Below are 72,089 nucleotides of genomic sequence, written 5' to 3' on the forward strand. Positions count from 1 at the left end.
TCTACGATCACTGGTGATACAAAGTTCGTTACCCGGTGGGGTCCACTGTACCTGGGCGCTAGATTGGCTGCAAAGTTATCCACCGCTTTTGGCAGCTGATGCTCCTTTACCAGCACTAGGTCGCCTATAGCCGGTCGCCATTGCCTTCTTCTTAAATTATAATGCTTTGCTTGCTCTGCTGATGCTCGCTCTTGCTTCCGTCGTACCATGTCGAATATCTCCTTCATCTTCATTGATTTCTCGGCTGGATTAGCTACTCTCTCACCTGTACCGTATGTATGCTCGTCGTAAAGGCTATTGGGAATCCTTGGTTCTCTGCCTTGTACTACATACGCTGGACTGTACCCTGTCGATTCGCATACGCTTGTGTTTAATGCGAGTGTTATCTCTGGTATCAGCTCGTCCCATGTTCTCTGCTCATTCTCTGAAAACTGTGCTATCATCCTCTTGATGTTGCGGTTCGCTCTTTCTGTCGGATTCTCCTGCGGTGTGTATGGTGCTGTCAGCTGGTGTTTTACGCCAAACTCCTCCAAATACTTCTTAAAACGTTTGCTCACGAACTGCGCTCCGTTGTCTGTGATTAATACCTTTGGAATGCCAATTCGTGCCAAAATTCTCTCTCGAAATCCTCGTACTACGCTTTCTGTTGTTGCCTTTCTAATTGCCATTATCTCCACCCATTTTGAAAATCTGTCAACGAAAACTAATGCCATTGTATTATCATGTTTTGAGCGTGGCATTGGACCAACAAAGTCTGCACACACTGTTGCCCACGGTTCTTCTGGAATTTTAGTTAACATCTTACCCGCGGCCTGTTGTTGACTAGGTTTGTATACCTGACATCCATGACATTGTTGTACGTACTTCCTTACGTCTCTGAACATTCCGGGCCAGTAATATCGTGTCGTCGCTCGTGCAATAGATTTTCGAACGCCCATGTGTCCTGCGCTTGGTGTGTCATGAATTTCCGCCAGCACTCTGCGTCTCTGTGGGGTCGGTACACATAGCTTCCACGGTACTGCGTCTTCACCATCAACTTGACTCTCTATTCTCCTGTAGAGCTTTCCGTCCTCGATCACATAGTCTGGGAATTTCTCCGGAGCCTTTCTTACCTCTGTAATCTTCGCTTTTAGCCACTTGCACTCGTCTTTGCCTTGCTCTACTGTCAACATAGTTAGTTGCTCGTCCATCGGCTGTCTCGAAAGTGCATCTGCTACCACGTTTAGCTTTCCTTTCCGGTACTGTACATCGAATGAGTATTGTTGTAGTTCTAGTGCCCATCTAGCAATCCGTCCCGTCGGACTGTCTATTGCGTTTAACCATTTTAGAGTTAGGTGGTCTGTGATTACCGTGAACGTGTATCCCTCTAGGTAGGGTCTCATCTTCCTTATCGCCCACACTATTGCCAAACATTCTTTCTCTGTCGGGGAATAATTTGTTTCTGCCTTGTTAAGTCGGCGACTCGCATAAGCAATCACTCGTTCGTCGCTGCCTGATCCTTGGGTGAGCACTGCTCCGAGGCCAAAATCGCTTGCATCCGTCTGTAGGCAAAACTTCTTCGAAAAATCTGGACAAGCTAGTACAGGTGCTTGGGTGAGTGCGGCTTTTAATGCTTCGAATGCCGACTGCTGCTCTTCCGACCACTTCCACTTCCTTCCTTTCTTTAGCATTGACGTCAACGGGTGTGAAACTTGTGAAAAGTCTGAGACGAATCTCCTGTACCACGATACCACTCCTAGGAATCTTCGTAGTTCGCATAAATTGTTTGGCGGTGTCAACTCTTTGATGGCTGCTATCTTGTCCGGGTCCGTGTGAATGCCTTCCTCGCTAACGACATGACCTAGATACTTTAAACTTTTCTTAAAGAACTCACATTTTTCCGAGTTTATCTTAAGGCTTGCTCTTCGCAGCCGTTGAAATACTTCCGCCAGGTGTATTATGTGTTCTTCCAATGTTTTGCTCGTAATGATGATGTCATCTAGATATGCGAATGCGTAAGGTTCCAACTCTGGTCCTATAACGTGATCGAGTGCCCTCTGGAAAGTTGCTGGGGCTGAGTGCAGACCGAACGGCATTACTTTCCATTGATATAGCCCACGTCCGGGTACAGTGAATGCGGTGTATTGTTTGCTGTTTTCTTCCATGGGGATTTGCCAATATCCGTTTTTTAAATCGAGGCTGCTGATAAACCGAGCACTTCTCAATTTATCCAGGATGTGTTGGATACGGGGTAACGGGTATGCGTTTGGTACTGACCTTGCGTTTAGTTGGCGGTAATCTACGCACAGTCTCCATTTACCATTTTTCTTCCTTGCCAAAACCATTGGTGCGCTGTGCGGGCTTCTAGAAGGTTCGATGCAACCTTTCTCGATAAGCTCATCGATTTCCTTATTAATAATCTCTTGCATCTTGGGATTCTTCGGGTAATATCTTTGTTTTATGGGGCGGTCGTCTTTCATCACTAACTTGTGCGTGGCCACGTTGGATACACCTGACATTTCCTGGAACATCTGTAATTCTTTGTTGAGAAATTTACTCACCGACTCGTCTGTGTTCGCAACTTTTAGGCTGTTATCTTTGTGACTACTTTCATTTCTACTTTCGACCATTGTTGTACAAGTGACCGCATCCTCCTCCTGATTGTTTGTGTTCAAGGTTAGCGTTTGTTCTCCGCATCTCATCTCCATGTTCACCTTCGCTAGGTAATCCGTTCCAAGCACCACTTCGTCGACTAGTCCTGGTAGGATTAGCATTTCATTTCGCAGCACTTGGTTACTCATTCTCACTTCTACATCTACCGCTTCTATGATCGTCTTAGGTTTGCCATCTCCCAGTATCACTCGTGTTTCTATCGCCTTGAATATACCTGTCTTCAGCCTTCTTGCCAATGTTCCACTCACAAAGCTTCGCGTCGCCCCTGTGTCGATTGCTGCTACTACCTCTTCGCCATTCACCGTAATATTCGCCAAGATCCGGCCCTTTGTATGTCTTAACGTGTTTAGTTTTCCCGAGGTTGCGTTTGGGGAGACCCCACTCCTCGGTGCCAATGAGGTCTCTGGCCGTTTCCCTGCGTTCGTCTACAACAATTTCGTGTGAGTGTGCCTACTTTTCCGCATGTCCAGCAGAATTCGATGCGAGCGCTACGGCAACCGTATGCGACATGGCCGCCTCCTCCGCATCGTCTGCACGCCGTGTTTGTATCGATGTATCTTGGTGCCGGGTCTGATTTCTGGGATGGTTGTTTCTCTGTCTGCTGTTCCCGCTCCTCTGCCTGTATATATTGGTAACGTTCTTCTGGGCGCCTTGGTACAAATGGTCTTGCCGTTGGTCGCATCGGATCTCTGTCAGGGGTAATATTTTCATAATCTTCTACCAAACTTACCAATTCTTCCAGGCTGCTGACCTCGCCTCTTTTAACATACAGCTGGATTTCTCTGCGGGAGTTCCTGTATATGCGGTTTAGCTTTTGGTCTTCGGTGTAGGCGGCATGTCGCATCAGCCCTTGTAGTGCTAGCACATAATCCTTAAACTTCTCTCCTGGTCTTTGCATGCGTGCCCGTATCTCGTCGTCCAACTGTTCAAAATATCTGGAGCTGAGGAAAAATTTTAGGAAATCTTTCTTGAATGAGTCCCACTCGTTCCAACTCCGGTTGTTATTTCGGTACCAAACCAACGCTTTGTCTTTGAGTAGCTCCGGCAATGCTCGTGGTATCGAGTTGACGTTCATTTCGTATCCTTCTGCCAGTTCTTCCACGCGTTCTATGAACCCTAGAGGATCCTTGCCCCCGTCGTATTTTAAACCCCATTTTCTTACCCGGTCCATAGTGGTTGCGTATGTGCCTGGCTGTTGCATCGCATATAGTGGTGGTTGTGGGACCTCGTGTTGGATGGGTGCGCCGGTTGTATTCTCGTCATCCGTTCTCGTAGCGCTTGGAGATGTCGAACGACTACTTGCCTGTGGTTTGTTTAGATTAGATGTCGTCCTTGCATGTTGTAGAGCTAGTTCTGTAAGCCGATCACGCCATTTCTCGTTGTCCTTTTCTGCCTGTACGAACGCCGCCAATCGCTTCCTTAGTTCGTCTACCGTTCCCGTATCATCCAGCTCGAACTCCGAGTGGTAACTTACCAGCTCCTCTCGGGTCAGATAATATACCCATGATACCTTTACCATTTTCTAATTTGCGTATCTTTCCTTGTTAGTTTGTGTGCTTAGCCTTCGTTGTTTTGCTTTCCGTATATCCTTGTTACCTTCCTTTATGTAAAGCCTTGATGATTTCCTTGATTTTATTTAAGCCTGCTCGGGCGCCATTTGTGACGGACTAATTCCTGCTGAGGTATGCCCAGTCCGTCCAGGGTTCCTATATTTGGTGGGGGAACCTATTCCGATCAAAATAAATAGACAAAGGAGTTCTGAAAACGTTATAAAGTTTATTTAAAAAGGGATCGATATCCTTAAGAGCTACTCCTATTCTTTGTCCCTGTCTAAATAAGAGTAGCTGAGGTAGAACCCCTCTGCTAGCTCTCCGTCAGTTGGAGTAGAAACCTCCTACTGAATATAAAATAATTCACGAAATGAAGTAGAAACCTTCAGGTCGTGTTGGTCAGTGGTAGAAGCCCACTGACTCGTATGCCTATCTCCTAGCTTCTGATCTTACAAGTTAATTTGCCGCCCTTATATACGATTTTGTACGCCGGTGGACAGTTATTTCCTAAAAACAATTCATTGTAATAATTCCTCAGTTATAGAATTATGTAGGACTGTACGCAGGCAGTCAGTAATTTTACAATAACAATAATAAAAGTTGGAAATGCAAAAATCGAATTCTAGTTTACTCTACTTTCGCTGTATTCTATTGGTACATACATACGCTTACATGCTAACATGCGTTTTCCCTCTTTCCATTATCATACATATGGTGGTACATCGGTATATATACATATATGCATATTTTCGATCATGTATGGCGATTCGCTATCCCGGCATTTCATATCCCAATTTTAGGGAGCCCTAATATACATAGCGAACAATGTGCCAAATCTCGTACGTACGCTTGTTGTATGCCTGCCGTGTTTTCCAGTCTTTGCTTTACCTATCGAATTCGATCATTTGTGTTTATGCGTATGTTCGCTGTCACTTGGTTTTGATGGTGCGTTGGCCTCGTTTGATGCTTTCGGCTTCTGCTTAGCGCGTGCGTTGGTGTGTCGTATGCTTGTACGTAAGTATGTAGAGAAAAGTCCCAATTAGTAGCAGCGCTTAGTTTGGCGACTTTTACTGCTGATCTTTGTTTATCCAAATTATTATGTATGTTGTATTTGTGGCTGAGTGCATTGGATGCGCAAAGGGTTGGTTGACCGTCATAATTTTATATTTTGTGCGTTTCCATTTTCCTTCCAAATGTTTTAGTGTATGTTAGGGTGACCTATATTTGAACCTTATGTGGGCGAAAAATGTAAATATTGTGCTTGCGTGCAAAAGTGCGCAAGTCTGGTTTATCCTTCAATTTAGTAAATAATAATTCAATATGCGACCGCATGTATTTGTTCTGACGTGTAATTCATAAAGGTATAATTCATGTAATAAAAATGTATAAATGTTAAATTCAGAGTTAAATTCAATTCTTGTATAACATGAAAATGAAAAATAGGTATATGTTGTGAGGGTACAAAACCCTCGGTTTTGGGGTCCTCACAGTGTTACTCTCAAACTTTTTGCAAATGATTTTAAAAGATGTTTATTCGAAAAGAAACTGTACTTTGACTCAATGTATATTTTTAGATCAAAATATCATGAATTGTATACACATGAAATAAATAAAGTAACGGTTAAATTTTTAGATGATAAGAGATTTGTAAAAAATAATGGAATTAATACCTACCTTGGGAAATGTTTGTACAAGAGAAAAAATCAAAACCTGCTGATAAGAAACCTTAAATGTTCAACATTGAAAAAAAAATTAAATATATATATATATATATATATATATATATATATGCATGTGAGAATTTCATAAAACCGCAAATAAATATGAAGAGTAAACATTTTGTTTATCTTCTTATTAATTTGTAAGTTTGTGTACCTGCATTTAGATGCATACGTTCTAGCTGATCTATAAGAAGATCGAATTGTTTGTTTTGTGTTCTGACTGCAAGAAAAAAAGAGCTTAGAAGTTCATCAATGCAGCAGAGTATCGAGCTCGGATTTTAAATGGGGGGGGGAGGGCTCCAAATGTTTAAAGGGTCCATATTTCTAAAGTATATAAGTGTGAGCGAAATATAAAAATTCTATTTTATACCCAACTATGCTTCACCTGTCTATGCTTAACCTATAAAAAGCCTATCATTACAAATTTATTTCTTTATTAATTTTCATAATGTTTGCGACAGTAGATGTTCAAGGCTTTAAAGCATACGATAATAGATTTATTGTAAAGGAAATAGCTGTGGTCCTCAACAATGAAGAATTCCATTGTTTCCACATAAAAGCTCCATTTGAATTTTCGGATCTGAGTAAGGAAAATCAACGACAAGCTAATTGGTTTATGTTACACCACCATAATTTATTATGGACCTATGGATAGTTTTGAATCTGTAAAAAACTATTTGATGTCAACATTGAAGAACATAAAAGTTTATGTTAAGGGGCGACAAAAAAGTGTATGGATAGCAGAGTTCCTCCAAAAGCCGGTGTTTAACATTGAAGACGAGAGTACAGGATTTGATGGAATGATTCTCTCTAGATTATATAGTTTACACCCAGATGTTGTGCGTTTTCAATATCATTTTCATACTGATTGTAATGTGAAAATCTACCAACGACAAATTCGTTGTGCTTTAAAATCAGCATATATTTTGTTCAAATACATATCGGGTAGTAATTGAAATTTATAATGAAATAAAATAGAATTAGAAATCTTAACTTTAGTGTTTTTATCTTAAAAGGGTGAGAATAAGAAGAAGAAGAAGAAGAAAAGTAAGTATATAAAAACATTGTTTTCTAATATCAACCTCATTTTAAATTGACGTAAACAAAGGGATATATCACAATGAATTTTAAATTTTATATCTCATTATTATTATTATTATTTGTTTTCAAAACTACCTACGGAGCACCATTTTGGGAAAACCTAGATAGTAATGCGCTTGCGATAAACCAAAACTCGAAAACTATTCAATTTAATTTAACATTACCGAATAGTAATGATATTTTATCAATCAATATTTCATTATTATTACTAAAACAAAGTGAGCCTCTTTTAACAAATGACGAAGAAGAAATTGAAGTGTTGTCAACGATACCATTATTTTCACCATCCGCAACAATCGCACCATCGTCTAAAGATGATTTTTCAACGGAAGGGAAGCCTATGAGAACTTTTACTATAGACGAAGCTATAGAGGCATTTCGTAGAGAGCTCATTGAAAAGGAATCTGATATTGGAGGAATCATTGAGGCAAAACAAGCATTTTATCGACATTTTAAATTGGAATATGATAATTTTGGTCTACCAATTCGTTGTACTTATGATAGTAGATACGTGGAAAAAATGTTGGGCTCAAGTGCTTTGAATATCGTGAAATTGAAACTGAACGAATTCTTAGTAATGGTGATATTGAAAAGATTCTAGCCCAGGATACTTCATTTAAAAGACCACATATAGAAATAATTGATGTGAAAAACTATAGACAAACATATAATATGATCATTGTATAATGTGACTCACACAGGTATAGATAAAAATAAAAAATAAAAACCGATATGAAATTAGCTAATTTAATAAAGATTTTACTTATTTGCTTGTTTCACTTAAATTATGGAACAAGTTATCCCTATAATCAATTTATGAATCAAGAACAAAATATAAACAGCTTTAGAAATTTTGTTTAATTACGTTTAAAAATAAATGTAACAATTCAATTGTTAGATCAGAGTTTTCCTGAGCTCAACCCCTCATTATTAAAAACAACAGCACCAACAACAACAACGCAGAGCCCTGGGGGATCTTTTAGACCAACTATCCGCGATCAAAGAACTGAGTCACATGGTGTGAAAAAAATGAATACACCATTCTAGAGGCTATTGAAAATTTTAAAGAATTACTAGTTGAAAAGGAAAAGAGAATAGGAGGCATTCTTGAAAGCCCATATGTTTTTTATAGACATTTCAATTTAGTTCACGATAATTGTGAAATACGAATTAAATGCTCTTATTACAGCAATAGTATACAGCGTACTTTAAATATCTATTGCTTTGAATTTCCGGAAGACAATACGGAGACATAACATAAATGCGAAGCATTATATGAGCACACTTCGTACGATATAAATCCAACAAAAATTCATATTGATCGTTATTATCAAACATTGCATATGAACGTTCAGTAATCACAAACATGTCATCGTCGTCGTCGTCTTCAGCAGCAGTATACATATTTAATTTTCTGAAATAATTTAAACATATTTTACCTGAAGAGCAGAGGAAAAGAATTTTCGAAATTCATTCAAAAATTGAGTATAGAGATAAACTAAGTAAAATAAAAAATCATTTCGGTGAACACTATGAAAACTGTGTTTAGTCGAATTCTAATAGCACAGATGGTCACACCTAGAGCGTTTGGATGAGGAAGCCTACGAAATTATCAACACTTACACAAAATATTTATAAAGTAGCTCTAATCAATATGGATGATAAGCGAATTGTACGAGAAAATCATATTGATACTTATGCTTATGGTCATTTCGAAATCTTATAGTAGTACTTTATTGTAATACATTTAAGAAAAAAATAATAAAAAATTTATATTTTATATAATTTATTTTTATTAAATACAAATTTTAAACATAATTTATCACATATTACTTTGTTGTATTTTTCTTTCTGTGTGTGTGCGTTTGAACTTTGTAAACCCAGTAAGAAATCGAGCGACTGCGCTGCAAAAAATTGTGCGATTATTCCCTAAAGAGACATGTCCCCGATTAATCCCTTTCGGGTATGATTGGTCTATAATTATTCCCAATTGATCCCTCATGGGTAGAGTTGGAGATTAGTTAGTCTTATTTCAGTGATGCTTACACTACTTTCGATGGTACTTTATATCGATACCTTTATATTGTAATATTTATCTCTTACTTTATCGATGACAACTAAAAAAAAACAAATTTAGTAAGTTTTTGGTATGTTTAAAATTTGTTTGTTGCAATATATATAAGTTGACAAATTTTTGTATTGCCCTTTTTTGCGAAATTATCAGCTCCAATTCCAAACACGAAACTGATGGCCAACGATTTTAGACACATCAATCGTGATGCTTGCATTATTTGACAGGTAACTAAATTTTTTTATGCTCAAAAGAATTAGTCCGAAAAGTACACAGCTTACATAATTACATAATTTTATCCCATTTTAAAAAGTCAAAAAACTGTGAAACCATAACAGGGTTGAGTGCAACCGTGCACCGTGCAATCGGGCATAGTACGTATGGCGATATACGCAAAGAAATATGAGAGTTATCGATAGCATTAACAAAAGTTTGCAATCGGGAATTTACTACCACTGTAGCATTATACGTCATACCCACTGTAAGGTACCATTATACCTCACAACGACTGTAACACACTTACGGTATTACGCTGTATAAATTCCAAATATATTTTAGTAATAATCATATTACAATATTTTTCCCAACATAAATTATTGAACTAACCCAGACGATATGGAATGCCGAACATGAGACCTATATCCATTCACAGCTAATCAATTATACATATAAACATACAACCCATTGTAATTATACATACTAACATACAAGCCTCTTTTGGGAAAATACCGAAACACTCAAACTGATCTGCTGACGCTGCTAAATGTACAAAACTACATGTATGGAGTTATGCATACAAAAATACATGTATACAAAGACCGTATACAAACAGACATGTATGCATTCTCCATTCCCTATGTACTTATTTTTAGTTATTAGTATTTAGATATTTATTAATGTATAGGTTAAGCAAATTAGTAAAAAAGACAAGAATTTATTCAATAAAGTGAAGATTTAAGTCGCAACCTTTAACAAACTTGTAAATACCGAGAGTCGCAAACTGTTCACCACTAGTTTTGGAACAGCTGAAATAAGAAGTCACATAAAAGTAAAAGCGGCTCAACTAAAATTTAAAAAAATATATAATTGGAGATTTCAGAAGAGGAAATCAGGAGCAACAAGGAGAAGGCGACGGTGTTTCCAAAATGAATAAGGTAAGCAAACGTCATATTAGGAGATTAGTTAACAGGGAAAGAACTAAGAATCGGGAAAAGTTGAGGTTAGGTAGAAATGACGCTTAATCAAGAGCGGCAGCGAGTAGAATTGAGGAAAGGGAAGAAGAAGTGCTATCTATTGAGCAAAGTCGTCCAGTACAGGTACCATTCAGGGAGGTCCTAAAATTGTGGGCGATACGAAATAAGGAAACCCACAAAAGCATTACAGAGCTTCTAGCACTTCTTAGAGAACAAAATATGGATGTCCCTAAAAGTGCTGAGACTCTACTAAACCAATATAAAAGTAGATTGCTTTTGCAAAATGTTAATCCCGGAATTTTTTTCAACTTTGGAATTAAAGCGCAACTAAAAAAAATGTCTGACATATTAGGGGATTATAATACCATAGTTGCAGATGTAAATATTGATGGCCTTCGATTGTACCGTAGCAGTAGGATGCAGTTGTGGCCAATTTTATTTAGAATTGTTAATATGCCTAACGTATCTGTTTTTGCTACTGGTGTTTATGTTGGAAATAGTAAACCAAGTTCCATAGAACAATTTTTGAACGATTTTATTGAGGAAGTATCTGAACTTCAAGCTAATGGGTTTGAATGTAATGGACGTTGCATTACGTTTGAAGTAAGAGTGTTTGTATGCGATGCACCAGCAAAAGCGTTTCTTTGTGGGATACCGAGCCCTAAACTGGACTTCAAATTAGATATCGAATCGTGTATGAATAGGGCTAGAGGCACTTTGGCTTTCGTAAAAAGATGGTCAAAGGAATTCAATGACCCCTATGTCACTAAAACTGTTTTTGTATCGTTAGTAAGACCTATATTGGAATGTGCTTCCATTATCTGAAACCCGCGTTATCACATTCATAGCGAAAAATTGGAATCGGTCCAAAAGCAATTTTTGCTTTTTGCTTTAAATAATTTGCCCTGGGATCCATCAAGGAATCTAACGCCCTACTGCAGCCGGTTAAAACTTTTACAGCTGCCGTCGCTACAGAGCCGTAGGGAGATGCTTGGCGTTTTATTCATGGTAAGACTATTAAGAGGGATGATAAACAGTCCATTTCAGCTTGGCGAGGTGATGCTTAATGTCCCTTTTAGGCCCTCTCGGTATTTACAACCGCTATATTTAATTACCTGTAGATCGAATTTTCAAATACATGAACTTCTTTGTTGTCTGTGTCAAGATTTCAATGATCACTGCAATAATATTGATACTTGTGACATAGTCTACAGTATGAAAAAATATATACTCACTGCTTTGAACTCATAACTTATTCAAAATTAACATGTTAAACTAAATATGTTACCAGCTCTAGTTACTTTGGGCGGGTGGCTTGGATTCACGTCCTTTCCAACCTGCCACGCATCGCAGCCCTACTCATTGTGTGTTAAATATACATCAGCTGCTCGAAATCACGTCCATTCCGACAGCACGAATAATCAATAATTACATTGGGCGGGTGGCTTGGAATCACGTCCTTTCCAACCTCCCACACATCGCAGCCCTACTCATTGTGTGTTAAATATACAACAGCTGATAGAAATCACGTCCATTCTGACAGCACTAATAATCAGTAGTTACGTTGGGCGGGTGGCTTGGAAGCACGTCCTTTTCAACCTCCCACGCATCGCAGCCCTACTCATTGGGCGTTAAATATACATCAGCTGCTCGAAATCACGTCCATTCCGACAGCACTAATAATCAATTCCGTTGCTCGGCATCACAGTCCATCCCGACAACTGAATTAATAATATATATACATATTTTACTATATAATTTTGCTCACTATGTATGCGTCTGTAATTTATTCTGTAATACGTAATTATACTTAGTCTGATTAATTGTTAAATTTGTAGACTAATAAATAAATATATTATGAGCATGTGATTATATGCGGGGATTTTAATATAGATATTCTTAATAATGACTCCCGTAGTAAGTCCCTTATAAATAACTCTATGGCGTGTGATTTAAATATTATAAATCAATTAGCAACTCGCTTTGCTAATAACAGTAAGCCTAGCTTGCTTGACCTAATTTGTGTTAACAATGCCAATTACGTAAATCATTTTGACCAACTCCCTATGGATATCTGACCATGAAATTCTGTTCTTATCATATGATTTGCAATTCAATGTAAAAGAACCCGGGTTTGAAATAACGTATAGAAATTAAAATGGTGCAAACTTAGAAGCCCTTAGTGAAGAAGTTTCTCGTCTTGACCGGAGTGGATGTTTGTCATTTTCTAAGTTAGACGAAGAATTACAATATTTTAATAACCACGTTAATTACCTGTTTAATACATACATCCCGCAAAAGACCGTAAAAATCCAGAGCCATTAAAAACCGTAGTTTACATCAGAGATCTTGACGTTAATAAAAAAACTAGAGATAGCTTACATGGTGTAAAAGCGATGCCAGAATGATGACCACTGGGAAGCCTACCGTCTCTTACGGAACCAAACCAACCTCTGCCTCCGAAATGCTAAGGTAGCTTACTTCAGCATTAAATTTGATTCTAAACTTCCATCCAAAATTCTCTGGAAAAATCTTCGCTGTTTCGGAATATCTAAAAATGAACATCTGCAATGCAACGTAGACCCCAATGTTTTGAATGCACATTTCTTGTGTGATCATACAAATCATAGTACACCTAATGCAATGTCAATAATGATAAGGAAGATATGATTGCGGTAAAGAATAGACCGAATACCAATATTTTTGATTTCACAGTAGTAACAGAGGGTGATGTGGTGTATGCTATCTTGGCTATTAGGAATCGATGGCATTAGCGTACATTTTATCAAGCTTCTTCTTCCTTATGTCGATAACGCATATATTTAATTTTTCAATCACATACTATAGGTTTCTTACTCAGAGGAAAAGGGCTAATGCCATTCTGGTTCCTAAATTAAAGACTCCGGTTTCATGCAAAGACTTTATGCTAATAAGCTTGCTACCTGCGCTATCCAAAGTATACGAGAAATTACTTTCAAAACAGATAACTGACTATGTTTATAATAACCGTTTACTATCTGAGGTTCAATCTGGATTTAGAAGAGGGCATAGTTGTGCTACATCTATGTTAATAATTCTTGCAGACATACGTCCAGCCTACGACCATAATGAACTCACATTTCTAGTTCTTCCAGATTTCTCAAGAGCTTTTGATATGATTGATTATAAAATATTACTTCGCAAGCTTGAAAAAGCATATAACGTCAGCCCTTTCGCAATTAAGTTAATGCAAATCTATCTCACTGGCCGCTTTCAGCAAGTTCAATGTGATGACAAGTTACCTGATTTGAAGCCTATAATGTCTGGTGTTCCGCAAGGATCCATCCTAGGCCCAATATTGTTTACTCTGCTTATTAACGATATAGTCACTTGCTGCCATAATGTGTCTATTCATCTTTATGCTGGCGATACCCAAATTTATATACCTCGTCCGATCGGACTTTCGGAAGTCTAAATAACTTGTCTCCTTATAAAAAAAAAAAGATTTTTTCACTTTAGGATTCAATTTAGGATTCAAAATCAATTCAAATCTGACCTGCACTGACCATATCAACTTTGTGGTTGGTAAAACCTATAATATCCTTCGTAACATATACAGAACTTACCGCGAGACGCTAAAATGAAGCTAGTCAAAGCTCTTATAGTACCTCACATTTCTTATGGAGAACTTATTTACGGAAACCTTGATTCGCTGTCGCTTAATAAATTGCAGCTAGCCATAAAAAATACTGCTCGGTTCGTATTTTCTAAGAAGAAATTTGACCATTTATCTTCGTACGCTGCCCAAATTCTCGGAAGCGACGTTTGTACTTTCCTAAAAATTAGAAATTTATGTTTCTTACACAAGCTAATACATTTTCAACATCCGCCTTACTTATTTAATAAACTAACTTTGTGTCAGTCTACTCGGATTCTGAATCAATTGATCCCGAACTTTAAGTACGTGACATCCTCCAGAATGTTCTTTGTCACTACAATCCGTCTTTGGAACTCGCTACCCTCCAAGACGAAAGCAATTAGAAAAGCCAGATGTTTCAAACTAGCAGTAATATCCTTCATTAATCCATAACTTATCTTAATTATATAATTCTATCAACTTACTTTAAATTATATAATTATATCGTTGATTATTCAACTAATGGGCCAAAGATGCTCCTTTCACACAATGTACAAATAAAAATTAATAGATTTTCTTTTTTAAATGTTATTCTCTTCTTTTTCTTTTGGTCTTCAAGAAAACTTTTTTTTTATATGTAATTTGTAGTTGTAAGATCTGATTGATATACTATCTAAAAGACATAGTGTTTAGGCCCAATGCCTAAGTCTCACTTGATTGACGGCGCCCCTCCCTAATGTTTTAATAATATTTCCAGCCACCCACACTCACGCCGCATTTGTGTGCATGCATGCACATGCATGCGTTTCATACATATGCATGTGTGTGTGTGTGTGCAGGTTGTCAGCACCCATGCACGTATACGTAAGGGTGGTTGTGTGTGTGGCTTTTTCCCCTCCTTAATACCAGAGGACTTTTTCGCGGCTTAGCGGTTGTCATCAACGGCACAGCCGGCCTCTTTCTCGATCAACCGCCTAACGATACGCATCGTCCAAGGAGAAACGCCGTACTTTTTTATACAGGTAAAATATCCCTCATCACCTTTTGCATTGTACATTTCCGTTCAATTTAATTAAATACAATATTATAACGAGGAAATCCTCTTTGTGTTTTCTTTTATTGTATCTTCTGAGTGAACCTTCCCGAGATCGACCCTTGTGCGCCTACCCACTACCGGTTCCAGACGCACTCAGGCCGAACATTGGTTCTCCTCAGCAGGAACTAAAAGCGCCTTTTTATATATATACAGTCCACAACACAGCACATTTGCCTACTACCAAATTTTGCAAAGAATTGCCACAAAGGATTTGCCCCAGCAACCAAAAAAAATAACACGCGACTTTCATTGCGAGCATATAAAACACATAGTAGCAGCCACCGGAAACACAGCACAATTTGCCAAAGATTTTCCACAGCCTATTGCAACAATCAATTTCTCCACAAAAAACAAAGTAAGTTTATATTTCTCGCCACTTTTTTTTCGAGTGCTGATTATTTAAAAATAAAGAAAAACACCTATTGTGCGCGGAGAGGTGAGTTCAAAAAAAAAAGTGTACACAGTGAAGTTTATTTTTGTGAGCGCCAATTGTTTAATTCCTTGGTTCATAATTTAAATCACTTGTTTTTCATTTATTTCGGTCCTTGTGATTATCTGGTCTATCCCCCCACCAGTGGTAAGGTTTTCCAGACACAACACAAGGAAGAGGATAACATAACCTCACTTTCAAACAACCTCACGATATTTAACCATTTTTTGTTGTTGTTGATTTGTAAATCACAGACACAAAATCAAGTACAATTTAATTAAGCAGGCGCTCACGTCACTTAAAATACTTTTTTACACTTTTTTCCGCTTATTTTCAATCCCGAAAAACAATATCGCACTCACTTTTCTTTTTTACAATTCAACCATTAAACTGTGTAGGTGGCGAGTGTTCCCCTTTTTCTGTTATTACTGCCGAGGCAAAAGTCCAAAAATAAATCCTTTTTGTTGTCGCTGTTGTGACAAAAAGTTGAAAAATAAACCCTTTTTGTTGTTGCTACTGAGACAGAAAAGTCCAAAAATCAACCGCGAGTTCAACTCCCACTCCCGGGAGAAAAGGCTTTGAAGAGATTTACAAGGTATAATCGAAACAGCTGTCGCCTTGTCCGTCCTGATGTCACGTTGTTTAAATTTTTCCCAAATTATTAAATAAATTATAAAATTAAAAAATTGCTTCAAATAAATGTTTTCATACATTTAAAAAAAGCAATATGGGCAATCCCCTATTATTAAAATCATACAAACAGACAAAATTGGTTAATTCGTTGTAGTTCTATAAATAGAACAAAAACAGCAATAAAACCAAAGTTTCTTTGAAAACCGCCGTACCAAGCAGGCATGCTTAACCAACGAAACGATATCATTTCGTTACGATAATCAACGTTAATAAACGAAACGAAGTCATTTCGTTTCGTTTATTAACGTTAAGCTCGTCAAATTAACGAAATGATTTCGTTTCGTTTTCTGCCATATCAAAACGAAATCAAATCGTTTATGTTGATTATTAATTTCAAACTATGCTGGCAAAGCTGATTGATGGCGGAGTCATTAAAGGTGAAAGCATTAGCCAAGCTGATTGCAACTTTTCTCATGAATTTTGACAGTACAAACATTTCTCAGAGTATTTTTGACATTACCACCAACGAATTACACAAACAAATTACATAGAGTTTGTGTGTGTATGTGCGCTCGTTGTTGCCACCTTACGGCTTCACCATGGCTATAGCATTGCCAGCACAATTCAAACATAAAGTATCACGTTTTTGTTAACGTTTTTAACGTTAACGAAAGCTTTTCGTTTCGGTTAAAAACGAGATACAATTTATCTTGATAATTTCTTTATCGATAATATTTCGAAGTGTTTCAACGGAAACGGTGGAAATTTTTTGATAAACGATTAGCTTAACGTTAAGGTGCATCCCTGGTACCAAGCATAGCTTTAACACATAATTGCATACGAAGCATGCAATGTGTAAAAGATTAAAATATGCAAAAAGAAGGCAATTGGGAAAAACTTTACAACAACTACGGCATGACGTAGCTGAATGCGTTTATAACCATTTCAACTATCGTAGGAGTGCGAGTTCGACTCCCACTCCCGGGAGAAAAGGCTTTGAAGAGATTTACAAGGTATAATCGAAACAGCTGTCGCCTTGTCCGTCCTGATGTCACGTTGTTTAAATTTTTCCCAAATTATTAAATAAATTATAAAATTAAAAAATTGCTTCAAATAAATGTTTTCATACATTTAAAAAAAAGCAATATGGGCAATCCCCGATTATTAAAATCATACAAACAGACAAAGTTGGTTAATTCGTTGTAGTTCTATAAATAGAACAAAAACAGAAACAAAACCAAAGTTTCTTTGAAAACCGCCGTACCAAGCATAGCTTTAACACATAATTGCATACGAAGCATGCAATGTGTAAAAGATTAAAATATGCAAAAAGAAGGCAATTGGGAAAAACTTTACAACAACTACGGCATGACGTAGCTGAATGCGTTTATAACCATTTCAACTATCGTAGGAGTGCGAGTTCGTCTCCCACTCCCGGGAGAAAAGGCTTTGAAGAGATTTACAAGGTATAATCGAAACAGCTGTCGCCTTGTCCGTCCTGATGTCACGTTGTTTAAATTTTTCCCAAATTATTAAATAAATTATAAAATTAAAAAATTGCTTCAAACAAATGTTTTCATACATTTAAAAAAAGCAATATGGGCAATCCCCGATTATTAAAATCATACAGACAGACAAAATTGGTTAATTCGTTGTAGTTCTATAAATAGAACAAAAACAGCAACAAAACCAAAGTTTCTTTGAAAACCGCCGTACCAAGCATAGCTTTAACACATAATTGCATACGAAGCATGCAATGTGTAAAAGATTAAAATATGCAAAAAGAAGGCAATTGGGAAAAACTTTACAACAACTACGGCACGACGTAGCTGAATGCGTTTATAACCATTTCAACTATCGTAGGAGTGCGAGTTCGACTCCCACTCCCGGGAGAAAAGGCTTTGAAGAGATTTACAAGGTATAATCGAAACAGCTGTCGCCTTGTCCGTCCTGATGTCACGTTGTTTAAATTTTTCCCAAATTATTAAATAAATTATAAAATTAAAAAATTGCTTCAAATAAATGTTTTCATACATTTAAAAAAAGCAATATGGGCAATCCCCGATTATTAAAATCATACAAACAGACAAAATTGGTTAATTCGTTGTACTTCTATAAATAGAACAAAAACAGCAACAAAACCAAAGTTTCTTTGAAAACCGCCGTACCAACCATAGCTTTAACACATAATTGCATACGAAGCATGCAATGTGTAAAAGATTAAAATATGCAAAAAGAAGACAATTGGGAAAAACTTTACAACAACTACGGCATGACGTAGCTGAATGCGTTTATAACCATTTCAACTATCGTAGGAGTGCGAGTTCGACTCCCACTCCCGGGAGAAAAGGCTTTGAAGAGATTTACAAGGTATAATCGAAACAGCTGTCGCCTTGTCCGTCCTGATGTCACGTTGTTTAAATTTTTCCCAAATTATTAAATAAATTATAAAATTAAAAAATTGCTTCAAATAAATGTTTTCATACATTTAAAAAAAGCAATATGGGCAATCCCCGATTATTAAAATCAACCCTTTTTTGTTGTCGCTGTTGTGACAAAAAAGTTGTAAAATAAATAAAATAAAAATAAATAATAAAGCTTGGAATTTCAATAGTGTTTATTTACGGCTGGGCAGGTATTTTTATTCTAAAGCGTTCTATTTCTCTAATCGGCAATTTTCTCGTTAATAAACGTAAATGAAACAATGGAAACCTACATCCGTTTAGCAGAATCAATCGCAGATTCCAGTTTGAAAGGGGTGGAAAAGTTATTCCATCTCAATAACAAAACGCAGGGCGAAGCAAAAGATATCATTAAAAAATGCCCTCTCACAAATGAATGTTTCGAGGTGGCCTGGAAAAACTTGTGTGAAAGATACGAGAACAAACCTATCTTAGTTAACACACAACTACAAATTATATTTAACTTAAAAAAGGTAGAAAGTGAGTGTGGTAGTTCAATAAAAAAAGCTACAAAATGATATAAATAATTGTATTTCGTCCCTCAAATGCCACAAAATTGACACTTCCAATTGGGATGCAATCCTGACTTATCTATGCTCAACCAAGTTACCAGAGAGCACGCTGGCTCTTTGGAAGCAAAGTATAGACCATAAAATGGACATATCCAAGTGGGAGGATATGGATAAATTCCTGTCTAATCGGTTTCAGACACTTGAAACAGTGTCTGGTTTTACAGGGCATACCACTTCGAAAGTGCAAAAACCAAACGCGTCGCCACAATCGTCAGAAACCCCTACGAAAAGACTTGGTGCTTTTCAAGCAAAAGTATCCAAGCAAACAATAAAATCAATTTGTAAAATGTGTAAATCCCCTGAACACACATTACGCAACTGTTCACGCTTCTGCGAGTTAACCCCAGTAGAAAGAATTAAATTTATAAAATCCACAAGCGGCTGCCTGAATTGTTTATCCCCAGGACACACCGTGACGAAGTTCACCAGTTCCTACAACTGTTCCAAATGCATGCCCAAGTTTCAGGCATCACAAATGCGGTGTCAGCTCAGGTGAAAGAATCATCCAAAATTAAATTACGTTCACCAGTGGATGCCTGCTTCAGCCTGACTACACCCGTTCTAGTCCTAGCCAAACTCACTGGGAATCTTCCATCCTGCCATATCAACGCCATGACTATGCAGGCATTCCAGAGTTGGCAGACAAGAGGTTCTACATCAACGAAGACGTGGACCTCATACTTGGAGGAGACAAATATCTCCAAATTATACTGAGCGGTCTGAAAAAGAATATACTAAATACACTTTTGGCCCAAGAGACAGTGTTCGGTTGGATACTAACCGGTCGCATCGAAGCACCGAGTCCAACGAAGAGCATCATGTCATTCTACAACGAGGTTGCGTTGGACAACCAATTAAAAGCTTTCTGGGAGGTAGAAAATGTTCCCAAGAATAAGACGCTTAATCAAGAAGAAATGTATTGTGAACAGTTATTTAAGGAAATGAAAAAACGTGATGAAAATGGGAGGTATACAGTTTCGCTACCATTCAGGCAGGATTACCCTGAGAATATTAAATTAGGACCGTTCCAAAAGCGCGCATGTTCACAATTCTTCAGAAATGAGGGGCGATTTTTGAAAAACCAAGAGTTAGGAAAAGAGTATGTTCGGGTGTTGTCAGAATACGAAACACTTGGAGATATGAGAAAAATCAAGAATAATATACCATCCGACGATTCGGATAATTATTTCCTGCCTCACCACGCCGTTGTAAAGCGGAAAGTACCACTACCAAGGTGCGCGTCGTCTTCAACGCGTTAAGTCCGACGGCAAATCGCATTAGTCTAAACGACATACTCCACCCAGGTCCAGTACTCCAAGCAGACTTGCCCATTTTAATTATACGGTGGAGACTGTACCGCTTTGTCTTTAATAGTGACATAGAAAAGATGTATAGCCAAATTTGGGTGACCTATAATCACGCCAAATTTCAAAGAATTGTCCATCGAATATCCCCCAACGAACCCATCAGTCTTTACGAACTAAAGACTGTCACCTTTGGTGTAAACTGCGCCCACTCGCGATATGGTCACTTCTACAATTGGCTGATGATGTAGAAAATACCCACCCAATAGCATCGGGTATATTACGAGAAAGTATGTATGTCGACGACGTTTTATCTGGAGGACATACAATAGCGTCAACTATCAGAGCAAGAAACGAGATTCGCGAAGCATTACACTCAGCTGGCTTTCCATTGCGCAAGTGGACATCAAATTGTGAGGAAATCCTTCAGGACATCCCCAAAACGGATCTGCTCAGCGAGGACTTCCTAGCGTTTGAAGAGGCTAGCTCGGTGAATGCACTCGGAATACGATGGAACGCGCATTCAGACATGTTTTACTTCACCGCAGGAGCTTTAGAGAATGGCGAGAACATCACCAAACGCGCAAACCTATCCGCTATAGCCAAGCTTTTCGACCCTTTAGGCTGGCTTGCACCAATGGTCATAGTGGCAAAAATACTAATGCAGAATATCTGGTTAGAGGGCACCGGGTGGGATGAGCCTGTCTCCCCAACTACCTTAGAACGGTGGGAAAACTTCACCCAACACTATAGCGAAATAAATAACATTAGGATACCGCGGTGGGTAAATTTTTTACCGGAAGACGACATAGAAATCCACGGCTTCTGTGACGCTTCCGAGAAAGCATATGCGGCAGCGGTATACATGCGCGTGAAAAGAGACGATCAGGTCTTCATTCACTTGCTTTTAGCAAAAACCAGAGTAGCTCCAGTGAAAACCATTTCGCTACCACATTTAGAACTCTGCGGCGCCGTGCTGCTTACAGAAATCATGGAATCAATATTCCGAAACATTCATTTGGGACCAGCAAAAGTTCAACTCTGGACGGATTCAACCATCGTATTCGCATGGATAAGAAAGCTGCCCTGTTCCTGGTCAACCTTCGTCGCACACCGCATCACTAAGATCATCGATATGGTCGGTAGCAAGGTCTGGCTTCACGTGGACTCGGAATCTAATCCAGCGGATCTAGGTAGCAGAGGACTACTTGCATCAGAGTTGGTCAACAATTCGTTGTGGTGGCAGGGACCTTCTTGGCTGCAAGAAGACAATTCCCACTGGCCAGCACAAGAGACCGAATACAAAATGTCCGTTGAGGAGTAGAGGGCACAAACATATGCCACAATAAGGGTAGATCAAATAGATATTCTCGACCGATTTTCAAATCTGCACAGGGCTTTGAAGGTTATATCATATGTTAGGAGATTTTATAAAAGAACGCATCCTAAAACTAAAGTAGTGTTCCAAGAAAAGTCGTGCATAGTCTCAGCCGATGAGATTAAGGCAACCACTCAAGCATTAATACGAGTCTGCCAGAAACAATTTTACGGTACAGAATATTTAAAATTAAAACCTATTGATCGAAAGAGTGAAATACTGTCACTCAACCCATACATCCACAAAGATGATATTATTAGAACAGGGGGCGTCTAGGGGCTTCAAAAGACATGTCATACAATGAGCGTCATCCGATCATCTTGCCTTGCAATTGTAGGCTGTCTCGCCTTACAGTTATGATGGCTCATCATGACTCCCTTCATGGCGAGAACCAGCTCATGCTCCGTCTTATCCGAAACCAATACTGGATACCGAATGTCAAGACCATGATCAGAGCCATCATACACAATTGCAAGACCTGCATTATTCACCGAAAGCAGGCACAGTCCCAACTTATGGGTACCCTTCCCTGCGAACGGACTACTTTTACCCGCGCGTTCACCAATACCGGGGTAGACTTTGCGGGCCTTTCGACATCAAAAGCTACCGCGGTAGGGGATGTCGACAGTCAAAAGGCTACGTATGCCTTTTTGTCTGTTTCTCCATTAAGGCCATCCAATTAGAAGCGACTAGTGACCTTAGTACCCCAGGCTTTCTCGCAACCTTTGCGCGTTTTATCGCGAGAAGAGGATGTCCGAAAAACATCTACTCCGACAATGGCACAAACTTTGTCGGAGCGTCAAGATCTTTACGATCCGAATTTAAAGCCTTCCTGGCAGAAAGCCGAGACAACACAGTCTCAAAGTACAGCCATCAAGCATTAAGCTGGCATTTTATTCCCGCCGCTGCTCCACATATGGGCGGCTTGTGGGAGGCGGGAGTGAAGAGCTTTAAAAGCCACTTCAAAAAGATCGCGTCTCCCCATAAGTACACCATGGAGGAGTTCCAAACCCTTTTGTGCAGGATTGAGGCGTGCCTCAACTCGCGCCCACTTAGTCCAGGGTCGAATGACCCAACGGATCTGGAACCACTAACCCCAGGACATTTCCTAACGGGCAGCCACCTACTGGCTCCGCCAGAACCAGATGCTAGTGAGAGCTCTGCCTCGATGATCAATCGGTGGCAGAAACTCAAAGCCCTCCATCATGCTTTCTGCAAGCGATGGAAGGCGGAAAATCTATCCGAACTTCAGAAATGAGTGAAGTGGAAGCATTCCAAACAAAACATACAAGTGGGAGATCTCGCCGTCCTCAAAGAGGACAACTTATCTCCCAACGAATGGAGGTTAGGGCGAGTCGTCAACGTACACCCCGGCGAAGATAACCGAGTTCGTGTAGTCGACCTCATAACAGAGAAGGGTCAAGTCAGACGACCTTTGGTCAAACTGATCCTTCTTCCAACGGAGATGGATTGCGAGGAGACCAAGAGCTCCTCGTAACAATCCCTCCGTTCCTCTCCCTCCTTTCCGAACTCCACCTCCCTATCGATAACCCACCAAAACCCAGCTCTCGTTCACCCGAAACGAGGCCAACCAACAACCTGACGCAGATCCGATATCTGCCACATAGAACCGAAAGGGACTCAGCCAATTTTATTATTAATCTTACAAACCCAAATTCACTCGCTCACCCAGAGCGAGGACACCGGAAAAGCCTACCGCAGACGAGAAAACCCATCCGCCCCAGACATTACCATTATTAAATGGGTTAGAGTTTTACAAATTTCAGTTAACTCAACCCGAACTTGTAAGAATTCAGATTCATAACTCATTAATTTTTTAGTGCAAGGAATAAGGATATAAAACCGCATGCAGCGTTGAATAAATTTAAGCAAAATTTTGCAGATGGCTCTTAAATTCGAATAGAACCTTTCATATACTCTATATATATAGAGGGAAATCTAAAATAATGCAAAATTCTTTAAAAAAAATGAGAATCTTGGGGTTTTAGTCCTTGAGCATTGGGTGTTATTAAGTCACCAAATTCCAATTAACGAAGATTTTTGCAAACTGCCAAAGAAGAATACATCCAAGTTGCCGTGCACATATTTGGGTGTAAGGAACCTTGCCCTTGCTTCATGTTGTGGCCGCGGCACTGAGTCCAACGTCAATATATGCGCCATATTCTCCTTTTTCAATGTTTCCATACGTGTCGCTGAAGTGAGAGTACCTAAAGGAAAGCGGAAGCAATTTACTATTACACCCATATATTAATTACTAGGCAAGCTTACCTAAGTAGAGTCGTGGTTCGATCTCATCTAGACCCACTGACCCGCTCTCAAAAGTATCCCGTCGTTCTGGTCGACATTTGTATTAGCGCCAACGCTATAATTTTCGATATCATTCGATGCGGCTTACAATGCATTTTCGTCCCTGGCTGCATTCGTAACAATAACTACACCTTTCTCCTTGCATATTATATCATAGCGCGCACTTATTGGACATGATTCGTTGCGTACACGCACTGCGCGTTGCTTACCAGCGGGACGATTTGAAGGACGACTGCGCCCAGCTTGTTGATGTATTTCCTCCACCTGCTGGTGATGCTGCTCCGCCGGCTAATGTATTACCTGTCGATGTGGGGGACGTTAGGGGTATATGATTGTTTTTTGTTGGCTTCGTTTATGGATGATGTGTCTATTTTATTAGTCAGATTTTAATTTTACTACTTTCACTACTCGTTTCATGTATATCACAAGCACCAAAACTACAATCATCTGTGATATTATCACATGATGTGGTTGGAATCATGTGCTGATGTGATATCATCATATGATGTTTTTTTTTTTGGCGAAAACCCAATCACCAACGCAACAGTTAGCGAACAACATTATTTTGTTGCGCGGCGCATGCAATGAAAACGGGCAAATTGGTATACAAAACAGGCATGGCATGATTAGTATATGCAATCAGCAGCAAACACAAATTCAATATTGCAATGAAAATATTGCGGATTTTATCAGATAGACACAATTTTTGTTAGCAAACTTGCAGATGAAATCAATTCTAGCTAGACCTGAAGCGCAATACCTGCTATTGGTGTTAGCAAAGAATGAAATCTCCACACATGGCTTATTAGTACAACTCTCTAGTCCGCATCTGCCACACGATATCACGGCGTACCTCCACATTTTCATCGTCATACAGTACCAGCTTACTATACAGACGGTAGCCTACATATACATACACCAAAGCAAATGATGTTGCTGCATTGAATGAAAAATATCAAAGTGGTTGCTGCTGCTGCTATTGCATTGAGGTGAAAGTGCTTGGGGTTCTTTTTGTTCTTGTAGTTGGGTTTTAAGTCTCCAAGACTTTCTTTGAGTGATTTGTAAATTTGTAGTTGTGGCTCCGGTTTCCAATTGTAAATCTGTGTTAATATCTTCGATGGTGCAGGAGGTCTAATAAAGCTAAAAATGTAGATATTCACAAAAGTTGCCATCCCAAAATTGACAGTCGAAGCGATCCATTATTCCACCATGTCCAGGTATCATGTCATCAAGGTCCTTTATTTTGAAAGCACGTTCGAATCCTGAGGCGAAGAAACCACCAAATGGTCCAATAATTGAACTGAATAAGCTCAATGCAACTGAGTGCCACACAAATGGATATACTTATAGATTTTCCCATACCAAACCTAGTTTAGCTGTAATTTTGTGAATAAATAACTTGGCTGACAAACCACGTTCATGCGTCCCAATTCCTCCGAATAATATTGGACATACAAAGTATTGACAATGGCAAAGGAAATAGGAAAAGATAATTCCAAAAATTACTGCTGCAAAACCACCACCAATAAAACCTTCCCATGTTTTCTTTGGTCTTAGTTTAATTACACCGGAACTATAAACCAAATAAGTCCTTCAAAAATAGTTTGTATTATTAAATAACCCTGTGTAACCACGATCAGCAACGAGACATGAGTCCAAGCGAACAAACTGAACTGATTCATATAATACTTTTTCACCAGACTCAGCACAAACCAAACAAACCCAATGCAACATAACGCAAAGGACAGGAAGCAGTGATAAGTTACCAAAACTTTAAATATTCCACACGATTTATGACTACACCAAAATAGTCGACTAAGTTTTCACCATAGAAGAAGAGTTGAACGTTAGAAGAACATACCAGGACAAAACTGCGGAACCATGGTTGACCATGTATGCGATAAACTTGATAGCCAATGGAAATCACATCTTGGTAACATTTAACTTGTACAATGAGTGTCGTTATCATAAGTGCTAACGGACCTCCGTATATTATAAGTGCAAAGCCGCATATCATAATCCATGTAAATATGCCACGTATAACGTAGTTCTTCCACCTGTCTGGAAGACCTTTCAACGCTGAATCCAAAATTTCAGGAATTTGGTCTGTTCCTTAAGGAATCGTTTTTTATAGCTCATCTACAACTTTTTCATGATGAATCTGCTGCAGAATTATGTTTGTCACCCTCCCCGGATGTTTCTCCAGCATCATCGCTGGCATCCGTCTCGCCTTTCCTACGACGAATATCAGAATAAGTTTAGTCTCAACAGCAATGAACTAATCAAATCAGTTCAATTAAATTACTTTTTACAGTTTACACCAATCGGTTTTCAGTGCATTTATAATTTACTATTGTTATTTTGTATTTTTGTATCCCAATTAAGATGCTTCATTACGAACCATATGAGAAGGGCGAGCTTTTTAACATGTTCAGTAATGTTGCTTCGGAAGCACCAGTAATTTATTATTGTGCATAAAGTTTGGAATACTAATAAATCTAAATCCTTAAAACGATCGGGTAATTTCGATTCACTGCGGTACAAAAGGCGAACTTTTAACCCTTTTTCCAAAGCATAATCAACAACACATTGACCGGTCATGCCGGTGCCTCCGATAATACCAAGGCGTTGCATAATGGAAGTTTTATTTTCGTGTGAATTGTGAGCCGCACAAGGGAAAACTGTTATCTTCACAATTTACGAATGTGAAGAGATAGTGTACTCATCAAGAATTATATGATGTATAAAGTTTATTGTGTTTGCTTGAATCGCCCTACGTCCAGCACAAATTGACAGGCAAGCAAAGTGCGATTCTATGTAGACAGAAAATGTATTCAAATTTGTAATTCACTGAAATTTAGTTGTAAAATGAGCTCACACATAAGCACCGACCTTATCACCAGGTTTCAAAATAGGTACATCGTTGATGATTTCAATAGTACCCTTCGAAATCTTGGTGGGAATAGATAAAGCTAGGAAGAAAGATGTTTTCTCGGGACCCAAACCAGTATTTTGTGCTGGAAGCGAATACTTTGATGATCACTATAATGTGTACCGAAAGGATCGGGATGTTCTAGCTACTGGGCACGAGAAGGGTGGTGGTGTTTTACTGGCTGTAAGAGCAAATTTGTGCAGTAACGCAATCAGTCTTGATTTATCCGATGGGTTGTTAGATCAAATCTGTGTTAGAGTTAAATTTACTAGCAACAAATCATTAATAATTTTAGTTTCTTATATTCCTCCTGGTAGTGACATAGAAATGTATGTAAAACATTTAGAAAATGTCATCGCAATCTCAAATTCTCTAAAGTCTGGTATTGAAATTATTTTCTTAGGCGACTTTAATCTACCCAATATCTCTTGGGAAAATCATAATAAAACCTTAATACCTCATAATCTCAGCTCCAGCGTCGAAATCTATGTCGTAAGCACTTTGCTCTCTCATGGTTTCCTGCAACGTAACAAGGTTCAGAATGACAATAATAAAATCCTAGAGCTAATATTTGTTACTAATAATTTAAAAGTATCATGCCATGAATGTCTATCTCCAATTTTGAATAATAGTTTTCATCATAAGGCTATTTTTCTTAGTATTATGTTTTATAGTTTCGATACCGTAAAAGATGAACCACTAGCTCGGCGTGATTACATGAATGCCGATTATGAGTCTATAAATAATTTTTTGCACTCTTCCGATTGGGAGTTTCTGAAAAATTCCGGCTGTCCCAATACTTCTTACGAGATATTGTGTTCCATTTTTTCTGAAGCCATCTCTAATTTTGTTCCCCTAAAAAGATGCGCAGCTAAAAACAAGCCACCTTGGTTCAATCTAAGACTCCCTACTTGAGAAATAAAAAGAATAAGGCTTTTAAGAAGTTCAAGAATAATAATTCTGAAGTCAATCGTCTTAACTTCATTCATTTAAGAAAGGAGTATGATCATCTTCATAACTTCTTATTTAGGCATTATATGTATACCGTTGAAACGAATTTAAAGTCCAATCCGAGAGGATTTTGGAAATTTATAGATTCCAGGAGGAAAACAAATGGATTCCCAACGAACTTGGAATATGATGGCGCTATCTCTGACAATACTGTCGAGTCCTGCGACTTGTTTGCAAAGTTTTTTCAGAAAGTTTATGAGAATCATAGCATTCCTATATCGCCTACATTTCATTCCATACCTTTACCTTCTATAACCTCCTTTTCAATCGCCGAAGAGGATGTACTATCCGCTATTTCATCGCTAAAGTCCAGTTCCAAATATGACTCCGAGGGATTTGCGCCTGTATTTTTCAAGCGTTGCTGCTATACTTTAGCTAATCCCATATCCCAGCTTTTTCAGCATTGTATCAATAAAGGTACTTTTCTCGAATAGTGGAAGTTATGTCACATTGTTCCGGTCTTTAAGTCTGGTGATCGTAATGATGTTTGTAATTAGAGGCCTATCGTTATACAGGGGACACTCGCCAAATTGTTCGATTACATAATCCAATCAAAGTTATTTGACCATGTTCGGGATTTTATCTCTAAAGATCAACACGGCTTCCTTCCTGGAAGATCAACCTGTTCGAACTTGACCCTATTAACGAATAGTATAGTGGGTGCGTTCGGAAAGCAGGCACAACTTGATGTGATTTATACAGACTTCTCCAAAGCCTTCGATAAGGTATGTCATACCTAGTGTTGGGAACTATCGAATGAATTCAACTATCGATAGTTAGTTACTGAATGATTTTAACTATCGAACGAATTTTTTCATTCATTCATTCATTCATTTGATTTGTTATTTAGCTTGCCAGAAGCTATTTTAGTTACCCCTCGGGGTAGCTAAAGAACAAACCTATATAAGACAAAAAACGTCCTGTTCCAATGAAACGTGATCCAGATACTGCTAGAGATTTAACATGCCAATGCGACAACAATGTGAACCATATGGATCAATTTGTTGTTGCATTTGTATGTTAAATTTCTATCCGTATTTGGATCACGCTACATTGGAACGTAACAAAAACGTTTAATATGACTAAAATGGTGTAAATTGTGTTTGAAGTAAATAATGAAAATATTCAATTTAAATGCCTTTGTTACATGTTATGCAAAGCGCATGAATGATATGCAAATGACCTTGGTTCGCAACCCACAGAGTTTTTTGATCTCCCCCAAACCTGTGGGGAGATTTTATGCCTCTACAACAACAACAACAACAGGAAAGAAGGTTACTTAAAATGGATTTTTATCTGTATTATTCAAATATGTTTCAGAGGCATTATTGATTGCCTTAACTTATACATAAGCTACTGTTTTTTTTTTTTTTTTCAAAATTCAGGTCACATTTAATTAATATAAAAATTGCACATTAAATTTCACTTATAAAAGAAACATAAAACAAATATTTCAAGCATTTAAATACTAAAAGTCGCTATAGTTGTTCTAGCCAAAATCGGATAGTGCATGAGGGTCTATATTAAATTTTCGCCGCAGAGATGGCAACTGATTGTGTTATTAAAGCCCTAAAAAAATTGATTGTAAAGTAAATAATACAAGTATGTACATCGAGTTGACATGAAAAATACCTTCAATGTTTAAATTGCTGTTCAAAAATATTATCATATCTAGTTTATCTCCTTTAAGTCGGTTTCTCCTGTCGTTAATTATTTGCCCTGCTTTCGAGAAAACTCGTTCTGACGGAACCGATGTTGCGGGTATACATAAATATTTTTTCGAAAGAATATATAGTTCCGGAAATGTTGACTGGCTACGATTCCAATAGTCTAGGGGATTATTTGAGCGATCAACAAAATTTTGCCTTAGATATTGCTCCAACTGAATATTTGCATTCACATTGGGCGCGTTTTGACAAATTGTTTTTGCTTCAGCAACTTTTTCATTGAGAAGGTCCCAGAGAGATACTTCGCTTTTATCGACCGATACTTCTCTTGGGGTGTTGGTAGAAACACTTGTGTTTTGTTGCCGTATTAGGGAAGTTACTTCTTCCACTAGCCATTTTGTTGTATTATTTGCATTAATTTCATTACCGAACGCAATTTTTTTAAACCTGGGATCTAGGAATGTTGATTTGGCGCACATTTTGTCAGACTCCAACTGCCCTAATCGTCTCCAAACCACCTCTAACAATCTGCTCTTCAAACTTTCTCCCTCTACAGTTTTCATTTTGCGATTTCGTACTGCGTATTGAAGACCTCTGATTAGGGGCACTACCAGTGACATCGTGGGATAATTTTCTCCTGACAATTCAATTGTCATGGCCTCTACGGGCTTGAAAAGATTAGTGTAGTCCAACAATGTTTCCCATTCTGATGAATTGAGGAAATCAGGAGCATTTGGTAAAGAAGTTATTATGGCAGAGAGTGGTTCTGTTACCAAGCATATGCGCTCCATCATTATAAGGGTGGAATTCCACCGGGTAGGGACATCTTGTTTTAACCTCAGTTCAGTAACGCCCATTTGCTTTTGCATATTTTTTAATTTTTCCGTCGCTTGAGAACTATGGTTAAAGTAAGTGACTATGGCACGACACTTGTTTATGTGCACAGTAACTTGTGGAACAGCTTTGATGGCATCAATTACACATAAATTTAATGTATGCGCTACACATGGGTGGTGGTGCTTCTGTAGCATTTCAATTATAGCCTTTTTAATATTAGCTCCGTTATCACTTACTACAGTAACTATTTTGTCAAAAACGGACCACTCATCAAATATTAACTTCAATTCTGTAGCTATATTTTGGGAGGTATGATTTCCTAAAATTTCCTTTGTTGATAAAACTGCAGAAATCATTTTGTTATCCCGAACGAAATGACTAGTAACTGACAAAAAAGATTTTTGACTATCAGAAGTCCACATATCAGTTGTAACTGAAATATGTGTTACAATGTTGAGCAAGTCATGCAGTTTCTTTCTTACTTCATTGTATTTAAAAGGTAGCATTTTATTTGATAAAACTTTTCTGTTTGGCAAGGAATATAATGGCTGAAGCTTTTTTGTATATTCTACAAATCCTACATTGTCAACGATGGAAAGCGGCTGCAAGTCTTTTGTAATCATCTTTAAAAGAGATTCATCAATATTATTTTTTTCTTGCTCTGAGAGCTCAGAACGTGTGCTGGTAACAAATAATTTTGTTTGAACAGTCCTTCTCAAACATCCACTATTGGAAATGTCTTCGGTAGGTACTGTTAACGAACTGCGCGCTGCACTCCCTGCAGTAGTTGACGAAAGAGAAGTGGAACTACGTTCCTCTTCTGAAATTACTGGCGCTATTTCTCCTGAAGTTAGATTCCTATGTTCTGAGAAAGACGGGTGCTTACGGCGTAGATGGTCATTTAAATTTGATGTGTTGCCAGAAAATTTAAAAATTCTTTTGCATATATGGCATTTAACTTCATTGCCATTTTTGGTAAAAAAAACTCCCAAACGGAAGATCTCTTCAATCCAGGCCGCATTTAAAATATCTACACAAATTAAATCGTTAAAATCACTTCCTCAGTTAAAAATATTTAATAATTACCACGCTTAAAACGTTTGTCGATTAGGTTGACGTATGCTAAATTTATTTTAATATCTTTTTAACACTGATATATGCACAGCAAAAATTTAAATAGAACGAACGATTCGAAGAAAAAGTAATGAGCGAATCATTCACATCAAAAACTAGTAGTTCGATAAAATAGTAATGAACGAATCGTTCATACCTAAAACTAGTAATTCGAAAAAATAGTAATGAACGAATCATTCATACCTAAAACTAGTAACTCGAAAAAATAGTAGTGAACGAATCATTCATACCTAAAACTAGTAATTCGAAAAAATAGTAATGAACGAATCATTCATACCTAAAACTAGTAACTCGAAAAAATAGTAGTGAACGAATCATTCATACCTAAAACTAGTAATTCGAAAAAATAGTAATGAACGAATTTCAAACGACTATCGAATGAATGAAAATTAGTGAACTATCGAATAACTCGATAGTTTTCATTCGATAGTTCCCAACACTAGTCATACCATACTTTTGCAGAAGTTACGAAGTTACGGAGTTAGTGGCATTCTCATTAATTTCTTCGCTAGTTTTCTGTCAAACAGGAAACTATTTATTAAGTTAGGGAATACAACCTCAAGACTATTTATCGACGCGTGGTCAGGTATACCTCAGGGTACTCACTGCGGACCACTGCTATTTCTTTTATTTATTAACGACCTACCGAATTGCTTTAAATTCGCTAAATACCTAATGTTCGCGGATGACGTCAAACTTTTTTGTACCGTTCGTGATGCAAGTGATAGCCATAAGTTACAAGTTGATTTCAATTCACTGAATCAGTGGTGCACTTTGAATTGTCTCAAACTGAACATCAGTAAATGCTGTGTTTTCACCTTCTCTAGGAAGTCTAACAACATAATATTTAGTTACAATATAGACAATTGTGCTCTAGTTAGAAGTACCAAAATGAAAGATTTGGGTGTTATTTTCGACTCAAAGCTAACATTTTCTCAACACATTGACTTAATAGTATCAAAAGCTTTTTCTATGATAGGGTTCATAAGAAGAAATTCAATGGATTTCAGAGATCCTTGCACTTTAAAAGCTCTTTACATATCTCTTGTTCGAAGCAGACTAGAGTATTGTTCTCTAATATGGTGCCCATACTATAAAACCCACTCAAACAAAATCGAAAGAGTTCAAAAAGTTTTCACGAAATTAGCTCTAAGAAAGTTACCGTGGCAAGGTAATATTCCTTCTTATATTGGTAGACGGAAACTAATGGGCTTGCAGTCCCTATATGATAGGAGAATATACTTCTCAATACTTTTTATTTATAATATCATTAATAATAACATACACTGTGACGACTTATCTAATTTGGTCAATTTATATAACCCGCCTCGTAACTTAATAAATAGGCCCTTATTGGTAGACACATTCCACTCTACTAATTACGCCATGAACGAGCCGATTGCTAGGAGCGTTAGATTATGCAATACCTATGCAAGCGTTATTGAGTTTAATGATAGTATAAGTATATTTAATTTAAAATTATACACTATTTTTAATTGATTAACTGCGTACTATATCTAGTCTGTAAGAATTAAATTCTGTAGACTGAACTTAAACAAATAAATAAATAAATAACGACATGTAAAGGGGCAATAGCGCCAGCACGGGCAGGCGCACACACTTTTGACTCGAGCAATTTATCACGTATTTCATTCAAGTCACCCTTGGTAAATACGAAGCCAACATTTCCCATTTCTCCAACAAACCATTATTCCTCGTATAGTTTTGCGCATCATTGTATTTTTACCCATGAGTACAACGCAAGCTGGTACGGATATTTTGCATCGGTTTCGATCCAACATTGTCAGCGCCGACTATAAAACATTTGGGATATTCCTAAAAAAAAGTTCGACAACTTTCAGGAAGTATTGAGCTTTCCAAGCGGCTTTGTTCTCCCTAACCATATTGAATCAAGTTGTGTGTTAGGGACTCGTCAATTGAATTTAGAACAAACCGCAAACGTGTGCAATCCACGGTGTCCGGGCCCATATCCACCTGAAAAATAAAATAAAATTAATAACATAATGTAAATTTAATTATAAATTAAATTATCAAATGCAATTAAAATTCACTTACCATGTCCTCAATGACCACCGAACATCGTACTCCAACCAGCGTAAAAAATGAAAAGAATGAAGCAATCTACCGTTTGCTTCAATTCTGTGGAATTTACGTTATATACATAGGTATGTATCAATGTTCGCGAGTATTGTTTCGTTTTGCCTTTGCCGTTGGTATGCTTATACCAGTGCGCGGACTCTAAATAATGAAAAGGTTGGTAGTGGTAAGTTTTTCCAATGTGCCAAAAATACTGCCATAAAACCACCGACATCTTCTCTTACTTTAAACTTTATTTTTCGTTCAGAATTGTGCACACAAACTGATGAAAATAGAGCAGGACAATATCTGCATGCGCATTCACTACATTCATTTAATAAGCAACTTTATTTCTTGTCTTTGAAGTCTGTTTACAAATGTTTCAAAATGTGATTGGTTTGGTCAGCATCACCCCTTAATGTTATTTTGTGTGTGCGCGACAATTCAATACCAAATTATTACAATATTTGGTTTTAATGCGAAGATATTGAAATGGTGTTAGATTTTTTGGGTTTGGTGGTAGGAGTAGCAGGTATGAAAAATGGGTCAAAATGGTTGGTCAATCTACCAATGCGGTAAAGTCCGTGCACTGACTGTCCATATACTTATACCAACGCATGTACATATATATGTCGAGTTTAAATGTATATTATATTAGGGATGCATAAAAGGAGGCAAACGGGTACCCAAAAACCCGTTTCTCACAACTCGGTATCGGAGCCAAATATCCTTCGGGAACCGTATCATTTGCTAAATGCCTTTAATTAAACAGAACTCCATGCCTACTTGGGGAACGATTGAACAAATAAGCGAAGGGAAATACAAACAAATAAAAAATTATACATTGTATAAATCTCTCCCCCCTTCCAAAACGACCATATTTTTTTTCTTTTTTTTTTCTTTCTTTACATAGCATACAATTTTGCTGTCCAAACATTTTTTTTTGTGGCGGGCAGGGAAGTTGTTGGTTTTTAGCACCAACAACACAAATAACAGCGACTCAAAAGAACCCACGCTATACACTTTCTACCCGGTTCGGCACCAGAATGTGCGATCCGAAAATCGTAAATGCTAATTTTTCTGCAGCACTAGTGTGCCCGTGGCTAACTAAAACGCTACCGGGTGAAACAAAATAAACAAAATAAGGCACTAAAGACCCAGGCACATAACGTGCAGGGAAAGAGGCCATGCACATAATGTGCGCCAAATATTTTTTTTGCAGCAACAGATGATTTTCCCCCTACACACGCGCTAATAAAATTTCCTAACCTCGATAATCAAATTAGGGCCTACTCGCCACCGAACGCGTGACACAGTCATTATAAGTAAACGAATTTCCTTTTGTTTTCTTTCACAATCTGCATAGAATGACTCGCTACGCATCGTTGCGCAAAAGAACCGAACGCCAGGCCGGTCGCTACCCCAAGTCGTGCCCTCTATGTGACGCTCAACATCCCATTCGTTCGTGTACTGTCTACCGGGCGAAGACCCCTCTGCAGCGGTTGCGCGAGATCATCCGCCTTAACTATTGCCAAAATTGTTTATCGATGGTACATCACGCTAAAAATTGTTCCAGCGACGGCAGGTGTCGACGATGTGGTCGTCCACACCACACTACATTTACCTATGGAAGATCTTCCACGACAACCAGAGCCCTATAAAAGTTGGGCACAGCAAGTGGAAGAGGAGGAAGAGGAAGAACGCGAAATGATACGGGCATCCAGAGAGAGTAGGTCCCACCACGCAGGAGAAGAGACGGATGAAGTGCTATCCATTCACGCTTCAGAGTCAGCTTTTTATCGCGACGCACCAGAAAATCACCAGGTGGAAGCAACCACAAAGTCCCCACAACCGTACATCGGGGGATCGGACCCACGGCCGTTCCGACCCCTGTTAGCCCATGAGAAACGAAACCAGAGGGGCGCGGAATCACGGCCTTTCCGCTCCTCAAATAAACGTCAGAATCATCCCATCCGCCATGATCGCAGACTGGCTACTCGGCCACGCCAGCTGCACCGCACGACGGACTCCTCCCACAACGACGGCAACCACGAGCGTAGACTGGCCCCACGGCCGCGCCAGCTACCTATCTATTCGGCATTTCGTAACGGTATTCCGATAATTAATACTACCTTGGGCCCAACTCTGCGACCGATGGCAAGTCTTGCGCCGACTGCGATCGTGAAGGTGGAAGCCGGGGGGCGATTGTATCTCATTCGAGCGCTTATTGACGCATGTTCCCCCCGCACAACGATCGACCGCAGGCTGGCGCATGATTTAGCGCTTCCGACCACCCACGCTGCCGGAGAGGTCGGCTGTTTTGCGACTCCGCGGGAAACGTGGAACCAGCAGGACGGTGATGACCCATGCGGTATGCATACGCGACTTTCAGCGTGTCAGCCCTTCACTTAGTGTCGACGCCAGCATTGCGACTCCCTACGAGCATGTCCGCCTGGCTGATCCACACTCTTATGCTTCTACACCTATTCGTCTTGTTCTCGGCGCCGATGTTTATGCCGAGGTGATAACACCGGAAGTTTTGCCATCATCTTTCGGAGCGCTGCTCGCGCGAAGTACGATCTTCGGGTGGGTACTTTCGGGGACCCACCCGATCTAGTATGCCTTAGGAGTTATTTATTTTTTTTACTTTTTATTTTATTTAAGTTTGTGCACTTAAATAGTACGTTTTTTTGAAATAAATGGAGTATTTCTTTAAACGGCAAGACATATGAACATTTATATCTTTTTACTTTTTTTGCAATCCCTAGCTCTAGGCAAACAAGGCTCAGGCCTCTAACCATGACGGGAAAGTGACCGAGGCATCCGCAACCAAGCTCGCACACTACGCAACTCATCGTGCGTGCTGCCAAGCCGGCGGACTGGCCGTCGTTAGGTTAAGTTAGTTATAAGTTTTTTTATTTTTCCTCTTCTTTACGGACTGTGAGGTTGCGTACCGCAAGGGGGGCGGCATGTTTAGGCCCAATGCCTAACTCTCACTTGATTGACGGCGCCCCTCCCTAATGTTTTAATAATATTTCCAGCCACCCACACTCACGCCGCATTTGTGTGCATGCATGCAAATGCATGTGTGTGTGTGTGCAGGTTGTCAGCACCCATGCACGTATACGTAAGGGTGGTTGTGCGTGGCTTTTTCCCCTCCTTAATACCAGAGGACTTTTTCGCGGCTTAGCGGTTGTCATCAACGGCACAACCGGCCTCTTTCTCGATCAACCGCCTAACGATACGCATCGTCCAAGGATCAACGCCGTACTTTTTTATACAGGTAAAATATCCCTCATCACCTTTTGCATTGTACATTTCCGTTCAATTTAATTAAATACAATATTATAACGAGGAATTCCTCTTTGTGTTTTCTTTTATTGTATTTTCTGAGTGAACCTTCCCGAGATCGACCCTTGTGCGCCTACGCACTGCCGGTTCCAGACGCACTCAAGCCGAACACATAGTCTCACTTGTACAAATAAGTTCAAATAAATAAATTAAAATAAATAAAATAAGAAAAAATTCAACAGTTACAAGTACCAGTGAATTTTTTGTTGGGTACTTATGCCCATAAAACAGTGTGTTTTGTATGCACATAAAATAAAGTGTAGTGTTGTTTTTGTTGCAAATAAACAAAAGTGAAGAGTAGTATGTAAATACTGGTTCTAGTTCAAATGGAGCAAGGAAAAGTATATACACACACACATATATATATATGCTAGGTGTCGCATACGTTCTTCCGGTTTGTGTTCGGGCTGATCTCACCGCTAGGTGTCGCATCCGTTCTTCCGGTTTGTACTCTGGCTGATCACACCGCTACGTGGCGTGTTCTGGCAGATCTTCCGCTAGGTGGCGCATAAGAAAAAGCTTAGTGGTGTATAAGAAAAAGCTTAGAGCTTTTTACCTTTAGCAGAGCTTTGCCGTAAACATGACAGCATATAAATTTTATATATATTGTAACGAATGGTAGCAGCACTGGGCGATGCTATCGTCTCTAAGCCGATGCTAAGCAGTGACGTGAATTCACATCCATAGATCAATCACTATGTATATACATAAACGAAACAATAATTGCGTCTACAAATATGTACCATGTAGGTATACGAGCAGCGGAGAGTCAATGCACAAACGCATGCATATATCTGAGATACTCCTGAAAGTATGCAATGAGAAAAACTATAAAATTGTGCATTTGTAGTTACAGCTGAGAATTTTGAGAGCTGCTGGACTAGTAGATTCTGGAAGCGCCTAGAAGATGCCAATGTTGAAATCCAAGAGTATAAAAGGCGGCAATTGTAGATGCGCTGGAATTCAGTTTGATTTGAGTTGTCAAGCAGTTTCGACTAAGACGCTATCTAGCGAGCAAAAGCAGTATTATTTTGAATAGTAGAGTTTCATTTGAGCTATCAATCAGTTTGGTTATTAAGCAAGCTATTCGTTGCACAGTTTGAGTGTTATTGTGAAGTACTTTTATAAAGGTCATTTTGCATTATTACAAATTGGAGTTATTTATTCAACAGTTTAGAGATTCGAACTTAGCAGAGGATTGCAAATAAGAGGATTTGCAAGTAAATTCGTTACAATTGGTGTCAGAAGAGGAATTGTTGAATAAATTCCGGAGGACAACACGGACATGGCAAAGTTCAGTGAATTGAAGATCCAGCAACTGAAGAAGGAGTTGGATAGCCGTGGATTGAATACAAGCGGCGATAATCCCGAACTTCAGGCACGGCTACGAGGGGCAATGCAAGCAGAAGGAATTGATGTGGACGAGTATGTCTTTTATCCTGATGGGGACGAGATAACAACAAAAATTGAAGAGAAAAACGAAACATCGCAGACAGTTACGAGCACAACCTTGAACATGATATTGGCTGCAATAGCTGCTCAAACATGGACAGTAACATCACAATTGGAAGAACAGAAAACGTATATGTCATCACAGATGGAATCCCAAGAGACACGAATAACATCGAAGATTGAGGCACAAGAAACGCGTATGTCAGAAATGTCGACACAGATTACATCAAAGATGGAGACACAATTGAAAGAACAAGAGGCACACATAACAGTAAAACTCGAAGCGCAAGAGGCGCGTATATCATCAAAACTCGAAGCGCGTATGGACGAGAAAATAACGCAGTTTGAGGAAAAAATCGAAACCGAGGTGGATGCTTTGAGAGGTCGTATACAAGAGTTGCACTTAAATCGCCCAGCTGTTTCAGCAAGCAATCCAAAGGTAAAAACACCATCCTTTGACGGTTCTGTTCCTTTCCAGGTCTTTAAGCTACAGTTTGAGAAGACCGCAGCAGTGAACAACTGGAATGCTGAAGATAAAGTCGCAGCTCTATTCGTAGCGTTAAAAGGACCAGTTGCGGAAATCTTACAGACCATTCCAGAGTACGAACGGAACAGCTATGAAGCATTGATGGCCGCTGTCGAGAGACGTTATGGAAGCGGGCATAGAAAACAGATATTCCAAATTGAGTTGCAAAACCGTCACCAAAGAGCGCATGAGACTTTGCAGGAGTTTGCCTCGGATGTTGAAATGTTGGCACATTTGGCAAATGCGGACGCACCCGTGGAGTACATCGAGAGGGTAAAAATGCAGAGTTTTATAAATGGCATACGGGACGTAGAAACGAAGCCAGCGACATATGCAAACCCAAAACCTACATTCGCAGAAACGGTATCCCATGCACTGACTCAAGAAACAGCATTGCTCCTGTGTAAGCCAGTTTACAAAGCACACCGTGTGGAGGTAAAAAGGCCAGAGTGGGTAGACGCAATATTGGAGGCGCTGAAAGGATCGCAAAAGCGGAGTGAAAAAGTTATCAAATGTTTCAAATGCGGGAAGTCCGGTCACACTGCCCGTCATTGCAATCTTGATCCTAGTAGTTCCAAAAATGTGGGTGGCCATAAACGTAAATCTGCAGGAGATGAGCAAGAGCGGGTAAGAGGTAGAGATCGAGAGCTAGATCCAGCTATTGAATGCCCTGTGATATCTGTGTTGCAAATTGGTAGAAAATCGAGCTGTCTTACCATCAGAGGGAATGCGGATGGCAAAGAACATGTACTGACTGTAGATACGGGCGCATCTCATTCCTTGATTCGATCTGATTTGGTCTACAGGAGAGTAAAGTCATTACCTGGAGCAAGGTTGCGTACGGTCACAGGCGAGTATAACCAAGTCAGGGAGAATTGATATGTGAAGTCCTAATTGGGAAGGTCATGGTTTTACACAAATTCGTTGTGGCGGAGATCGTGGAAGAAGTCATATTGGGAGTGGACTTCTTGGTTGACCATGACGTCAGGACCGATATGCGGAGAAAAATTATGCGCTATAAGAACCAGGACATACCACTTAACTTTAGTTTGGAAAAAGGGTTCAGCAGTAATCGGGTACTGGTGGAGAAGATTCGACAAAGGCCGCGAAATTCAAAGGTAAAGGTTGATGGAACAAGCGGGCCAAACAAATCAAAACCGAAGGTACCTGTGAGAGAAACACTGGCATTGAAAAGCCCTAACGGACGTACTAAAACGAAGGAAAGGATTTCGCAGAAAGAATGCAAGGGTGGTTTCAAGCCAAGGCACACTACTGTTGTGAAGCATCGGAACGATACTGATTATGCAAGCAAATCCGTCCAGCGCAAGCTCTACGAAGTAGTGCATTGGCCAAACAACAGAGTGTGAAAGAACGGCCCAGGGTAATGAGTAGTAAGATGAAACACTGGCATGACAAGAACTTTAATTCGGAAGGTTTCTTGGCGGGATAGTTGGTACTGTTAAACAACCCTCACCGGCGGAAAGGTGTTCCAGCCAAATTTCGCTGCAGTTGGGAAGGCCCGTACAAGGTTGTGAAGAAGATCAGTGATACCATATACCGCATACAAAGCCTTGAGAAACCACGCAGTAGAAGAGTGGTACATTTGGAGATGCAAGCGACGTTTAGATCGGGAGATTTGTCTGATCGGGACGATCAGACTTAGGTGGAGGGCAGTGTAACGAATGTAAGCAGCACTGAGCGATGCTATCGTCTCTAAGCCGATGCTAAGCAGTGACGTGAATTCACATCCATAGATCAATCACTATGTATCTACATAAACGAAACAATAATTGCGTCTACACATATGTACCATGTACGTATACGAACAGCGGAGAGTCTATGCACAAACACATGCATATATCTGAGATATTCCTGAAAGTATGCAATGAGAAAAACTATAAAATTGTGCAATTGTAGTTACAGCTGAGAAGTTTGAGAGCTGCTAGACTAGTAGATTCTGGAAGCGCCTAGAAGATGCCAACGTTGAAATCCAAGAGTATAAAAGGCGGCAATCTTAGTTGCGCTGGAATTCAGTTTGATTTGAGTTGTCAAGCAGTTTCGACTATATCTAGCGAGCAAGAGCAGTATTATTTTGAATAGTAGAGTTTCATTTGAGCTATCAATCAGTTTGGTTATTAAGCAAGCTATTCGTTGCACAGTTTGAGTGTTATTGTGAAGTACTTTTATAAAGGTCATTTTGCATTATTACAAATTGGAGTTATTTATTCACCAGTTTAGTGATTTGAACTTAGCAGAGGATTGCAAATAAGAGGATTTGCAAGTAAATTCGTTACAATATATATATATATCAACAACCCGCAAAATACATACCTACCGACATAGACACACCCATCCATAAACATACATTTAGATAAGGGCTACTTGTCTCACAGAGTTGACACTTGTTTCAATTGAATCGCTATTAAATTATTAGAAAATTTGCTTAGACTATTGAAATTTGGTTTTGCTATTAAAACCCTACCACCTAATTTTTTGCTATCTCTTCCCCCAATACTAGTATTTTCCCAATCATGTACTAATAATGAAGGAATTTATTGGTTTGAGAGCAAAATGTATTCTATTCACATCGATCAAGAAGAAAAAGAGATTAAAAAATTAAGGGTGTTAAACAATGTGTTACTCTCAAACTTTTTGCAAATGATTTTAAAAGATATTTATTCGAAAAGAAATTGTACTTTGACTCAATGTATATTTTTAGATCAAAATATCATGAATTGTATACACATGAAATAAATAAAGTAACGGTTAAATTTTTAGATGATAAGAGATTTGTAAAAAATAATGGAATTAATACCTACGCTTGGGAAATGTTTGTACAAGAGAAAAAATCAAAACCTGCTGATAAGAAACCGTAACTGTTCAACATTAAAAAAAAAAATATATATATATATATATGTGCAAGTGCATATATATATATATATATATATATATATGCATGTGAGAATTTCATAAAACCGCAAATAAATATGAAGAGTAAACATTTTGTTTATCTTCTTATTAGTTTGTAAGTTCGTGCATTTAGATGCATACGTTCTAGCTGATCTATAAGAAAAAGCTTCGAATTGTTTGTTTTGTGTTCTGACTGCAGGAAAAAAAGAGCTTAGAAGTTCATCAATGCAGCAGAGTATCGAGCTCAGATTTTAAATGGGGGGAGGGATCCAAATTTTTAAAGGGTCCATATTTCTAAAGTATATAAAAGTGAGCGAAATATAAAAATTCTATTTTATACCCAACTATGCTTCACCAGTCTGTGCTTAACGTGTAAAAAGCCTATCATTACAAAGATATTACTTTATTAGTTTTCATAATGTTTGCGACAGTAGATGTTCAAGGCTTTAAAGCATACGATAATAGATTTATTGTAAGGGAAATAGCTGTGGTCCTCAACAATGAAGAATTCCATTGTTTCCACATAAAAGCTCCTTTTGAATTTTCTGATCTGAGTAAAGAAAATCAACGACAAGCTAATTGGATAATGTTATACCACCATAATTTATTATGGACCTATGGAAGCGATAGTTTTTAATCTGTAAAAAACTATTTGATGTCAACATTGAAGAACATAAAAGTTTATGTTAAGGGGCGACAAAAAAGTGTATGGATAGCAGAGTTCCTCCAAAAGCCGGTGTTTAACATTGAACACGAGAGTACAGGATTTGATGGAATGATTCTCTCTAGATTATATAGTTTTCACCCAGATGTTGTGCGTTGTCAATATCATTTTCATACTGATTGTAATGTGAAAATCTACCAACGACAAATTCGTTGTGCTTTAAAATCAGCATATATTTTGTTGAAATACATATCGGGTAGTAATTTAAATTTATAATGAAATAAAATGGAATTAGAAATCTTAACTTTAGTGTTTTTAATTTAAAAGGGTGAGAATAACAAGAAGAAGAAGAAAAAGAAAAGTAAGTATATAAATACATTGTTTTCTAATACCAACCTCATTTTAAATTGACGTAAGCAAAGGGATATGTCACAATGAATTTTAAATTTTATATCTCATTATTATTATTATTATTTGTTTTCAAAACTACGCACGGAGCACCATTTTGGGAAAACCTAGATAGTGTAACGAATTTACTTGCAAATCCTCTTATTTGCAATCCTCTGCTAAGTTCGAATCACTAAACTGTTGAATAAATAACTCCAATATTGAATAATGGAAAAATGGCCTTTATTAAAGTACTTCACAATAACACTTATACTTTGCTACTCGCGTGCTTAATCAATAACTGATTGATTGCTCAACTCAAACTGAATTACTTCTTACTCGCCTGCCCCGCTTTTATAGTTTACGCTGCATACTTCTAAGCTCTTCGATTTCCAGAAGTTACTAGTTAGTTCGGCTACAAAATCGCCAGCCACAACTACGTGCACAAATTATTGCTCTCTCTTGTGACAACTCAGATAAGATATATGCATGTATTTGTGCATTGCCGCTCAGATGTTTGTATACGTACATATGTGTAGACGCAATTATTTATTCGTTTATGTAGATACATAAATAAAAAAAAAATACATAATGATTGAATTATTGATGTACATTCACGTCACTGGTTAGCATCGGCTTAGAGACGATAGCATCGCTCAGTGCTGCTAACATTCGTTACACTGCCCTCCACCTAAGTCTGATCGTCCCGATCAGACAAATCTCTCGATCTAAACGCTGCTAGCATCGCCAAATTTACCACTCTTCTATTTCGTGTTTCCCAATTGCTTCTATGCGGCAGATGACATCACTGATCGTATTCACAACTCTGTACGGGCCTTCCCAACTGCATCGATATTTGGATGGAACACCTTTCCGCCGGTGAGGGTTGTATAGCAGTACCAAATCTCCCTCCCGGAAACCTTCCGAATTATTTTCCTTGTCGTACCTGTGTTCCATCTTACTACTCATTATTCTGGATCGTTCCCTCACGCTCTGTTATTTGGTCAATGAACCACTTCGTAGAGCTTGCGCTGGACGAATTTTCTTTGCATAATCGGTATCGTTTCCACATTTTACAACAGTAGTGCGCTCCGGCTTGAAACTACCCTCTCATTCTTTCTCGGAAATTCGTTGCTTCGTTTTCCTGCGTCTTTTAGGTTTTGTCAATGCCAGTGTTTCTCTCTCAGGTACTTTTGATTTTGATTTATTTGGCCCATTCGATCTATCAACTTTTGCCTTTGACTTTCGTGGTCTTTGTCGAGTCTTTTTCCACCAGTATCCGATTACTGCTGAACCCTTTTTCCAAACTAAAGTTAAGTGGTATGTCCTGGTTCTTATAGCGCATAATTTTTCTCCGCATATCGATCCTGACGTCATGGTCAACCAAGAAGTCCACTCCCAATATTACTTCATCAACGATCTCCGCCACAACGAATTTGTGTAGAACCATGACTTTCCCAATTAATACTTCACATACCACTTCGCCTTGGACTTGATTATACTCGCCTGTGACCGTACGCAACCTTGCTCCAGGTAACGGTTTTACTCTCTTGTTGCCCAAGTCAGATCGGATCAAGGAATGAGATGCGCCCGTATCTACAGTCAGTACTCATTCTTTGCCATCCACATTCCCTCTGACGGAAAGACTGCTCGATTTTCTACCAATTTGCGACACAGATATCACAGGGCATTCAATAGCTGGATCTAGCTCTCTGCCTCTTACTCGCTCTTGCTCATCTCCTCTAGCTTTGCGTTTATGGCCACCCACATTGTTGGAACTATTAGGACCAAGATCGCAATAACGTGCAATGTGACCTGGGTTGCCGCACTTGAAACATTTAATAACTCCGGCATTCTTCTGTTGAGATCCCTTCAGTGCTTCCAAAATTGTGTCTACCCATTCTGGCCTTTCTACTTCTTCACGATGAGCCTTATATGCTGGTTTACTTAATAGGGAGGCAGTTTCCTGGGTCAATGCATGTGATACCGTTTCAGCAAATGTCAGTTTTGGGTTCGCGTATGTAGCTCGCTTCGTTTCCACGTCTCGTATGCCATTTATAAAACTCTGGATTTTTACCCTCTCGGTGTATTCCACGGGTGCGTCCGCATTTGCGAGATGAGCCAATCTTTCAATATCTGAAGCAAACTCCTGCAATGTCTCATTTGCTTTTTGGTAGCGGTTTTGCAACTCAATTTGGAATATCTGTTTTCTATGCTCGCTTCCGTAACGTCTCTCTAAAGCGCTCATCAATGTTTCGTAATGGTTCCGCTCGTACTCTGGGATGGTCTGTAAGATTTCCGCGGCAGGCCCTCTCAGTGCCACGAACAGAGCTGCAACTTTATCTTCAGCATTCCATTGGTTCACTGCTGCGGTCTTCTCAAACTGTAGCTTAAAGACCTGAAAAGGAACAGAACCGTCAAAGGATGGTGTCTTTACCTTCGGATTACTCGCTGAAACAGCTGGGCGATTTAGTTGTAACTGCTCCATACGACCTTTTAAATCATTTACTTCTGCCTGAAATTGAGCCATTTTTGCATCCTGCACTTCCAGTTTTGATGATTGAACAAAACGTGGTCTTTCTTCGCTACACTCCAATTCACTAAATAAAAAGATGGTTGTTTTTCTTTAAAACGTTATAATTTTCCAAATTCAATTTAGTTTATATTACTTAAATTATTATACTTTAATTTCAAACTTCAAAAACAAACGCATATGTTTAAAGGAATTTAATATGAATGTTGTGTATATAACTATACAAAAGGAGCGCGTCCGCGGTTGCCGAGTAATAATGCTTGACTGACGAATGCCATATATAATTGTTGACGATGGTAGTGTATGCGCGTTGGCGCCTTTCCATTCGCCGCGCACGGCTGCGCATAAGGATTTCGCCGCCGTATAAATTATGAAGGAGGCGGCTTAAACATCCTGCCCGCCCTGCAGGGAGGTGCCAGTAAGCACCTTCTGCAGTTCCTGCAGGGCGCGGATGGTAGTATCTAAGGCGCGATTCGTATTGCGCCGTTGGCATTGCGCCGTTTGCAGGCCTTGAGGGGTGCGCGCGATCGTGCGCTTGGCCGTCTTTGCGAGTTTGGGGGTTGCCGCTGTTTTAAATGCAGGATGCGCCTTTTGGGCGCTGCAGGCGCAGGTCGGTGTCCTCTCTTTTTTCTTCTTCGGCTTGCGGGGTGCTTGGGGGGTTTTCTGTGGAGGGACTTTGCGCTGCCCACGTCGGCATTTGGCCTCTCGTGCAGGAGGGTGTGATGTGCCAGGCCGCAAATTTTGCACGACCCTCGGGAGTCGCATTCCCCCGTGGTGTGCGTGAGTGCCAGACAATTGAAACAATAGCCCTGTGCCCTGACTGTAGCACGCTGCGGTGGCCGCATCGCCTTGAAAGCCGGGCAGGTCCGCAGCGCGTGGTAGCGGTGGCAGAGCCGACACTGGAGGCAGTTATCGGTTTCTGCTGTGGGAGCCAGTGGGCATGCTGGTCGAGATGCCATGATGTTGTCGTTCTGAAAGTACAAGAGCAGAGAGAGAAACGAGAAGTAGTTGGATACAGCGGATGATACGGAAATTTAATTATACAGGGGAAACGTATATAAGTTAGAGCGCTGTGCTCGAAGAGTACTCCATTGGAAGAAAGCACAGTTTAACTAAGGGGCGCATGACAAGCCCATTTTGGGTGCGAACCTCTACAACCCGAACATGGTTGTCAGGTCCGTGGCGAACGTTCTCGATTCGTCCCAGACGCCACTCGGTGGGTGGGAGCGAATCTTCTTTAATTACGACAAGGTCGCCTGGTTGAGGATTTCGCTGTGGCGTTTGCCATTTATAGCGCTTCTGAAGGTCCTTCAGATAATCCTCTTTCCAGCGTCGACTGAATTGGTGATGAAGCGATTTGAGTTTTTCCCATCGATTTATCCAGGAGAGGTCTTCCGCGTTTGGCTCAGGAATGGCTAATAGCGGTGCACCTCGAAGGAAGTGACCCGGAGTGAGCGCTGTGAAGTCAGCTGGGTCCTGGGATAGTGAGGTTAGAGGCCTCGAATTGAGAACTGCTTCAATACGCACCAACAGCGTCGTGAATTCTTCGAAAGTAAACTTGTGGGATGCAGCGGTTTTTTTGAGGTGGGTTTTAAAACTTTTTACTGCGGATTCCCACAAGCCGCCCATATGAGGGGCGCTGGGTGGAATATACTGCCAGTTTATTCCCTGAGGGGCATATTTCTGTACAATGTCCGCAGAGCATTCGTTAAGAAATTTAACGAAGTCGCGTTCGAGTGCGCGCTGAGCGCCAATGAACGTTTTACCATTGTCGCTCATCATTTTTGAGGGATAACCTCGTCTGCCAACGAATGGGGCGAATGCTGCTCGAAAGGCTTCAGTAGTAAGGTCCGAGCATAGCTCGAGGTGTACTGCCTTTGTGGAAAAACAGACGAATACAGCCACGTACCCTTTTATGATAGTGGTCGACCTCAGAACCGATGCTTTTATTTGGAATGGACCTGCAAAGTCTACTCCTGTTGTGGAAAAGGGGAGTGAGAAATTGCAGCGCTCAGGTGGTAGAGCTGCCATTATTTGCGTGCGCATTTTCTGTTTGAAAAGCGTGCAAGATTTGCATTGAAAAATGCATTTCTTTATAAGAGGCTTTAGTTTTGGTACGAAGTACTCTTGCCTCACCATTTGGAGCATTAACCGCATTTCTGCATGAAGAAGCAGGCGGTGTAAGAACTCCAGATACAACTGGCAGAGCCTCGAATCCGGAGGAAGGATTACTGGATGCTTCTCGTTTTATTGCATTGTAGAATGTTCCAATCTTCCACCGATACGTAGGAGCCCGTATCCATCCAGAAATGGGTCAAGAGCCAGAAGGGAACTCTTTTTGCTTATTGGCATATTGTTTTGTAAGGCGCTCTTTTCCGCCCCGAAATGGCGAGATTGTGCCATTGCCACAAGCCGCGTTTTCACATGTTGCAACTCTTTGTACGTCAGATGGGGATTATGTGTTGCCACCGATTTGGGTTTGCTGCAGGCATTGTTCGCAAAGCGGAACACGTATGCAATCACACGGAGAGCTCGAGAGAATGGGGAGAAGCGTTGGAGAATATCGTCCTCTTCCTCGAGTGCGTGATATGCTTCGACCTTGCGTTTCTCGGGTGGAGAAGCACTACCTGCTCTCGGCTTTGGCCATGCCGAAACGTGGCAAGAAAGCCATTGTGGTCCGTGCCACCAAAGTGAAGAGCCTATCAAATCATGCGGCTTGCAACCACGTGTGCCAAGATCAGCAGGGTTGTCTTGGCTAGATACATGGCGCCAGGTGCCGCTGGGAAGATATTCTCGAATTTGAGAGGTACGGTTGGCCACATAAGTCTTCCAGGTCGATGGAGATTTCTCTAGCCAGGCTAGTACAATCTCAGAATCTGACCATAAGAATATGTTGCATGCTTGTAAGTCGAGCTGTTTTCGAACAGTTGAAGCCAGTTTTGCGAGTAGGACTGCTCCACATAGCTCTAAGCGGGGTAAGCTTACAGTTTTTATGGGGGCAACTTTGCCTTTCGCAACCAAAAGAGAAGATTTTATTTGGTTGCCCACATGTGTGCGGATGTAAATCGCTGCGCAATATGCTTTTTCCAAGGCATCACAGAACCCGTGGATTTGGGTGTCTTGCCCTGGAACGACACTAACCCATCGAGGGATTTCGATGTGGCAAATGGCTGGCAGATTTTCTGCGAAATGTTGCCATTTTGATAATGTTGCGGGTTTGGCGCTTTCATCCCAATCGCTGCCATCCAGCCAGATTTCTTGGAGAAGCATCTTGGCCTGGATCATAACTGGCGACAGCCATCCTGCCGGGTCAAAAAGTTTTGCAACAGAAGATAAAATTTGTCGCTTTGTGACCGCATTTTGGGTGTGTTCCGGCAGAATGGTGTATGAAAATTTGTCCGTGAGCGCGTTCCATCGAATGCCAAGAGTTTTGGTATTGGAAGTGCTCTCAAATTTTAAGAAGTTGGAGTCTAGAAGATCCTCCTTCGGAAACTGTTCTAATATGGCCGGGTGATTAGCCGTTAGTTTCTTTAGTATGAAACCAGCTGATTTTAGGGCGTTTATCACTTGAACGAGTGATTCAGTGGCGTTATCGATGGTATGACTTCCGGATAGGATGTCGTCGACATAGGTTTGCGTCTTGAGAATTGTTGCAGCCAACGGGAATGTCGCTTTCGTGTCATCGGATAGTTGATGCAACGTACGAATAGCGAGATATGGTGCACAATTGACGCCGAATGTAACGGTTTTTAGATTGAAATCGCTAACATTGGAGTTGGCCGATTTGCGAAATAGGATTCGCTGAAAATCTTTGTCGTCCTCGTGTATAAGGAACTGACGGTACAGTTTTTCAATGTCTCCATTGAACACATACTTATGCATGCGCAACTGTAGAATTAGTAGCATGAGATCTGGTTGGAGAGTTGGACCAGTGTATAGCACGTCATTCAGGGATTTTCCTGACCCAGATTTTTTAGAGGCGTTGAAAACCACACGAACTTTGGTGGTGACCTTATCTGGTTTGACTACCGCATGATGTGGCTAGTAAAATGAGAAGACCTTGCCATTCGAAGTTATTTCGCATGGGTCGGCAGATTCCATGTGATCAAGGTGGAGATATTCTTGCAACACATTGTTGTACATTGTACCTAACTCCCCCTTTTTCTGAAGCGATCGCTCCATGCTGAAAAACTGCTGCAGAGCAGCCGGGCGGGATTTGCCGAGGGAGAGTTTTTCAGGAAACTCTTCCTTGAATGGAAGTCGCACAATGTATCGACCGTTTGGTGCACGTGTCGTGGTTGTTGCATATATCTGCTCACACGCTTGATCCTCGGGGGATATCTGTGGAGGTTGTGGAATTTGCTCCTCTTCCCAAAATTTTCTCAGTTGAGAACTGAGTGTCACGTTTGACGCTCGGACTTGTGTCGAGAATGACACAACATTTTTAGTTATTGGACCACTGAGAATCCAACCAAAAATGGTTTGTTGCGCAAGTATGCTACCGCATACCATGTCAGTCTGACCCGGTATGTGGCAACTGGGAGCAGCGAGCTCAAGGAGTTTCAACTGCTGCCAGATTTTGCGACTAATGGTGGATGTTGGTAGATTTTTTGTCAGTTGCGGCAACACAATGGCATGAGCCTTTATCCTTTTCATGGCCTTGGATGCAACCAGTGTCAAAGGACAAAGCTTGGAGGACTTTTGTACGACTTGTCCACCCATGCCAGAGATTTCGAAATTTGAATGTTGGAATGGAAGTTTCAACCGTTTTTGCACTTTCGAGGAAATGAAAGTTCTTTCCGAGCCTTGATCAATAAGGGCTCTCAGTTGAAATAATTCCCCTTCGTGTTCGACTGCGACCATAGCGGTAGGTAGGAGAATTTGGTTATCATTGGCTGCATGCAATGATTGAACCGGTGCGTGTTTTGAACAACACGGTAGCTCGCCAGAATCGGAGCTATTCTGTGTTTGTCGAACGGGAGATGTTGACTCAGCAGTTGTGTGCTGCACGTTTGGTGCATTCGTTCGCGGGGTGGAACGTTGAGCTTGTGGGCTCGCATGCAACAGCGTGTGATGCCGTTGATGACATGTCGAACATGACCACTTGCTCGTGCACTCATTGATGATATGAGTGCTGCTAAGGCAGTTTGTACACAGCTTAGCTTGTTTTATGAATTGTGTCCGGTTTTGCACAGACATTCGTTTGAATCGTGGACAGACTCTAATAAGGTGCGGGGAGTTGCAACATTGGCAAGTTTCCTTTTTAGATTCTGCCACAAGGGTTTGCGTCCTGTTGAAGGACCTGTTTTGCGTAGAATTTTGATGAGCGACTGGTTTTTGTTTGCTTGGTTGAAGCCTATTGACCCTTTCAACGACTTCATATCTCGAGGTGAGAAAGTCGTTCATTTGTGACCATGAGGGTAGATCTCTTCGAGAAGAGAGAGACTGTTCCCAAAGTGACAGGGTTGTTTCTGGGAGCTTTGATGAACAAATGTACACCAGAATCGGATCCCAACTGTCTGTCGTGACTCCTTGGGAGTGAAGGACGGATAGGCCGTTGTTTATTGTATTTTGCAATTTCTGAAGTTGCTCACTATTTTCGGATAGAATAGTGGCAAGAGTCAGTAAGGATTTTATCTGGTTGTCAACCAAGATACGCTTGTTTTCGTATCGTGACCGTAAAGCTTCCCAGGCAAGGTCAAAGTTATCATCGCTCAACGCATATTGTTTGACGATGGAGCCGGCTTTGCCTTGCGTTTTGTACCGGAGATGGTACAATTTCTGAGCACGGGAGAGCCTTGGGTGGTTAATGTACACCGCTGTGAACATGTCACGAAAAGCGGGCCATTCTTCATAGCCACCATAAAAGGTCTCCGTGTCGCATGCTGGGACTTTGAGGTAAATATTTGCCTCAGCCGGGGGTTGTTCCACGCGGGGTGGTGGACTCGGCGTTGCCATCATTTTGATCAATGAAAGTTGATCGGCAATTTTTGCTTTAGTCACTTCATACGTATCAAGGCAGGCGCATTGTTTGCCTTGCACTGAACTCTTGAAGTCTTCAGGGAAACTTTCGTCTGGTTTCGAAAAAACCAGATCGTAAACCGATTGAAGTCGTGCCCAATAATCATCTAGTGATTTGTCCTTTATCATGAGATACGATTCAGTGTGATTCTGAATCGGTGCTTCGTTGAATTTTGCACAGTATCTCATCAGATTGTCACTTTCCGCGATGAACTTTTGCGCGGATGGGTCAACTGATTTGGATTTCCGGGGGGATGTTGACCTCTCCTTGGCCGTTTCTTCCTTTGGGCCACCTTTTGGTTTTGTCCCGGTTTCGGACGTTTTTGGGGGACTGCGAGGCATTTTATGCAAGCTTTTGGGTTTTCACCAAAAAAACCGAATAAAGTATGTGTCCGCTCAGAGAACGTTCGCAAAATTTGAAGATGGAAAACTCTTCGTGCCACAGAAATTTAAAAAGGGGAATTTTTAATTGGTGGCAGTGTTTGGGTTTTTTTTTTTTGAACAATAGAGTCAATCACGGACAACGGGACGTTCCTTAAATGATTTAAATCCGCGAAATTCGGAATTTAATAGGATTTATATTGTTTTGTAAAAACAAAAGGTATAAAATTTAAAAAAAAATCACAAACACTTTTCACTTATATATACGTGTAAATATACGTGTGGAAATAAACGTGTATTTGTAAATTACTGGTATATATAGGTATGTATATATTAGAAAATAATAATATGTACTTGAAGTTTGTATGGATATTTTTTGAAAGTTCCTATAGGGACGAAAATATCTCAAACTTAGTTTTGTACGCCAGTATAAGTACAAATGTACACGCGCAATATACAAACGTATGTATATATATTTGTTTGTGCGAACGTATGCACGTGAATCAGATGAGCTTCTCTGTTTATGTTTACAAACAGAAGAGTTTGTTTTGATTCGCTTCTTCGTCGCTTTAATGTCGCGTTTCTTTGTGAAGCTGAGTGCGCTTGATTGCACTGTTGGGAGAGTGCAGCAAAGAATGATGAAAAAATTGCAAATATGAGAGAGGTTGAGAAATTTGATCAGCAGTACACAGCTCTCGTTGCTAATGTAGCTCTATGTGCTGGGAAAATGTCGCTGGAAGAGCGACTTGAACGTGTGAGTAAACACGTATGATGTTCTCTGAGTGGAGAAGTATGATTGCTGGAAAAGCAACTTGAAATTATTTGTACATGTATGTAAGTATGTACATACGTATGAATATAATACTTTTTATATATGCTGGCAAGCAAGAAAAAATCACTTGGAAGAAGTTGAACTGTATCAACAAGTTCAACGCTCTGTGCGAACAACGGGGTAAACTCAGCTGTAGAAGAAGTTTTTGTCGATGTTGTTCTTGCACAGTGGGTTTGAGTAGGCAAGTAAACTGCAATTTTTTGTTGGTTAAATACCACTAGAAATATGTATACATATATACATACATATAATTGGCGGATTTTGCCTATTGGTATAGCGGAATATTTTCTACCAATTTTTGGTTGCAAAAAGTTGCAGTAAAACCAACGGTAAGAAAATTTCCGCAATATTCATGTATATATGTGGATATATATATGCTTTTGCAGTTTACAAAAATAATATAACTTTTGTGGAAAAAAGTTGTATTATTTTCTATATTTTTTATGAAAAATAAAAAAACTGCCTACTCACCGATTCCTGTATGATTAATGCTGCTTATATTGTTGTTGTTTCCTGATCGCTTATCGTTGCTCGCTTGGCGATGCTTTTAGCTGGTTGATGTTGCTGATTAAAGATGGTTTTTAATTTAAATTTTTTTTATTTTTTGATTTTCAAAAATCTTTTTTTTTTTAAATTTTTTTGTTTTTGGTAAATGTATAAGTGTATATTTTCTGCTTTTCCAACAAAGCACTTTGAAAATGAGGTTTCCTTTCTAGATATTTTTTTTTTGTGTTTTTGTATAAAAGCACAGTTTACAGGGAAAAAAAAATTTTTTTTTTTTTATTTCGTATATGTTTTTTTTGTATGTATATATTATCACTGTTTTCACACTTTTGTGTAGTTTTGTTTTAAATTTTTTATTATCTTGTTTTTTGGCGAACGAAAACGAAAAGCGGGATTTAAATTTATAATTTTTGTTTGTAATTTTTAGGGCGGGCCAAAGATGGCTGCGAAGGACCATGAACAAACTTAGGTCTTTCTTCGCTACACTCTTATAAACAATAAATAGATTTTTGAGTTTTTTCGAAAACGTTATAAAATTCACTGTTCATTTATTATTAATGAGAATGCAAACGTTAACACAATATTAATTTGAAAACCGACATTAATTTGGATATTTAAAATGTACAAAATTTATGCAATATGAATGTAGAATGGAGCGCGTCCGCGGTTGCTGAGTAGTAATGCTTGACTGACGAATGCCATATATAATTGTTGACGATGGTAGTGTATGCGCGTTGGCGCCTTTCCATTCGCCGCGCACGGCTGCGCATAAGGATTTCGCCGCCGTATAAATTATGAAGGAGGCGGCTTAAACAATGATACCTGTTCCAAAATTTCTGCTGACATTTCAGATATACGTGCCTCTTGCGCTTCCAATTGAGATGCCATATATGTCTTTTGGTCTTCCAGTTGAGATGACACTTGCGACGTCATTTCTGAAATACGTGCCTCCTGTGATTCCAGTTGGGATGCCATATATGTCTTCTGTGACTCCAGTTGGGATGTTATATTTGTCTTTTGTTCTTCCAGTTGGGATGTTATATTTGTCTTTTGTTCTTCCAGTTGGGATGTTATATTTGTCTTTTGTTCTTCCAGTTGGGATGTTATATTTGTCTTTTGTTCTTCCAGTTGTGATGACATGTTGGTGGATATTTGTGATGACATTTCGGACATTTGTGCCGATATTGCAGCCAATATCATGTTCAAGTCTGTGTTTGTAACTGTCTGCGATGTTTCGTTTTTCTCTTCAATTTTTGTTGTTGTTTCGTCCCCATCAGGATAAAAGACAAACTCGTCCACATCAATTCCTTGCGACTCCATTACCTCTCGTAGTCGTGCTTGAAGTTCGATCTTATTGCCGGTTGTATTTAATCCACGGTTCTCCAACTCCTTTTTCAGTTGCTGGATCTTCAATTCACTGAACTTTGCCATGTCCAAGTTGTATTCCCAATCTTCGGAATTTATTCAACAATTCCTCTTCTGACACCAATTGTAACGAATTTACTTGCAAATCCTCTTATTTGCAATCCTCTGCTAAGTTCGAATCACTAAACTGTTGAATAAATAACTCCAATATTGAATAATGGAAAAACGGCCTTTATTAAAGTACTTCACAATAACACTTATACATTGCTACTCGCGTGCTTAATCAATAACTGATTGATTGCTCAACTCAAACTGAATTACTTCTTACTCGCCTGCCCCGCTTTTATAGTTTACGCTGCATACTTCTAGGCTCTTCGATTTCCAGAAGTTACTAGTTAGTTCGGCTACAAAATCGCCAGCCACAACTACGTGCACAAATTATTGCTCTCTCTTGTGACAACTCAGATAAGATATATGCATGTATTTGTGCATTGCCGCTCAGATGTTCGTATACGTACATATGTGTAGACGCAATTATTTATTCGTTTATGTAGATACATAATGATTGAATTATTGATGTGCATTCACGTCACTGGTTAGCATCGGCTTAGAGACGATAGCATCGCTCAGTGCTGCTAACATTCGTTACAATAGTAATGCGCTTGCGATAAACTAAAACTCGAAAAGTATTCAATTCAATTTAACATTACCGAATAGTAATGATATTTTATCAATCAATATTTCATTATTATTACTAAAACAAAGTGAGCCTCTTTTAACTAATGACGAAGAAGAAATTGAAGTGTTGTCAACGATACTATTATTTTCACCATCCACAACAATCGCACCATCGTCTAAAGATGATTTTTTCAACGGAAGGGAAGCCTATGAGAACTTTTACTATAGACGAAGCTATAGAGGCATTTCGTAGAGAGCTCATTGAAAAGGAATCTGATATTGGAGGAATCATTGAGGCAAAACAAGCATTTTATCGACATTTTAAATTGGAATATGATAATTTTGGTCTACCAATTCGTTGTATTTATGATAGTAGATACATGGAAAAAATGTTGAGCATCAAGTGCTTTGAATATCGTGAAATTGAAACTGAACGAATTCTTAGTAATGGTGATATTGAAAAGTCTCTAGCCCAGGATACTTCATTTAAAAAACCACATATAGAAATAATTGATGTGAAAAACTATAGACAAACATATAATATGATCATTGTATAATGTGACTCACACAGGTATAGATAAAAATAAAAAATAAAAACCGATATGAAATTAGCTAATTTAATAAAAATTTTACTCATTTGCTTGTTTCACTTAAGTTATGGAACAAGTTATCCCTATAACAATTTATGAATCAAGAACAAAATATAAACAGCTTTAGAAATTTTGAAAATAGTAAACAGACTAGTTTTGAATACAATATGCCAAACACTTCATTACGTTTAAAAATAAATGTGACAATTCAATTGTTAGATCAGAGTTTTCCTGAGCTCAACCCCTCATTATTAAAAACAACAGCACCAACAACAACAACGAAGAGCCCTGGGGGATTTTTTAGACCAACTATCCACGATCAAAGAAGTGAGTCACAGGGTGTGAAAAAAATGAATTCACCATTCTAGAGGCTATTGAAATTTTAAAGAATTACTAGTTGAAAAGGAAAAGAGAATAGGAGGCATTCTTGAAAGCCCAGAGGTTTTTTATAGACATTTCAATTTAGTTTACGATAATTGTGAAATACGAATTAAATGCTCTTATTACAACAATTATATACAGCGTACTTTAAATATCTATTGCTTTGAATTTCCGGAACACAATATGGAGACATTACATAAATGGGAAGCATTATATGAGCACACTTCGTACGATATAAATCCAACAACAATTCATGTTGATCGTTATTTTCAAACATTGCATATGAAGGTTCAGTAATCACAAACATGACATCGTCATCGTCAGCAGCAGTAGACATATTTAATTTTCTGAAACAATTTAAACATATTTTACCTGAAGAGCAGAGGAAAAGAATTTTCGAAATTTATTCAAAAATTGAGTATAGAGATAAACTAAGTAAAATAAAAAATCATTTCGGTGAACACTATGAAAACTGTGTTTAGTCGAATTCTAATAGCACAGATGGTCACACCTAGAGCGTTTGGATGAGGAAGCCTACGAAATTATCAACACTTACACAAAATATTTATAAAGTAGCTCTAATCAATATGGATGATAAGCGAATTGTACGAGAAAATCATATTGATACTTATGCTTATGGTCATTTCGAAATCTTATAGTAGTACTTTACTGTAATACATTTAAGACAAAAATAATAAAAAATTTATATTTTATATAATTTATTTTTATTAAATAAAAATTTTAAACATAATTTATCACATATTACTTTGTTGTATTTTTCTTTCTGTGTGTGTGCGTTTGAACTTTTTTAAACCCAGTAAGAAATCGAGCGACTGCCCTGCAAAAAATTGTGCGATTATTCCCTAAAGAGACATGTCCCCGATTAATCCCTTTCGGGTATGATTGGTCTATAATTATTCCCAATTGATCCCTCATGGGTAGAGTTGGAGAAAAAAACACATTTGGTAAGTTTTTGGAACATTTATATTCCTTTGGTATGCTTAAAATTTGTTTGTTGCAATATATATAAGTTGACAAATTTTTGTATTGCCCTTTTTTGCGAAATTATCAGCTCCAATTCCAAACGCGCAACTGATGGCCAACGGTTTTAGACGCATCAATCGTGATGCTTGCATTATTTGACAGGTAACTAAATTTTTTTATGCTCAAAAGAATTAGTCCGAAAAGTACACAGCTTACATAATTACATATTTATATCCCATTTTAAAAAGTCAAAAAAAATGTGAAACCATCACAGGGTTGAGTGCAACCGTGCACCGTGCAATCGGGCATAGTACGTATGGTGATATACGCAAAGAAATATGAGAGTTATAGATAGCATTAACTTAAGTTTGCAATCGGGAATTTACTACCACTAGTTTTGGAACAGCTGAAATAATAAGTCACATAAAAGTAAAAGCGGTTCAACTAAAATTTAAAAAAATATATAATTGGAGATTTGAGAAGAGGAAATCAGGAGCAACAAGGAGAAGGCGACGGTATTTCAAAATGAATAAGGTAAGCAAACGTCATATTAGGAGATTAGTTAACAGGAAAAGAACTAAGAACCGGGAAAAGTTGAGGTTAGGTAGAAATGACGCTGAATCAAGAGCGCCAGCGAGTAGAATTGGGGAAAGGGAAGAAGAAGTGCTATCTATTGGGCAAAGTCGTCCAGTACAGGTACCATTCAGGGAGGGCCTAAAATTGTGGGCGATACGAAATAAGGAAACCCACAAAAGCATTACAGAGCTTCTAGCACTTAACAAAATATGGATGTCCCTAAAAGTGCTGAGACTCTACTTAACCAAGATAAAAGTAGATTACTTTTGCAAAATGTTAATCCCGGAATTTTTTTCAACTTTGGAATTAAAGCGCAACTAAAAAAATTTCTGACATATTAGGGGATTATAATACCATAGTTGCAGATGTAAATATTGATGGCCTTCCATTGTAACCATAGCAGTAGGATGCAGTTGTGGCCAATTTTATTTAGAATTGTTAACATGCCTACTGGTGCTACTGGTGTTTATGTTGGAAATAGTAAACCAAGTTCCATAGAACAATTTTTGAACGATTTTATTGAGGAAGTATCTGAACTTCAAGCTAATGGGTTTGAATGTAATGGACGTTGCATTACGTTTAAAGTAAGAGCGTTTGTATGCGATGCACCAGCAAAAGCGTTTCTTTGTGGGATACCGAGCCACTCCTCATGCCATGGTTGTGCCAAATGCACTCAAGTGGCGGGAAAAATCGATGGTGTTTTAACCTACAGTTCGAACGTAGGAACACTTGTGTCAAATAATGATTTTCTTGAACGCAAGTACCCATTTAAACATTCACCTGCTTTCAAAGCTAATTTGTCGCCTCTTGAAAAAGTGAATATCAAAATGATATCTCAAGTTCCTCTAGATGTTATGCACCTTATCGACTTAGGAGTGATGAGAAAGTTTCTATTAAGAATAATTAACAACAATTCAAACTATAAGTTTAAAAAAGAAACGAAAACTAACATATCTCAAAACTAGTTGATTTATCTTCTCACATTACGAAAGAATTTGGTCGAAAGCCCAGAAGTTTGGAAGAAGTATCGAACTGGAAAGCTACCGATTTTCGAATGTGTCTTTTTTATTATGGGATTTATGTCTTCAAAGACGAACTTCCTGACGATGTTTATTACCTATTCCTTCTCTTGCATTGCGCTTGTAGATTATTATTCTGTCCCAAAACCTTTAGGGTAAATATTGAGGTAGCTAGAAATTTACTAAAATTATTTGTAGAAAACTTCGCAGTTGCGTTTGGGGAAAACAGCATTTCGTATAATCTACACGGCTTATTTCACGTTTCAGATGACGTTGAAGAACTAGGTATTCCTTCAAGTTATTCTGCATATACCTTTGAAAACTATTTACAGATTTTAAAGTCATATGTAAAAAAACCTACTCATATATTGCAACAAATCGCTAAAATGGTGAAACACGAGAATATTGCGATGCCTCCCAAATTCTCCGGTTTCAAAATCAAAAATGATATTATAAAAAGTTTTCACTTTAGCGAATTTATGTTGTCAAAAGATAGTCCAAATAATTTCTGTGCTGTGAAACCATTTCTGTACATAAAAATAGAAGAGTTTAAAGATGTAAATAGCAAAATTGTTAAAGGCAAGAGATTGTTAAACTTAGAAAGCTTTTTTACAGAACCCATTAATTCCCGTACATTTGGAATATGTACTGCTGATATTACTCTGTCGTCTTATGCAGAAGAATTTTCCCTGGATGATATGGAGTACAAATTGATGTTCATCCCTCTTCCTGAGAAATTACTTTTATTTCCAATATTACGCACCTGCATGTAAACAAAAAAATGGTATCACTTTTCCATTAATAACTTTATTTCTTTTACGAGCATGCCTTGAAAAAGTACGAGGGCCAGCATCCCACTACCTCGGCGGCGCAGATTCCAACAAAAAAAGCAAAATGTAAGCATTAACATGAATCATTAATAATTTATTTCTAAAAACTAACTAAGTCTTTCAAATGTTAGTTCCCGTTCAAATAGACAACCCGGGACCAAGTTTGACCATATCCAGTGAATGTATCGTTGAATCGCGTAGGATCAGTGTCTCGACGTCTGCCAGGGATTATAATAATGATATGGACTATGAACTTTTGAAGAGCATGGAACATTACAAACCCATAGAATTGACCATTAGTATAAAACATTTCAAGCAACAGAAAATCTGCGCTTAAGAGTTAATTACTATTTTAAGTATATTCCACTAATAGAATTTTAAAATGTTTGATTTTAGATACGAACACAGGCGTGCTTGAAGTTGTGTGCTACAGTCACTGCAGTAAGTTTGAAAATCAGCTTGATGCAATCCTTAAAAAACTTGAGGATCTACACTTGGCAGTTAAAAATCAGAACATTGCTATCATGGACGAAATTGCTGGTCAAAAAGTAGCCACTGAACAGCTGGTTCGTCAGGAAGCCCAAAATGCTCCGGTCACCAAGTATTTTCCAATATGTAAAATACAGGAATTAGAGCATTTGGAAGAAAAGATTACAACTGCCAACAAAGATATTTATGTAAGTATATTTGTTGAATAGTGTAGTGAATGTTGCAATACCACGCATCTAGTATTCTGGTGACGGTATAAGTACAAATAATACAGAGGACAATAATATTTTTTGGGTTTTTATAAAAATCTTTTTCGAGCTCTAGGCCATGTATATGTAAATTAAAACACCAAAAATGCTTGTTTTACATATAAATTTTATATCTGTCAAATTTATTTTTATGAATTTATTTTAATCGATATTTCGATTTCAAACTGAAATCATCTTCAGGACTGAAAGGCATGTAAAAACAAAAAAAAAATATTAACACATAAAACATAACAACATTCCATAACTTTTAACTTACACTCTTGAGTGCACCTGATCGACTAATTTAACAAATCTTGAAATACACAAGTACAAGGGAAAACGATAAACAAAAAAGTAAACATCCAAAGAACCGTAATAATAAACAAATTTTTACATAAACAACAATACGTTAAATAATAAGTAGTAAGTGGCGCTCAGCACATTAGCGTTGGGACAGCATATTTGGAACGACACTCTTCTCACGAGGAATTGTAGTTGTTGTAATCAACCGACGATAGGCTGCCGCGCAGCCTTCTACATCTGCCTTAAAATTTATTCTTTGATCTCTTGGTGTATTGATAATATGAAGCATTTCTAATGTGTATCTTTTGTTGTAATGCCTCTCTTGTTGAAGAGTGCTGACCATCAGTGATGAAATATACCATAATAAAAATATAAAGATTATTGTAAAAATGCTTAAAAACAACGACTTTCCGATATATCTCATAAAAGGTTATATCCACGATTATTTTGAAAAATCAAGTACCAACCGAATAAATAATAATAAAAATAAAATATATAAAACGTCCGTATATGTCCCTGGACTGTCCAACAGGCTAAAATACTCCAATATGTATGACCACGAAAAATTCCAAATGGCCTTCACTTACAACAATACCGTACAACAAATTTTTAGCAACACAAAGGACAAAATCGAAAAATACGAGAAATCTGACGTAATATACCAAATTTCCTGTAACGGCGACGGGTCCCACGTATGCAATAAAGTATATGTCGGGACTACAAAATCAAAATTAAAGACAAGGATTTCCGCGCATAAATCTAACATCAAAAATCGGGACCACGCTAATGATAATAAAACAGCTTTGACACAACATTGCAGAGTAACCGGACACTCTCCAGATTTAAACAACGTAGCAGTAATTCGACAAGAGAGGCATTACAACAAAAGATACACATTAGAAATGCTTCATATTATCAATACACCAAGAGATCAAAGAATAAATTTTAAGGCAGATGTAGAAGGCTGCGCGGCAGCCTATCGTCGGTTGATTACAACAACTACAATTCCTCGTGAGAAGAGTGTCGTTCCAAATATGCTGTCCCAACGCTAATGTGCTGAGCGCCACTTACTACTTATTATTTAACGTATTGTTGTTTATGTAAAAATTTGTTTATTATTACGGTTCTTTGGATGTTTACTTTTTTGTTTATCGTTTTCCCTTGTACTTTTTTATTTCAAGATTTGTTAAATTAGTCGATCAGGTGCACTCAAGAGTGTAAGTTAAAAGTTATGGAATGTTGTTATGTTTTATGTGTTAATATTTTTTTTTTTTTTTTTTTTTTTTGTTTTTACATGCCTTTCAGTCCTGAAGATGATTTCAGTTTGAAATCGAAATATCGATTAAAATAAATTCATAAAAACAAATTTGACAGATATAAAATTTATATGTAAAACAAGCATTTTTGGTGTTTTAATTTACATATACATGGCCTAGAGCTCGAAAAAGATTTTTATAAAAATTTACAAAATAAAGGCCGAAATAGAATAAAAGTAATTTTTTGGGTTTGTTTAATATTTTAACCGATATTCAAATAAACCTAATGGGTTTAGTAGAAAATGTTCTGAATATAGAAAAGTTTGTATCTCCTTTGTATTATTTATATGACAGTACTTACAGGCTTTCCAGAAAGTTTTTATGAGGTTTTGAACTTTAAGATACTTAAGTACATACATTTATGAGTTTAGTTTGTAATATGTTCTTGTTTTATTTCAAAGGAATGTAATATGTTCTTGTTTTATTTCAAAGTAATCTGCGGTGTCGGCTATTTTGTGCAATAACATTAAAAATATCAAAATGCTGTTAAATATTGATGTAATAAACGACTTGAACATGGATGGTACACATAGACAAATTTCCCAAAAATCGTTCCCCAATTTTTACAGTACATTGACTAGTAATATTAGTGTCTCGAATTTGTTCAACCTGTTTAATATAAACCTTTTCTGTTTCAATAGGAGCTATTGCTAAAATGCCTTTCAAAGGATTGTCGCGAGAGGACATGGTTAGAAAAGCCATAAATTCCGAAAAGGCAAAGTTTTTCAGGAGAGTTTATCGCCAAAAGAAAAAAGTTTCTTCATCTACCAACTAAATTAAGATTATCCTTCAAACAATATTAAATTTAACTGAGAAGTTTTATGTTCGAGCGCATTAACTGCACTAATTTAGTTAAGCTATTTATAACAATACTTAAACTATTCATAATTCGCATCATAAATTTAGAATTTAACTACACTAATTTAGTTAAGCTATTTATAACAACTAGTATCGCCCGTGGTCGAAATTCAGCCAACTTGTATTTTTTTCAACTCACTCTATGCATCCAGTGTTGGGGTAGTGCAATAATGCGTTAATAGTTGAGCAGTGAGTGGAAATATAGCAAACTGATCCATCTGACTTAAAGTTCTCATTAAAATTTGACCTCAGACGTTATAATCTTTGATTGTATTTTCTTAAATTTTCTACAACTTTTCAAATGTAATTATAAGTTTTGGTATGGAGCTCCTTAAAAAAAATATAACAAATATATAAAATCAAATGAAATTTACATAGAATTGTGGTGAAATTACTTGAAATTGAATGGAAAATTAAATTAATTATAAATACATATGTAATATGTAAACGAAAACGAAAATTTCGAATAGAATAGAGGATACCTTCATAAAAAATAAAATAAAAATATAAAAAAAAGTATGTAATGGAAAAGAAAGCAGAGTTATCTAAACAAATTTAAAATAAAAGCAAAAAAATAAAGTACTTAAAGTGCAAAAAAATTAAATGAAGGGAATAAGCAGTTCCATATCAAGACGCAATAAATGCACTTAAATTTTTTCCGCGATTTAATTTTATCATTGTGGGAATATGAAGATTCTAATGCTCAGATATTTAATTTGAGAATTCCAATGTTGGGATGTCTAATTTGCAGATAGTAATATTGAGATGTTTTCTGATATTTTATTTTATTTTATTTTTAAAACCAACTGGTCTAACCTACTTAAAGTTTCCATTAAAAATTTGGTTTTGACCTAAGACGTTATACTTTTTGATTGTATTTCCTTAAATTACATTTCAAATGTAATAATTACGTTTTGGTATGGAACTCCTTAAACAAAATATAAAAAATATGTAAAATCAAATGAAATTGACATTGAATTATGGTGAAATGCCTTGAAATTGAATTGAAAATTTGCTTTTTCCACACCACCCGGGAGGTACGCAGTTGGCGCGTTACCGAAGTTAGTTTTGGGTGCTCGGTTCCCCAGTAGGCCTATATCACCCATATAAACTACATATAAATATAATATATATATATATATATATATATATATATATATGACAAAAATTTTAAATAAAATATTCCAGATAAAATAAAGTGTAACAGGTAACTCACAAATTATAAAATAAGTAAATATAAATAAATTAAAAACTTAACACAACAAAAAATATATACATATTTAACATTACTGGTCTCTTTTCGTCAGCATGATTATCGATTTATTTGTTAAAAAATTATTTGCGAAAAATATAACCACATAAGCAAATAACCTGATAAGCACGCTTTCGTGAATAGGCCAAATATAATTAAATACAATTTTTAAGTACATATATACACTTATCACCATGCCATATATAACTGCAATATGAAAAATTTAAAACATAATTTTACAAAGTATTGAAGAATATCTTGATTTTAACTAACCTGGAGTACTGTCCATTTCGCAAGTATAAAAGGGAAAAAGAGTAAAGGAGAGACGCCAAAAAATCTATACTTAGATACATTACTTCGTCTAAATGCAAATGTTTTAAAAACTTTTCTCAGTTAAGGCGAATTTAAATTCATAGATTTGCATTGCTTACATTAAGCAGTTTGGTTTTATAACTTCGGGAAAACAATATTTTTCGTGAATACCCTTTCATTGCCAGCTAAGTGACCTTGGTTATTATGTTTGCTTACATAAAACTTTAGACTGTCAAACGACCTGACTGTACTTTCAGCTACGCATAATTGCCCATGTGTAAATACAAGCCGCCTCAACAAAATTCCAACTTTTTCAAACGTTTGACCTTGCGACTTATTTATGGTCATTGCGAAAGATGGTATTACTGGAAACTGGGTCCGTTAAAAATTAAAGGGTAATATGGTCCCTGAATAAGTTAATTTGATGCGCGGAATAAGAATTCGTTTGCCTTTTGAATATCCGGTTAAAACTTCACAATCAATGGCGTTGTTGTGAAGGCACTTCACCCTCATTCGTGTCCCGTTCACTAAGGCGTCCTATGTATTAAGGTTTCGAATGAGCAGCACGACGCAATTAAGCTTCAGTGAAAGCTTATGCGCTGGAAGTCCGCTCACATTGAGGGAATTCAGAAACTCAGTGGGATAATTATTTACTTCTCTTTCATCGTCGCAAATAATTTTATCAAAACTATTATATGTTTTGAATGAACCAGGTATGTGATTAAGTATGTCATTATTAACCAGGGAGCATTCCTCATTGGTTGCTGCTAAAATTACAGAACTCACAACTTGATCTGACAATAAATTTTCTTCAATATTTCCAAATACGTCAGCAATTAGGTTCTCTTCATTTCCCACTAATTGCTGTGGTATTTCAATGACATTATCTCCAAACTGTGGATATAAAGGTGTTTGACAATCACCAATTTGCTTTAAAAATTCTACAAACTGCAGCTCGTGTGGTAATGCTCTCATGTTTTGGTTTAATGTTTCATGATGAAAAGAAGCAAATTCATTCCAACTAATAATACAGTTTTCAACCAAAACAGCACGTGATCCATGAAGAACAACGGGTAGAATTTGTCTAAAATCGCCACAAAAAAGTATTGTTTTCCCAGCAAACAGCTTGCATTTATCATTTTCATCGGAACACAAATCACGCAGTAGTCTATCTATAGCTTTCAAAATTAAAAGTGGACACATGGAAATTTCGGCAATTATTATCAGCGCAGCTCTGCCTTGAAAAAGGCGGAGTGGATATAGTCCTTGTCCAGGAGCCGTGGCTGAGTAGTAACGGCAGTAAGATTTCTGGATTAAGGACTGGAAAATTCAACACCTTGGTGCATGGGGAGGCAAGTAGGCCTAGATCCTGTGTGCTTGTTAAAAAAGAGATTAAAGCTTTTATTCTCTCTAATTTCAGCAATGCTGACGTAACCACGGTCTGCCTCGAGCGAGGAAGTAATGAAATGTGGGTGGTCTCAGCGTACATGCCCCACGGGGACGTAGTGGGACCACCACCTGCGATACTGGGTGAAATCACCGCTGAAGCAAGGCGGAGAGGTGTTGGCGTGATCATCGGTGCCGATGCAAATGCCCATCATAGCATTTGGGGAAGCTCGGATACCAACACTAGAGGTGAGTCTTTATTTACTTTTATTGTAGATGAGGGACTTTGTATATGTAATAGGGGGAATGACCCGACTTTTATTACTGCGTTAAGGGAGGAGGTCCTGGACCTAACCCTGGTTAGTAGAGAACTGGAAGGTCGGATATCTGGATGGAGGGTTCTCAACGAGCACTCCTTCTCTGATCACCGATATATTCAGTTCTCAGTGAACGAAGAACGTCCCGGTAAAATATCTTTTAGGAACCCTAAAAGTACTAACTGGGACTTGTATTGTAGGAAGCTGGTAGAGCTACTGGCTGCGGTGCCTATCATTAGTTCGGGCCTGTCCGAATCTGAGATAGACGTTCTGGTGGAAAACTTCACCTCGGCAAGCAATAGCGCCTTTCAGCTGTCCTGCCCATTGAAAACTTACAGGGGGAAGGGCAAGCCGCCCTGGTGGTCGGATTCTCTTGACGACCTAAGAGCGTCCAGTCGGCGGCTCTTCAACAGAGCCAGGAGGAGTAAATTACCCTCCGACTGGGAGCTCTATAAGGTGAGTCTGGGGATTTATAAATATGAAATAAGGATAGCCAAGCGAGATGCATGGCAAAGCTTCTGCGAAAACGTAGAAGGCTGCAATGAATCCGCGAGATTTAGAAAAATACTCTCTAGGAACCCCGCTCCTCTGGGGTATCTGAGAGATGATGGTGGGGACTGGTCGATGAGTAGCGAGGAGTCCCTAAGGCTTTTACTGGACAATCATTTTCCCGATGTCCCAGTTGCGCAGGGATCTTCGCCTGCATGGTCGGCGGTCGTTGGCCATGCAGAAGTGCCTGCCATTCCAATACGGGAAAGTCAGATAACCTGGGCTATAGGGTCGTTCAAGCCCTATAAGTCTCCGGGCCCGGATGGAATCATTCCTGCGCAGCTTCAAAGGCCTTTGGGGATTTCCTGCCGCAGGTTGGCCATCATATATACTAACTGCCTCAGGCTTAACTATATCCCGAAGTCTTGGCACACGGTTAGGGTTATTTTCATTCCGAAGGCCGGCAGAAGCTCTCATGTATCACCTAAGGATTTCAGGCCAATCAGTCTCTCGTCGTTTCTTCTTAAGACGTTTGAGCGGTTGATTGACCTGTACCTACGGGAAAGGATACCTCGGGGGTTACTGTCGGCTTCACAACATGCGTACTGCAAGGGCAGATCGACGGAAACGGCTCTCCATTCGATTGTAAAGCAAATAGAGGGGTCCCTAGAACACAAAGAGTATGCTCTGGGTGCCTTTCTAGACATCGAGGGAGCTTTTAACAATGTCTTACCGGGGTCAATCGAAAGAGCTCTGGTGGGTTTAGGAGTCGAGGCGGCTCTGGTTGAATTTATTAGCAAACTTCTATGCGGCAGAATTGTCGCAGCGGAGTGGGGAGGGGCCATAATTAAGAGGAAGGTGTGCAGGGGCACGCCACAGGGGGGTGTCCTATCTCCTCTCCTCTGGGTTGTGGTAGTCAACGAGCTTCTTGTGGAGCTGGAAGCCAATGGTTGTCGGGTGGTTGCCTATGCAGATGACCTCGCTATCCTAGTCAGAGGCAAATTTCTGGGCGCCCTGCGCGATGTTCTTCAGGGCTACCTGGATACTGTGGCTAGGTGGGCTGAATCATGTGGATTGGCGGTCAACCCGGGAAAAACGGAATTGGTCCTTTTCACAAGAAGATATAAGGTGCCCGATTTCAGAACTCCCTCGATTGGAGGGGTACCGTTGGTACTTTCTGATAGGGTTAAATATTTGGGGATTGTTTTGGACAAGAAACTGTCCTGGAGACCCAATGTGGAAGATCGGGCCAGGAAGGCCGCCATTGCCTTGTACTGCTGCAGAGGAGCTATCGGAAAGAGATGGGGACTCTCGCCAAGAATAGTACACTGGCTTTATGATGTGACGGACTTTTCCTTGCGCCGGGGTATGCTCAGTCCGTCCAGGATCCCTGTGGAATTAGAGAAGAATCCCTATCGTCTCCTTTTAAAGAGAAAGATCCCGTTTTGTTGTTAAAAAGAAACGTTATAAACTCTTTATTCCGAAATATTCAAACTACCCTTAAAGCTATGGCGACGGAGGTGGGAAACCACCGTCGGTTCTACGCCGATGGGGTTGGGAAAACCCCCACCGGGACTACGCTTAAACTAAAAATCTCAGACTACTTCGTAAAGAAAGTGGAGGTGGAGAACCACCACTTCCTCCCAGTCGGTGGAGTTGGTAAAACCCCACCGAGTATATAGCTTAAGAATACCCTGCTTTTTCTGAAGGTTGCGGAGGTGGAAAAACCACCACAATCCCTCTAACGATGGGGTTGGAAAAACCCCCAAAGTTGCTAAAATAAAGAACTCGTGAGATGGAAAAATCCCAGGAGTCCCATTCACCGCTAAACAAGGCGTTAGCAGGCTACTATACCTAGCTGGCTACTGTCTCAATTCGCGAAATTTGTCGCCCTTTTATACTTGTCCAGGCGCAGGTGGACAGTTAACCTGCAACAATAAATTTTACTTATTATATGTATTTACTTAAGGTATCTTACATTTAACTGTATTATTCTACCCATATATCGCATTATAAGTATTTATCTCCAAATTGCGTATGTAAAAATGCCTCTTGTACTGCCCCCCTAACATGTGAGTTCGTTGGTACGCATCTCCAGTTAGCTAGCATAGTTATTTTTGTTTTCCCTCTGCTGCTTGCTTATTGGGTCTTGTTGTTGTCGACGAGTTGGTTGCCCTTCGTAGGTAACTTGTGTCTAGTACCCACGCTGTGTTGTTGGTATGCTAACGTGACCGCTTCCTAGTACATTGCATTTTTTTCGTTTCTCTTTGTGCGATGTCCGCCCCGACGGTTCGCTTTAATGCCTGCTGTGCTTGGTCGCAATGGCTTGGTATACGTATGTTTGTATGTTTTTGGTGTTCTTGCAATGGGAGCTTATGTGTGTTGCTTATTGCATTGCTGTATTCCCAGCATTATTTAAAATTCCAGCCGGTTATGAGTTATCTGTGGAAATTATAATGTTCAACCAAAATATTTACCGTATGCGGGCAGAGACAATTATTTAAACGAAGAAATTAGATGTTGTCATGAATGTTTATATGTATATTAGGGTAATTCAAAAATGATTATTTTGTATGTGTAAATTTAATTCATATAATTCAGTTTTGTACATTTTACATGCTATATGTATAAATTCATTGTAATTCAAGTAGGATTTATACACGTTTTAATGAGTTTTGATAAATATTTGTAGGTTCGAATGTGTGGGCTCCAAAGCCGGTGGATTTGGGTCCTCACACTCTCCCCTCACCTGCCGTAAGCAGGGTTACCGTTACCAGGCCGGTCCTAGTGATTCTCACTCGGTACGTGTGACCGTCTATGTTCCGATGGAACGTCCTCTTCCGCCGCTTCGTCCGTACTACCTGTACGTGCTCCCTGATGTCTCTCGCTAATTCCTCGGGGAGGCGTTCGACTCCGGTTCGGTTGGCCCATGTCTCGGTCGCCTCCGCTGTTGTCTTTTCGAGCCACCTCTCGATTTCTGTGAGCACATCCTCACCTTCGCCTATGTTGCCGTCACTCGCGTTGAGACTTAGTACGTCGCTGTCGTTGAGGCTGCCGTTGACCTCGTTGGTCAAACGGCTAAATATTTCGTCGTCGTCGTTGAGGCTGCCGTTGACCTCGTTGGTCAAACGGCTAAATACTTCGTCGTCGTTGTTGGCGTTCGTTGGTGGTCCCATTACCGCCTCCAAGATCCTCCACTTGGTCGGGGGTTCCGTGCTTGCGTTGGCGTCGTATATCCGCATGCGGAGGGTGATGTGCCGCTGGTATTCGACAAACCCCCGGCCTTGTACCTCTTCGTCGGTTTGGCGTATGCAAAGCTCGCCCTGTTGCTTCGGTGGCGGTTCGTCGCCTTCTTCCTCGCTGTCTGAGGAAATGGGAATTGGGGTAGATTCCCGGACCACGGCACGCTCCTCGGGTTCATATCCGTGCTCAGTACTGTATGTCGGGCTCTGGATCTTGTTACCCATGTCGATGAGTGACCCTGCCGACTCGCACTCCGACACCGTCTCGTACCTCGGGCTAAGTATCGGGCCGCCCTCGTCGCCCCTGAGATACCCGAACGTTTCCGTGCCCTGACTGTCGGTCTCGCCGTCGTAGGCAACTTCCTCCTCTTCTAGTGCCACTGGGCCCGTCGTATGGTGGTTGTGCTGGCTTAGGTCCCGCCGGATTCTTATACGGAGTGAACCGTCCTTAGTACTCTCGGTGGTATAACTTGCGTTGTCGCTTTTGTCCATGTTTAGAAACTTTTGATTTATTTTCGGTGTTGTGCTCCCTTTTTATAGGAGTCCTCGCGGATCGTCTAACGGTATTATTCCCGGCAGCGCTCATCATGATTTCCTGGGTACGTTGTCTTGTTGTTGCAGGATATTTGGATCTCTGTATGTGCTTTGGTTTTCGCTGTATATGTGGTCCTACTGCTGCGGAATGATGATGTACCAATATACGAATGTAAATTCAAAGTTATACGTATATGTACATTAGGGTATTTCAAAAAAAAATTATGTCGGTAAATTTGAATATTGCAAAATTTGAAAAATGTGGTTTTGCGTGTGTGGCCCCAAGGCCGATGAATTTGGGTCCTCACGCTCTCTCCTCACCTGCCGTAATGTGACTTACTGTCACCATTGTAAAATTCAATTTCTCGTAGCGGTCAATACTTGCGTTATTTATAGGGTAATCTCTCGCGATCTGGGTCTTGTTCTAAAATGAAATGTTATGCAGAATTCCGTCACCAGGTTATAGCATTGGCTGGCTATGTGGTTGACGTAGTTCATCGTCGTCAGGATCCCGTTGTCTAGGGTTGGGGCTTGCGCTCGTGCTGTGTGCCACCCACTCCGGTCTTCATCTACCACCTGTTGGTTGTTGATTATGTCTGCGCGTTCGATTCCGAAACCATTTGCACCTGAATTGGCGAGTGCTAGTGAACCACACTTCGCTACCGTGCTGTAATCCGTCTGATCTTCTTCCGTGACCTGGACTGTTTGCGATGTTGGTGCGCGTGGCGTTGCTCTTACTACGGCCAGTTGCTCTGTGTATTCCTCGGTGGAATGTTGGTTCGAGGTTCTACTACACGATGCTGATGATGGCGCGCGCCGTGTTGTTGCTATCGTCGTCGGTCGTCTCGTTTGTTCCCCGATGGGAACTTCGGTGAATCCCCCATTCGGGGCTTGGCGGGGCGCTTTTGACTTACCACGTTCGCGGGGTGAACGTATTCTTCTTTCTGTTTCTGGACTTGCTTCTTCTTCGACTGTCGCTTGATGGTATGCTTTTAGCTCGCTTATGTGTGCCGTCCTCCTTTTGCCGTTATGCACCTTGTCTAGCTCGACGATTACGGGCGATACGAAGTTTGTTACACGATGAGGCCCACTGTATCTTGGTGCTAACTTTGCTGCGAAATTGTCCACTGCCTTGGACAGCTGATGCTCTTTTACTAGTACCAAGTCGCCCACCGCCGGTTGCCATTGTCTCCTACGTAAATTATAATGCCTTGCCTGCTCCGCTGAAGCTTGCTGTTGTCTACGACGTGCCATCTGATATACCTCTCGCATTTTCGCCATCTTTTCACTGAGAGCCACCTTCTCCTCGCCTGTGCCAAGTGTTTGCTCATCGTAGAGGGCGTTGGGAATCCTCGGTTCCCTACCCTGTACCACGAATGCTGGACTGTAGCCTGTTGACTCGCATACGCTCGTATTCAGTGCTAGTGTCATCTCTGGCAACAACTCATCCCATGTCTTATGCTCCTTCCCAGTGAATTGTGCTATCATCCTCTTGATGTTACGATTCGCTCTCTCCGTCGGGTTCTCTTGCGGTGTGTACGGTGCCGTTAGCTGGTGCTTTATGCCGGATTCTT

General features: G+C 39.2%; 2 pseudogenes; both read right to left on the reverse strand.

Annotated features, from left to right (window-relative positions):
* Positions 1–8,194: 8,194 nt before the first annotated feature.
* On the reverse strand, positions 8,195–26,223 carry LOC137239320 (phosphatidate cytidylyltransferase, photoreceptor-specific-like; annotated as a pseudogene).
* A 277-nt stretch (positions 26,224–26,500) lies between these two features.
* Positions 26,501–33,592, reverse strand: LOC137239326 (large ribosomal subunit protein uL10-like; annotated as a pseudogene).
* Positions 33,593–72,089: the final 38,497 nt, after the last annotated feature.

The sequence above is a fragment of the Eurosta solidaginis genome, chromosome 1 (assembly GCF_040869045.1).
Source record: "Eurosta solidaginis isolate ZX-2024a chromosome 1, ASM4086904v1, whole genome shotgun sequence".
Taxonomy (NCBI): domain Eukaryota; kingdom Metazoa; phylum Arthropoda; class Insecta; order Diptera; family Tephritidae; genus Eurosta; species Eurosta solidaginis.